Source organism: Dromiciops gliroides, chromosome 2 (genome assembly GCF_019393635.1).
Source record: "Dromiciops gliroides isolate mDroGli1 chromosome 2, mDroGli1.pri, whole genome shotgun sequence".
Classification (NCBI taxonomy): Eukaryota; Metazoa; Chordata; class Mammalia; order Microbiotheria; family Microbiotheriidae; genus Dromiciops; species Dromiciops gliroides.
In genome coordinates this window covers 636,321,630-636,393,718 of record NC_057862.1, presented here as the reverse complement: position 1 = coordinate 636,393,718, position 72,089 = coordinate 636,321,630, and the positions used below count along the sequence as shown (strand labels likewise).

At 40.0% G+C, this 72,089-nt stretch overlaps 1 protein-coding gene across 1 annotated transcript; it reads right to left on the bottom strand.

Moving 5' to 3' along the window:
* Positions 1-28,850: 28,850 nt before the first annotated feature.
* Positions 28,851-67,516, bottom strand: LOC122740013 (carboxylesterase 3-like). Its single transcript, XM_043981783.1, is given in 15 exon segments — positions 28,851-29,037; positions 33,578-33,656; positions 38,719-38,868; positions 46,355-46,502; positions 48,175-48,255; positions 52,375-52,512; positions 53,647-53,748; positions 56,233-56,337; positions 56,635-56,788; positions 57,958-58,091; positions 59,876-60,014; positions 60,896-61,100; positions 63,872-63,965; positions 63,967-64,051; positions 67,455-67,516. Coding segments are annotated over 15 exon segments (1,863 nt in total).
* Between the last annotated feature and the right edge of the window lie 4,573 nt (positions 67,517-72,089).

Here is a 72,089-nt window from a genome sequence, read left to right as displayed (position 1 = left end):
TACTTGTTCAGTGCCATACCAATCAGACTACCTAAAATATTTTATAGAGTAGGAAAAAAAATAACAAAATTAATCTGGAAGAACAAAAGGCCAAGAATATCAAGGGAACTAATGAAAAAAATGCACAGAAAGAAAGGTAGGATAGCTGTACCAAATCTGAAGCTATACTATAAAGAGGCAGTCATCAAAACTATTTGGTACTGGGGCAGAGCCAAGATGGCGGAGAAGAATCAGCAAGCTGCCTGAGCTCTCCTTCTGTTCCCTCAAAAAGAACATTAAATCAAGCCTCTGGACGGATTTTGAAACTACAGAACCTGCAAAGAGACAGAGAGACACAGTCTTCCAACCAGAGATAATTTATAAGACTTCAGGAAAAGATCAGTCTGACTCAGGCAAAAGGGAGTCGCAGGGCAGAAGCCCAGTGCCCAGGGGGTTGGGCAAGTCAGCAGGAGCTGCGGGCCACAGCTGAACAACTGAGGCCCCTGGAACCTGGCTCAAAAATCTGGTGGCCCAGTAGGACAGTGGAAAAACCTACTTGTACCAGATGAGAGGGCAAGTTGCCAGCTGTAGGGCCACGAACAGGACAGGCTCAACTAGGCCCACTGATACTAGCACACAGACAGGAAGTCGGGGGGGGGGGGGCACAGAACTGCACACACTTAAAGTCCTCAGTGTAAAAAGCTGGTGAAACAGCACCTATAACCCTGAACAAGAAGCCCAAAACAGGGACCCTGGTGCCCCCAGAGCAGACCTCAACTTAAAAAATAAATAAATAAGGGGCAGTAATGAGTAAGAAGAAAAAAAGAGCCCTCTCCATTGAGAGCTTCTGTATCAATAGGGAAGAAGCAAACACAAATTTAGATGAGGACAATACCATCAAATTGCCTACATGTGAAGCCTCACGAGGGAAGGTGATTTCGTCTCAAGAACAAAAAGCCTTCCTGGAAGAGCTCAAAAAGGATTTAAAAAATAAATTGAGGGCAGCTAGGTGGCATAGTGGATAGAGCACTGGTCCTGGAGTCAGGAGGACCTGAGTTCAAATCCAACCTCAGACACTTAACACTTACTAGCTGTGTGACCCTGGGCAAGTCATTTAACCCCAATTGCCTCACTTAAAAAAAAAAAAGATGCTACCTAAATGGTAGCTATAAAAAAAAATTTTAAAAAATCAATTGAGAAAGGAAGAAAAAAATGGGGAGAGAAATGAAAGCAAAACAAGAAAACTATGAAAAAGAATCAGCAGCTTGGAAAAGGAAGCACAAAGATTGACTGCAGAAAACAATTCCTTAAAAAATTCATCTGGCCAAATGGAAAAAATGGTGCAGAATTTCACTGAAGAAAACAATGCCTTAAAAAATTCATTTAGCCAAATGGAAAAAAAGGTGCATAATCTCATTGAAGAAAACAATGTCTTAAAAAATTCATCTGGCCACATGGAAAAAAAAGGTGCATAATCTCACTGAAGAAAACAATGCCTTAAAAATTAAAATTGGACTGTTGGAAGATACAGAATCCATGAGACACCGGGAATCAGTCAAGCAGAATCAAAAGAATGAAAAAATAGAAGAAAATGTGAAATACCTCATTGGAAAGACAACTGATCTGGAAGACAGATCCAGGAGAGACAATTTGAGAATCATTGGACTACCTAAAAGCGATGATCAGAAAAAGAATCTAGACACCATATTCCAGGAAATTATTAAGGAGAACTGCCCTGATATCATAGAATCAGAGGATAAAATTATTATTGAAAGAATCCACCAATCACCTCCTGAAAGAGACCCCAAAAGAAAAACTCCAAGGAATATTGTAGCCAAATTCCAGAATTATCAAGTGAAGGAGAAAATACTCCAAGCAGCCAGAACGAAGCAATTTAAATATCATGGAGCCACAGTCAGGATTGCTCAGGACCTGGCAGCTTCAACATTAAAGGACCGCAAGGTGTGGAATATGATATGAATTTGATCTCAACATACAAGACTCAAGAGAAGTTTAAAAACGTAAACAGAGGGAAAAAAAGTTACTCAATTAGGTTAAATTGTTTACATCCCTACATGGGAAGATCATACTCATAAATCTTAGAAACTATAAATGTATCTGGGCAGAGAGAAGGACTTTACACAGAGGAAATAAATATAAATTGTCTTTGATGTGATGATACAAAGAAAATTAAGGAGTTAAAAAGGGAGTCTATGGGGAAGAAAGGAAAGTGGAGGGGGAACGGGGTGAATTATATCATATGAAGAGGTGAAAAAACCTATTACAATAGAGGGAAAGAAAGGAGGGGTGAACATTGTTTTAACCCTACTCTCATTAGATTTGATTCAAAGAGAGAATAACATATATGTTCATTGGGATAAAGAAACTTAGCTCATTCTTTAGGGAAGCAAAAGGGGAAGGGAAAGGGGGGACTGATAGAAGGGAGGAAAAAATCAAGGGAGAAAAGGGTTAAGAAAAGAGAAGGGGTGATAAAAAGGGAGGGTAGATCGGGGGAGGCAGGGGTAAGAAGCAAAATGTTGGTGAGGAGGAATAGGGTGAAAGAAGGGGGGGAAAGTACAAAGGGGGTAAATAGAATGGAGGGGAATAGACAGTTAGTAATAATAACTGTGAATGTGAATGTGATGAACTCTGCTATAAAACAGAAGCAAATTGCAGAGTGGATCAAAAACCAGAATCCTACAATAGGCTGTTTATAAGAAACACATTTGAAGCAAAGAGATACACACAGAGTAAAGGCAAAAGGGTGGATCAGAATATATTATGCTTTGTTAAAGGGCTAAAATTCTAGCTAGTCTGTCTAAAATATTTAATGAGTGGTCGCCAATAAATTATAAGCTTTAGCAAGAGTTAGGCTTTTAAGCATTTATTAAGGAGAATAAGAATTTGGTAAAGAGAGAGAGAAAGGCCTAGATTCCTATCTATTAAAGGGAGAGCACATTTCTAGCTCCCTTCTCCACCAGAGTCCAGAGGAAAGAGCCCCAGAGCGAGCGCCAGTGTCTTCCTTCCTCCTCCCACTAGCCCGCATCACTTCCTGACACCAAAGAAAAGACTCCTGGTCTTGCCCTCAAAGACCTTCGCTTCATGGGCAGAACTCTTCTACAGTAAGTCTCCAGCAGGTGGCGTTATTCCAATCGTTACAGCTTCAGCTAAAGTGAAAAAAGCAGGGATAGCAATCCTTATCTCAGACAAAGCAAAGGCAAAAATAGATCTCATTCAAAGAGATAAGGAAGGAAACTACATCTTGCTAAAAGGTACTATAGATAATGAGGTAATTTCAATATTAAATATGTATGTGCATCCAAATTCTTATAAGAGAAGTTAAATGAGTTATAAGAGGAATGAGACAGTAATACTATACTAGTGGGGGATCTGAATCTCCCCCTCTCAGAATTAGATAAATCTAGCCGAAAAATAAATAAGAAAGAAGAGAAAGAGGTGAATAGATTACTAGAAAAGTTAGACATGATAGATGTCTGGAGAAAATTGAATGGGGATAGAAAGGAATATACCTTTTTGTCACCAGTACATGGCACATTTCCAAAAACTGACCATGTATTAGGGCACAAAAACATCATAGTCAAATGTAGAAAGGCAGAAATAGTAAATGCATCCTTCTCAGATCATGATGCAATAAAAATTACATGTAAGAAAGAGCCAGGGAAAAGTAGAATGAAAATCAATTGGAAACTAAATAATTTCATTCTAAAGAATGAATGGGTCAAACAACAAATCATAGAAACAATCAATAACTATATCCAAGAGAAGGACAATAATGAGACAACATACCAAAATCTATGGGATGCAGCCAAAGCAGTGCTTAGGGGAAAATTTATAGCTCTAAATGCTTACATGGATAAAAAAGAGAAAGAGGAGATTAATGAATTGGGCATGCAACTTAAAAAGCTAGAAAAAGAATAAATTAGAAATCCCCAATTAGATACTAAACTAGAGATCCTGAAAATTAAAGGAGAAATTAATAATATTGAAAGCAAAAAACTATAGAATTAATAAAACTAAGAGCTGGTTTTATGAAAAAACCAATAAAATAGATAAAATATTGGCTAATTTGATTGAAAAAGAGAAAGGAGAAAACCAAATTACCAGTATCAAAAATGAAAAGGGTGATGTTACCACCAATGAAGTGGAAATTAAATCAATAATTAGGAATTATTTTGCCCAACTTTATGCCAATAAATCTGACAATCTAAATGAAATGGATGAATATTTACAAAAATACAAACTGCCCAGGTTAATTGAAGAGGAAATAAAATCCTTAAATAAACCCATATTAGAAAAAGAAATTGAACAAGCCATTAATGAACTCCCTAAGAAAAAATCCCCAAGGTCAGATGGGTTTACAGGTGAATTTTACCAAACATTTAAAGAACAATTAATTCCAATATTATGTAAATTATTTGGAAAAATAGGTGAAGAAGGAGCTCTACCAAATTCATTTTATGATACAAATATGGTGGTGATACTAAAACCAGGCAAAGCAAAAACAGAGAAAGAAAATTATAGACCAATTTCCCTAATGAATATTGATACTAAAATCTTAAATAAGATATTAGCAAGGAGATTACAGCAAGGGATCACCAGGATAATACACTATGACCAGGTGGGATTTATATCAGGAATGCAAGGCTGGTTCAACATTAGGAAAACTATTAACATAATCAACCACATCAATAAGAAAACTAACCAAAATCATATGATTATCTCAATAGATGCAGAGAAAGCTTTTGACAAAGTACAGCACCCATTCCTAATAAAAACACTAGAGAGTGTAGGAATAGGGGGAGCTTTCCTTAGAATAATAAACAGTATCTACCTAAAACCATCAGCAAGCATTATATGCAATGGAGATAAATTAGAGGCCTTCCCAATAAGATCAGGGGTGAAATAGTGATGTCAATTATCACCCCTATTATTTAATATTGTACTAAAAATGTGAGCTTTAGCAATCAGAGAAGAAAAAGGAATTAAAGGAATTAGAATAGGCAAGGAGGAAACAAAACTATCACTCTTTGCAGATGATATGATGGTATACTTAGAGAATCCTAGAGAAACAACTCAAAAATTACTTGAAACAATTAACAACTTTAGCAAAGTAGCAGGATATAAAATAAATCCACATAAATCATCAGCATTTCTATACATGACCAACAAAGTCCAGCAGCAAGAGATAGAAAGAGAAATTCCATTTAAAGTAATGGTAGATAATATAAAATACTTGGGAGTCTACTTGCCAAGACAAACCCAGGAACTCTATGAACACAACTACCAAACACTATTCACACAAATCAAATCAGATCTAAATAATTGGAAAGATATCAATTGCTCATGGATAGGCAGAGCTAATATAGAAAAATGACACTACTACCTAAATTAATTTACTTATTCAGTGCCAAACCAATCAGACTACCTAAAAATTATTTTATACAACTAGAAAAAATAATAACAAAATTCATTTGGAAAAACAAAAAATCAAGAATATCCAGGGAAATAATGAAAAAAAATTCACAGGAAGGTGGGTTAGTGGTACCAAACCTGGAGCTTTACTATAAAGCGACAGTCATCAAAACTATCTGGTACTGGCTAAGAAATAGAGTGGTAGATCAATGGAATAGGCTAGGCTCAGGAAATGCAGTAGTAAATGACACTAGTAATGTAGTGTTTGATAAACCCAAAGACTCCAGCTTCTGGGATAGGAACTCAGTATTTGACAAAAACTACTGGGAAAACTGGAAGATAGTATGGCAGAAATTAGGCATAGACCAACATCTTACACTTTATACTAAAATAAGGTCAAAATGGATACATGATTTAGACATAAGAGGTGATACCATAGGTAAATCAGGAGAGAAAGAAATAATCTACCTATCAGATCTTTGGAAAGGAAAACAGTTTATGACCAAACAAGAGATAGAGTATATTATAAAATGCAAAATGGATGATTTTGATTACATTAAATTAAAAAATTTTTGTACAAACAGAAGCAATGCATCCAAAATTAGAAGGGAGGCAGAAAGCTGGGAAACAATTTTTGTGGTCAGTACTTCTGATAAAGGCCTCATTTCTAAAATATATAGGGAACTAAATCAAATTTATAAGAATCCAAGTCATTCCCCAATTGAGAAATGGTCAAAGGATATGAACAGGCAGTTTTCTGATGAAGAAACCAAAGCTATCTATTCCCATATGAAAAAAATGCTCTAAATCTCTAATGATTAGAGAGATGCAAATTAAAACAACTCTGAGGTACCACCTGACACCTATCAGATTGGCTAAAATTACAAAAAAGGAAAATGATAAATGTTGGAGAAGCTGTGGGAAAATTGGAACACTAATGCATTGTTGGTGGAGCTGTGAACTGATCCAACCATTCTGGAGAGCAATTTGGAATTATGCCCAAAGGGTGATGAAGCTGTACATACCCTTTGACCCAGCAATACTACTTTTGGGTCTTTTTCCCAAAGAGATCATAGAGAGGGGAGAGGGACCCACATGTACAAAAATATTTATAGCTGCTCTTTACGTGGTGGCAAGGAATTGGAAGTTGAGGGAATGCCCATCAATTGAGGAATGGCTGGACAAGTTGTGGTATATGAATGTAATGGAATACTATTGTGCTGTAAGAAACGATGAGCAAGAGGAGTTCAGAGAAAACTGGAGGGTCTTGTGTGAGCTGATGATGAGTGAGATGACCAGAACCAGAAGAACATTGTATACAGTATCATCAATATTGTGTGTTGATCTACTGTGATGGGCTATATTCTTCTCACCAATGCAATGGTACAGAAGAGTTCCAGGGAACTCATGATAGAAGAGGATCTCCAAATTCAGGGGAAAAAAAAGAACTGTAGAGTATAGATGCTGAATGAACCATACTATTTATTTTGTCTTGGTGCTGTTGTTTTTCTATTTTGAGGGTTTTTTGTCATTGCTCTGATTTTTCCCTTATAACATGACTAATGCAGAAATATGTTTAATGTTATTATGTATATATATATAATCTATATCAGATTACCTGCTGTCTAGGGGAGGGGAACTGGAGGGAGAAAAATCTGAAATTGGAAAGCTTCTATAAACAAAAGTTGATAACTATCTTTACATGTAATGGGGAAAAAAATAAAATACTTTATTACAAAAAAAAACTATTTGGTACTGGCTAAGAAATAGAGTGGTAGATCAATGGAATAGGTTAGGTACAGGAGACACAGTAGAACATGACTATAGTCATCTAGTGTTTGATAAACCCAAATACTCTAGCTTCTGCGATAAGAGCTCATTATTTGACAAAAATTTCTGGGAAAACTAGAAGATAGTACGGCAGAAACTAGGCATAGACTAACATCTTATATTGTATACCAAAATATCATCAAAATGAGTATATGACTTAGACACAAATGGAGATACCATAAGTAAAATGGGAGAGGAAGTAATGGTTTACCTCTCAGATCTATGGAGAAGAGAATAATTTATGACCAAAACAGAGACAGAGAATATTCTGAAATGCAAAAGGGGCCATTTGGATTACATTAAATTTAAAAGGTTTTGTACAAAAAGAAGCAATGCAGTCAAAATTAGAAGGGACGCAGAGAGCTGGAAAACAATTTTGCAGCTAGTGTTTGTGTTAAAGGCCTCATTTCTAAAATATATCAGGAACTAAATCAAATTTATAAGAACCCAGGTCATTCCCCAATTGAAAAACGGTCAAAGGATATGAATTAGGCAGTTTTCAATGAAGAAATCAAAGCTATTTATTGTCATATAAAAAATGCTCTAAATCACTATTGATTAGAGAAATGCAAATTTTAAAAACTGTGAACTACCACCTCACACTTATCAGATTGGCTAATATGACAAAAAAGAAAATAATAAATATATGGAGAAGCTGTGGAAAAATTGTAACATTAATGAATTGTTGGTGGAATTGTGAAGTGATCCACCCATTCAGGAGAGCAATTTTGAACTATGCCCAAAGTGCTATGACCCAGTAATACCACTACTAGGTCTGTATCTTAAAGAGATCACAAAAAAAGGGGAAAAGGCCCACATGTAGAAAAATATTTATAGCAACTTTCTTTGTGGTACCAAAGAATTGGAAATCAAGGGAATGCCCATCAGTTGGGAAATGGCTGAACAAGTTGTGGTATATGAATGAAATGGAATATGATTGTGCTATAAAAAATGATGAGCAGGCAGATTTCAGAAAAACCTGGAAAGATTTAAGTGGACTGAAGCTGAGGGAAGTGAGCAGAACCAGAACACTGTATACAGTCACAACCATATTGTGTGATGATCAACTGTGAAAGACTTAGCTCTTCTCAGTAATACAATGACCTAAGACAATTCCAAAGGACTCATGATGGAAAATTATCTCCACATTCAGAAAAAAGAACTGTGAAATCTGAATTCAGATTAAACCATACTGCTTCTACTTTTGGGGGCTTTTTTGTTTTTGTTTTTTCAAGTTTTTCCCTTCTGTTCTGATTCTTCTTTCACAACATGATTAATGCAGAAATATGTTTAATGTGATTGTACATGTATAAATTATGTATCAAATTACTTTTTGTCTTGGAGAGGAGAGAGGGAAGGGAGGGAAGGAGAAAAATTTGGAACTCCAAATGTTATAAAAAACAGATATTGAAAACTATCTTTAAATGTAACTGGAAAATAATAAAATAATTTTATGATTAAAAAAGGAACATCTGCCGAGTAGTAGTACTAGTACTAGGAGTAGCAGTAGTAGTAGAGAATGGTCACTGAGTTCACCCTGGCTGTAGTTAGGTATGGGTAGGAGGGAAGAAGAAGGAAAGTGAATGAGTGTGTGGGTAACATAGACACACCACCCCAGAGACAAGACATTCTTACATAGATTCTGAAAAGGGTCACTGCCATACTCACTGTGTTGATATTTGGCCACTTTGAGGGAAGGCATAACAATGATAAAATCATCCATCATTTCATGGAATTGAGCTCTAAGTTCTCTAGGGTCCTCAATATTTTTAAAATATTCTTCCATCATCAAATGCTGAAGTTCAGAAGGAATACCCTACAGGAGACCCAGGGGAAGATGGAGCAACAGAAAAATGAGCTTACCTGGCAGTGGGTTGTTTGGGGATGTTTGTTGATTGATTGTAAGGATTAAGCAAGAGAGCTAGGTGGCCCAGTGAATAAAACTCTGGAAATAGAGACAGTAGGGCCTGTATTCAAATCTGAATTCTGACATGAATTAGCTATGTGACACTGGGCAAGTCCCTTAACCTTGTCTGCATTAGTTCCTCATCCATAAAATGAGATAGAGAAGGAGATAGCAAACTGCTCCAGTGTCTTTGCCAAGAACCTCCCCCCCCCCGCCCCCACAAGGGGTCACAAAGAGTCAGACATGACTCATCAACTGAACAACAAGGAATAAGCCCACATAAGTTTGCCTGCCAATCATAGGTCCTGGGTCCCATTAGATCCCTGTACCACCTCCCCACCAGGAGTTAAATTCCTCAGGAAGATAACAGACAGCTCCTGGTGGGGGATGGTGTAGAAGGGATGTGGGGCTCAAGGAAAGGATAGAATTAGATGAGGTCCCTTCCAGCTCTGGGACTATGACAGAAGAAAGCCAGAAGGTGAAAAGATCTTCTAGGAAGGATCTCTCCTAGACTATTTCAATAGCCTCCTAATTGATGTCTCTGCCATAGATCTCTCCCCACTCCAATCTATTTTCCACTCATCTACCAAAATGATTTTCCAAGCACAGATCTGACCATTTTACTCCACTGCACCAACTAAGTAAATCCTAGGAGATCCCCATTACCCCTAGGATTAAATATAAACTCATCTGTTTGGTATTTAGAGCTTTTAACACATTGGCCCCATCCAATCTTATTATACATTATTACCCCCCTCACACTCTGTGGTCCAGTTATGCCAACCTTCTGGCTCCTTGTACTCCACATTCCATCTCTCATCTCCATGCCTTTGCATTGACAAGAGTCAGATGAAACAGCACCTTCTATAGAACATCTTTCTTGTTTCCCCCCTCCTCCAGCTGCTAGTGACTTACCCCTCCTCTGAGATTTACCATATACCTCTGTATGTGCAAGTCATCTCCCTCATAGAATGTAAGCTCCCTGAGGGCAGGGACTATTTAGCTTTGTCCCTGTGCCCAGCCCAATGCCTGCCACCGAGTAGGTGCTTATTTTTTAAAAAAAGATTGATTAACTGGTATCTTACCCACAGTGGATTCTGCAGGAATGATGGGATACTTTTTTTATCTGTGCCTTGCTTAAATCCAGCCATGCCCATTTCCTGTGTAGATAAAATTGGTGCAGTGTGAGCATACTTTAGAACTTTATGAAATGTATGCATTTTTTAGACAGATCTAACCCAAGGAAATCATTTTACACTTTAAGGGGGAGCTAGTACCATGGATTTCTTTAGTCATTACTGAATAATTCCTAATACATACTTAACAACTCTCAAGATATATTTTGTAAAATGGCCAGCAAAATGGTGGGTAATGTCTAATACACAATAAAGAGGGGTCATAGTTTCTTCATAATGCCCACTTGTCTTGGACAATGACTGATACTTACTAAACCTGACTAAAGCTAAAAAGCAACATGATGGTGAGCTGGGTTAAGACAGACATAGTTTTCAAGAATAAGGAGGTGACAGTCCCTTTGTACTCTACCTCTGGGGAGACTAGAGTTATCCCTTCCACATCACAACTTCCCCCATTGTGGTTTTGATATACTGTGGGTTGGCATAAGAATTTAAATGGGAATTTGGGGAGGATTTTTGTGGAAGCCACAGACGACATGCAAAGGCCATCAGACAACAGAGAAAAAGTTTTAAAAAGCAGACATTCATAAAATATCTGTATAGTATCTGTCCTCAGATGACACTTAACTAGCTGTGTGACCCTGGGCAAGTCACTTAACCCTCATTACCCTGCAAAGAAAAAAAAAAGAAAGTCAGGAATCCTTTCTTCTCCCATCTCCTTGGCATCTGCTGTGGGAACAATGAAACTAGACCTCAGAGGTCCTTGTTGCTTTGGCAAAGGATGTCCATGAGATTGTAGATTTAGAGCTGGAAAGTACTTTAGAAGACCATCTGGTCTGACCCTGTCATTTTCTGGATGAGAAAACTGTTGTCAAATCAGGTTCAAAAACATAATCATTTTCAGAATGAAGGAAGAAGAGTCAACATTGCATAATGGAGAGAGTCATTAGATGTAGGTGCAGCTAGAGGGCATTGTAGATCAGCAGGCCTAGAGACAGAAAGACTCCTCTTCCTGAGTTCAAATCCAATCTTAGACACTTACAAGCTGTGTTACCCTGGGCAAGTCACTTAACCCTGTCAGCCTCAGTTTCCTCATCTGTAACATGAACTGGAGAAGCCAATGGCAAATCACAACAGTATGTCTGCCAAGAAATCCCCTAATGTGATCACAAAGAATCAGACACAACTAAAAATTGACTGAACGATGAGTTAGATTCAGAGGGGAAGGGATCTGCTTTTAACACTTAATCTGGCTCTAACACTACTAAGTGGCTACAGGCAAAGATGTTCAGTTCTTTGAGGAAGCAACATGAGCTGGTGAATAAAGACCTAGGGTCAGGTATCAATCTTGATACTTGTTTTTTGTCTGTTTGTTTGTTTTGTGTGGTTTATTTTGCCAGACAATGAGGGTTAAGTGGCTTGCCAGGGTCACCCAGCTACTAAGTGTCAAGTGTCTGAGGCCAGATTTGAACTGAGGTCCTTCTGAATCCAAGGCCAGTGCTTTATCCACTATGCCACCTAGCTGCCCCTAGTCTTGATACTTGTGAGCTGTGTGGTATTTGGCAAAGTCACTTTACCCCTCTGGAAGTCATTTTCCTTCTTTGTAAAATATCCAGTCAAGACATCAATCCACAAGATGTCCTAGGTTTGGGGAATACAAATATAACAGCAAATAATCCCTTCCCACCAGTTGCTTCTTTTCAATGGTTCTAATTCTGAAGTCTGTAATTTGGTAATTACGTCATATCTGTCCTACCAATGGCAAATTATTGAAATCAGATCATATGTATTTTTGTATGAAATCCATATTTAGATTGAGCTCCTGATCTGAAGGGAAAGAGAGAGCCTTCCCACAACTATGGTATTCTTTCTTCTATAGATCCAGAAGGTATTAGATCTGGAAGGGGTCAAAGAACAGAATATTGATGCTAGAAAGGACCACTAAGGTCATCATCATAGCTAAGACTTATATTGCACTTCCTTTGTGCCAGATATTATGCTAAGAACTTTATAATTATTATCTCAATTGACTCTCACAAGAACCTTGGGCGATATATCCCCATTTTACAGATGAGGAAATTGAGGCAAACAGCAGTTAAGTAACAGCTAGTAAATGTCTGAGATTGGATTTGAACTCAGGTCAATTTTCCCAACTCTGGTCTCAGCTCTCTATCCTTGGCAGGGCCTAGATGCATCCTCCATACCTTAGCTTATAGAATGTTATGGCTGGAGAAAGAAAATAATCTTCTAGATTAGAATATCAGCAGTGGAAAGAAACTTGGAACAAAAAACCCGAAATGTTTAGAACACAGAATGTTGAAAGGATTATGGGACAGTGTTTATCCAGAGTAGAAACACACACACACACACACACACACACACACACACACTTAGAGTGCAAAATGTTGGAGATGGAAGAGACCCAAGAGAGCAGATAATCAGAACTAGAAGGAACTGTCAGGTGTAGAACCCTGGTGCTGGAAATATCGTTGAAGATTATCTAGTCTGAGACCTTCATGTTAGTAGGAGGACACTGAGGCAAAGAGAGCAACATTCCCATGAACTTCACCTCAATGCTCACCAACAGAAGATGTGAAGAAAGGGCAGGTCAATTCACCATTGGTTTGTGTCCAACTGGTTGCTTCTCAGCCCTAGCTCCTTGCTGATTTGCCTACTAGCAGACTTCACTATGGACCTGAGTCTCTCAACCTCTTGTGGTTCTTCTGACATTTTGAAACTTATCAGATCACAACTTGGTCCATTCTATCTCTGATACTCAGTAAGCTAGGATAAGAAAAGAATAAACACCAGACACAGAAACAAGAGCATCATCCATCCATCCATCCATCCATCCATCCATCCATCCATTCATCCATTCAATCATTCATCCATTCATTCATTCCTTCATTCATGCCAATGTGGTGGCCTGGTTGGGAAGATAAAAACAATTGCAGCTGTGTTTGTGGCTGCTGCTACCACCTCCCTCTCTCTCTCTCCCTCTCTCTCTCTCTCTCTCTCTCTCTCTCTCTCTCTCTCTCTCTCTCTCTCTCTCTTTCTCTCTCTCTGCATTTGGAGGCTTGCAGCATTTCTTATTCCTCCTTACTCAAAACCTGTTAGGGAAGAGAGAGGAAAAGGTTTCTCTCTTTAAGCCTTTTGTAAGCACTGCCACTTTCAGTTCAGTACCTAATTAACAAGCTTTTCATTCTCACAAGGCAAATAGATAGGGCACAGTTAGAGGGTACCTGGTCATGTTCTGAATCAGGGAAAAAGGCACCTTCATCATGCATTTCTGGAAGCAGGTTCAGCAATCCTCTACAAAGGTTAATACCTGGTGAGGCATATTGAGCATGCTCTAGGGACTGGACCCTCATTGTCCACTTCCCCAATTACATGCCTATTATCCTTTTAACTTTATTCTCTGTATAAATATAATTATATCACTTTTCCATGCATAGAAATCCTAGGATGCATAGGAAATCTCTTTGGGGAAAACTCCAAGGCTATATGCATGGTCCATGACTGGGACTGGCATATGGAGAATTCTGGGAAGAGAATTGGAAGGAGGCAGAGTTCCATCTTGAGGAAGAGGATCCTGTTTGTTGAAGAAATTTTGTTCCTCTCCAGCACCTGCACTGAGAGAGACTGTGAGAACCAATGACCTCAGAAATGTTACTGAAATTATGGACTATATTCAGCTGACTGAGGTAACCTTCTTACAGGTACACATTTACTCCTTCCCCTGCACTGCATTCTTATAAGAAGGTAAAGATGGAAGATCCCTCTCAGTATCTCAAGCAATAAGCTTGCTCTGCTCCCTGTGATTATTGCAATAAAGCAAGTCATACAAATCTTTTGTTTCCCAGTGCATATAAAAGTTATGGTTGCACTGTTCTGTAGTCTGTTAAATATGCAATAGTATTGCGTCTAAAAATGTGCATACCTTAATTAAAAATACTTTATTACTAAAAATAATGCTAACCATCATCTGAGATTTCAGCAAGTGGTCATCGTTTTGCTGGTGGAAGGTCTTGCCTCAATGTTGAGGCTGCTGACTGCTCAGAGTGGTGGTTGCTAAAGGTTGGGGTGGCTGTGGCAGTTTCTTAAAATAAGACACAAATGATGTTTACCACATGGATGGACTTTTCCTTTCTCTTGGACCCTTGGAGGACATTGTAGGGTTATTAATTGGCCTAATTTCAATATTGTTGGGTCTCAGGGAATAGGGAGGCCCAAGGAGAGGGAAAAAGACAGGAGCAGTCAGAACATACACAATATTTATCAAATAAGTTCACTGTCTCACATGGACATGGTTCATGACTCCCAAAAACCATTACAATAGTAGCAACAAAGGTCACTCATCACAGATCACCATAACAGATAAAATGATGATGAAAAAGTTTAGAATATTACAAGAATTATTAAAACCTGGCAGGGAGATATGGGGTGAACATATGCTGTTGCTTAATGAAGTGTTACCACAAACCTTCAATTTGTAAAAACAACAACAACAACAAAATCTCAAACACTCAATATCTGGAAAGCACGATAAAGTGAAATGACATAAAATGAGGTATTCTGGTATGTACAAATGAGCCACATATAGGATGAATTGGAGATAATCAATAGATAGGCAACTTGGCTTTGTCAAGTATTAAAGGGGCTCAAGAAAGGCTTCTAGTAGAAAGTAGGATGTTTGATAGGAAACCAGGAGATGTAGATGAGGAAGGAGAGAATTCCAGGCATGGAGGACAACGAGTGAAAATGCCTGGAGTTGGGAGATGGAGTACTTCACCTGTAGTTCAGGAAGGAGTCCAGGGTAATTGCATGTTCTAATCCATCCTCCTTGCCTTGAAGCAGAAAAACTATTTTTAGCATGTTAGCTTGGGCGATGTGTACATTTGGGGAGTGCTGGAGGTGGGGAGAGGTAGAATTAGTCTAGAATGAACACATAGATTCAGTCAGTGCTCAGTTTTGGGGACAGATGAGAAAGTATTTGGGAGAACAGTAAGCCATTCTGTGCCCATCACATTTTAACACAATCCAACATAATAAATGGGAGAGGTAAACAAAGACCAGAAAGAATGTTACATTTGAACATTCAGTCATCTTTGATGTGTGAATCCAACTTTATAAGTCCAAGCTTATAAGCAGTGAGAAAGAGACAAAGTCAGGAGAGGAATCAGCAGGCCTGATCTCACCCTGAATTCCTCTACCTGTGACATGCATCCTGTATCTGCTACAAGGGAACCACTTAATCTTCATTAAGCTTAAAGCACATTGGACTCTTTTACACAATAAATTTCCCAGGATCCTATGCTGAGTGTCTAAATTAAGGGGTTTGGAGGTTATTGTTTTTGTTGTTTGTCCTTTGTTCTCCAAGAGGTCCATGATATCAGGAGGTGATGTCAGGACTTGCAGTGAATTGGAGTTAAGTGAGGGAGGTGAGGGAGGGAGTTAAGTGTGCAAGCTCGCCAACCTCACTTTCTCCTCCAGAGCCATCTGGATCCAGTGGCAGGATCACTAGAGATGACCCTGGATATTTAAGGCAATTGCGGTTAAGTGACTTGCCCAGGGTCACAATCTAGTAAGTGTCTGATTTGAACTCAGGTCCTCCCAATTTCAGGACCAGTTCTCTATCCACTATACCACCTGATTGCCCCAGGTACTGAGGAAAGAGACCTAAGAGGAAGAATAGTTAGAGGCAGGAGGCAAAATAATGACTTCCATATTCTAATGTTTCATTTCATCTCCTAGTTCAGGACTCAGGTCACCAAGGAATTAAAATGCTTCTTTTGAGCTGAAAACCAAAGATATAGTCACTGTCATTCACCAGCTGAGAATGTTTCCCTGGACATGTACAGAGAGAGTGAGGAAAGCAAAAAACAGTAAGTCAATGTCAGGGCACCATCTGGTGGCTATATCATACATTTCATGCTGTTCATGTAGTCCCACCCCTCCTCTTCACTGGATTTGTAAATTAAAGCATTTTTTAGGAGCTATTTTGCCCAATTACATGCCAATGAATCTGACAATCTAAGTGAAATGTGGATGAATACTAAAAATACAAATTACCCAGATTAATAGAAGAAGAAATAGAATAATTAAATAACCCTATCTTAGAAAAAGAAATTGAACAAGCCATCAATGACTCCCTAAGGAAAAATCCCCAGGGCCAGATACATTTATAAGTGAGTTCTACCAATCATCTAAAGAACAATTATCCCAATACAATATAAACTATTTGGAAAAATAGGTGAAGTAGTCCTTCCAAATTCCTTTTGTGACCCATATATGGTGATGATACCTAAACCAGTAACAACTAAAAGAGAGAGAAAAAAGTATAGACCAATTTTCTTAACGAATGCTTATACAAAGATTTTAAATAAAATACTAGCAAGGAATATATAGCAATACGTCATCACAAGGATTACACACTATGACTATATGGGATTTATACCAGGAATGTAGGCTGGTTCAATATTAGGAAAACTATCAATATAATTGACCAGATCAGTAACAAAACCAACAGAAATCATATGATTATCTCAATAGATGTAGAAATACCTGTGAGAGGGGCAGCTAGGTGGTGCAGTGGATAGAGCACCAACCCTGGAGTCAGGAGTACCTGAGTTCAAATCTGGGCTCAGACGCTTGACACTTAGTAACTGTGTGACCCTAGGCAAGTCACTTCACCTCAATTGCCTCACACACACAAAAAAGAAATACCTGTGAGAAACTAATTATTAATAATGGGGTTTTGGGGGGACGCCCCCCTTTAACTCAGAAACCTTAGCTGATCTCTTTCAAAGTCAGCCCAAAGGTACAATAGAGATCAGACTAACTCAGTCAAGAGGAGATAGAAACCACACCTATGTAAAAGTGCCTTTGCCCTGAGTGGATTTGTCTTTGCACCAGACCCTGGGGTCAGCAAGGTACAGTTCATTTTAATATGAACCACTCTCAGTCATGTCAACCAATGGAATTTAATGATGCTAGGCAATTAGATTTGATCAGTGTTTAAGAGCCACCTCTAATGGAAGAGGAAAAGAGACTGAGATCATGAGGTGAACTCCATTCTGGGTGGCATGATGGGTGAGGAAGGCTGTGAGGAAGAGCTAAGCTCTCTCTTTTAGGTAATGCAAGACTTCTGAACTCTGCTTGGAGCCATGTGCTCTCTTTTAGAGACAGTATGGTGAAGGGGGTGGGGGTTAGCTTGTGTTAAATTCAGTCACTGCTCTGTCTTGCGCCAGAGATGCTCTTGAAGTATCCTCTCGCCCCTTCCTCACTTTCCTGGGACTCCATGTATGTAAGTAGTGGGGAGGTCAGTCAGACACGTGGTCAATACTTTAGTAATATGTGATCTTAATTAATAATAAATGTTTGCTGCCAAAACGGGTGCAAGAGCCTTTAATTTATAAGGAGCAATATTTTAGAAAAACACAGCCAGGTCTCCATAATTTAGACAGAAACCATGTAGGCCCCCAATATTTTAAATGACACAAACTTTGACAAAATATAACACCCATTCCTATTAAAAATACCAGAGAATATAGGAATAAATGGGTCTTACTTTAAAATGATAAGCAGAATCTGTTTAAAACCATCAGCAAGCATTATCTGTAATGGGGATAATGCCTATTATCACCATTATTATTCAATATTGTACAAGAAATGCTAGTTATAGCAGTGAGAGAAGGAAAAAAAAGTAATTGAAAGAATTAAAATAGGCAACGAGGAAAAAAAACTATAACTCTTTGCTCATGATATGATGGTATACCTAGGGAATTTTGATAATATTATTATTACATGAGGCCCCTGCTGTGAGAGCATGGGTTGACTTTTTTAAGGTTCAGTGTCCCAAAGTTACTTCATATCAACATGAGACGACTCTCAACCAATCAGCTTGAAGCAGGGTGTGAGGCAATGGGTTTGGTCAGTTGGTTTTGGGAGTGTGGGGAGGGGACCTCATGGGGTTGGCAGCTGATCCAGGAGTAGCTGAGGTAGTTAGGGGTTTTCCTATCCTTTCAGAGACACTTGTTCTCTCATTGTTAACCTCTTTTATGTTTTAATAAATGTTTAATACCTAAACTGTGAAACTGTTGTTCTAGTTAGCTCTCCCCAAAAGGGGACAGGTAGGGTGACCACACACATTGCCTTTTACCTGTCACAGTTCTGGGGAGGCAGCCAGGAGCTGACCATGCAATCTTCTGATCTTCATGTTGGGTAAGAAATTTTCTCCTATTTCCATGTGCCTGTCCCTTTCAATTTTCAAATGGATCGCTTCAACCTCCTAAGTATTTTAGTCTGGTTCATAAGACAAGCTGAGGTTAAGATCATGTTTCAACTTGGTCCATTTGATTTTGAATATTCTATTCCTATTTTTATTTTTACCTTTTTTTTTGTTTTGTGGTAAGGAAAGTTTTGAATATCAAGGAGAGAATTAGAAATAGCATAACCCAGGATGCCCCATTAGGAAAGCTACTCATGGATTGGGAAAACGGAAAACTTACAGTGAAATCAACCATGACCAAGGGAAATCTAATCAATCTGTGTTTTATATGGCATAGCATATTAGAGGAAGAGTGGTCTGAACATGGGTCATTTAATCACTAAAGATTGAGGCATTTACAAGGAATCCTCTGCCACTGGCCACCTAAACATTTACTTTATTGGAAAAGTAAAGCAAGCAGAAAACTGATACAAGGGGATATAAGAGAAGGGGGATCCATGCCCGAGTTTGAAACTGAGCCTGGTTCTCAGTCTGGAATGCCAAATAGCCCAACTTCTATTTCCTCTACAGAAAATTCACCTTTGGAGGAGACAGAAAAACCCAAAATTCTCCCCCTTCAAGAGATCCTCACCCATGACTGTAAGGGTATTGTAGTAAAGCTCAGACAATATACACCAAAGATTTGAGTTCATGGAAATGAAATATTCCTATATTTGATGAGTATCCCACAACAGTTACCAGACAGTTTAGAACAATTTTGAGAGGATATCAGCCCACTTAAGGTGATGTTACTGATCTCATGGAAACAATACTATCCCCAGGGGAAAGAGCTGATATATTAGCTGCTGTAAACTCCTTAAAAACATCAAGAAACATTACCATTTGATGGAGTTTAGAAGACCCTAACTGGGACCCCAATATCCCTGAGCATTTTGTTGAGTTGCAGGAAGCAAGGGAAACATTGTTGAAGGCAATGGAATCCTGTGCTAGAAAGACTGATAACTGGCAACAATTTATAAATGTAGTTCAGGAACCTAATAAAAGACCTAATAGATTCTATGATAGATTGTGTACGAGTGCCAAACAATATACTAGATTGGACCCATTAAATTCTAGAGATGCCCACTTTATCTCTAATCATTTTATGTATCAATCATTGCCAGAAATACAGAAATACTTTGAAAAGCAGTGTCCAGGTTGGAATGACCTGAGTACTGACAGAATTAAAGAAATAGCAACATATATTTATGAAGAAAATGAGAGGGAAGAAAGGAATAGACAGAACATTTTAGTTCCAGTACAGGAAACCATGAGGCAGTGAGGTCAGGCAGTTGAGAATCACCATCAACCCCATAATGGCTATCAACCCCCTAGATTTTGCTATTACTGCAATAGATGGGGGCACATAATGCAGTACAGTAGGATTATGCAAAGGGAATGAAGTCAGAATAATTATAGACCTTTTCAGAGGGTTATAGAGAGGCAGAATGAAAACAGTTATAGGCCCCCTCAAAGGGGTACATAGGAGCAGAACCAAACTACTTATACATCCTTTCAGAGAGAAACAGAGGACTGATGGTGTAGGGGAGGGGAAAGAATGGTGGAATCTGAAGACTTTATCTTTCCAGAGCCTGAGATTTTTAGCCCTCTTGTTCCAGTCCATACACCTCCCCAAAATAATGAACCCCATGTAACCCTTAGGGTTGGGGACACTTATTATGATTGTTTATTAGATACTGCAGCTTCAAGATCAGTCCTAGTGAACAAACTGTATCCTGAATGTACATCTATTGGATCTCTAAATGTAGTTGGAGTTTCAGGGAAAACTCTTAACAGTTGCAAAATTAAACCCTCACATGGTATCTATGGGCCCATTAACAGTAGAACATTAATATCTACTTATGTCCAACTCTCCTGCAAATCTCTTAGGTTGTGACCTCCTTTGTAAACTTAGAGCAACCATATCTTGTTCCCCAGATGGTGGCATTTCCCTGGAATTGCCACAGGACACTGTCCACTTTTTGCCAGTTTTGATCTCAGACACTCAGGAAACAGTGAGGAATACATTTGAAATCCCTTCTGATATTCCCAAGTCCCTGTGGGCTTCCTCCTCTACGGACGTATGTCTCCTTAAATCTGCTGTGCCTGGGGGGGCAGAGCCAAGATAGTGGAGGAAAGACATTAAACCCACAGGGCTCCTGATAAAATCACCCCAAAAATAGCAATAAAAGAACCCTTGGGGCAGAGAAACACACAAAAATATGGGATGAGAGCTTTCTCCAGCTATAGATAGATTTCAGGGGGCCGTGCTTGGCCATGCATAAAGCCTAACCCTGCAATCAGGCCAACACACCAGACACCAGCCAGAGGAATTTGCCCCAGTGCCTCTGAATCGGCTGCAGCACCAGCATCTTCTGGAACCAAGTACGTGGTCAGACTGAATGGCTGGCCGGGGGGGGGGGGGGCGCGGGGGGGGGGGCAAGTGCAGGGGTACTAGTTAACTGGCGGGAAGGAATCGACTGTCCCACCCCAGCGGGAAACCAGGAAGAAATCCTGAGCGGGCAGAGACCCAGGTGGGGAAGGGGAGCAGGGGAACAGTCTCATCGGAAGTTGAGAACCACACCACAGAAAGCTTTGATGTTTGGTTGCTTAGTAAGTAGGCCTGACATTATCTCTGGACCTGAGAACAGGCCAGGTGATATTAAAACCTGACCCCCTCAACCCAAAACACCTGGGACCCTCTGAAGCTGAGAACAGGAGTGGAGCCAAGAAGAAGGCCCCCACACACACACACACCCCAGTAGAGAGTTTAAAATCAAATGAAAGCAAGGCCAGGCATGCTGAGAAGAAGTCCAACCATCCCCCAGGTCTCGCTGTAGCTTGAACAATGTGTGCTGGAAGCAGAGCCATACTTTAAGAAGGAGTTAAGGGGTGGCTAGGTGGCATAGTGGATAAAGCACCGGCCCTGGATTCAGTAGTACCTGAGTTCAAATCTGGCCTCAGACACTTGACACTTACTAGCTGTCTGACCCTGGGCAAGTCACTTAACCCCCATTGCCCTGCAAAAAAAAAAAAAAAAAAAAAGAAGCAGTTAAAAGCCAAGAAATAGTAAGCCAGGATGAGTAGGCAGAGAAAACAGAAGACCATCGAAAACTTCTTTGGGGGTAAGGTAGACCACAATACAAACTCAGAAGAAGAAGATACTAACAGGGTCAAAGCTCCAACATCCAAAGCTTCCAAGAAAAATATGAACTGGCCTCAGGACATGGAATCTCTGAAAAGGAACTTTGAAGAGAAAGTAGGAGAAAAAAAAGATGTAGATAAAAGGAGGAAAGAATGGAAAAGGAGATTAAAAAACTGTCTGATGAAAACAACTGCCTAAGAATTAGGATTGAACAAATGGAAGCTAGTGACCTTATGAGAAACCAAGACACAGTAAAGCAAATCCAATCGAATGAAAAAATAGAGGGCAATGTGAAATATCTCCTTGGAAAAACAGCTGACCTAGAAAATAAATCTAAGAGAGATCATTTGAAAATCATTGGACTACCTGAAAACCATGACCAAAACAAAAGCTTAGACACCATCCTCCAAGAGATTGTGAAGGAAAATTGCCCTGATATTCTAGAAGCAAAAGCTAAAATAGAAATTGAAAGAATCCTCTGATCACCTCCTGAAAGAGATCCCAAAAGGAAAACCTCCTGGAATATTATAGCCAAATTCCAGAACTCGCAGGTGAAGGAGAAAATACTGCAAGCAGCTAGAAAAAAAGGAATTCAAATACTGTGGAGCTCCAATAAGGATAAAGCAAGACCTAGCAGCTTCTACATTAAAGAACCGAAGGGCATGGAATATGATATTCCAGAGGGCAAAGGAACTGGGACTTCAGCCAAAAATCACATACCCAGCAAAACTGAGTATAATCTTTCAGAGGCAAAAATGGGATTTCAATGAGAAAGAGGTCTTTCAAGCATTTGTGATGAAAAGACCTGAACTGGATAGAAAATTTGACTTTCAAATACAAGACCCTGGAGAAGCATAAAAAGGTAAACAGGAAAAAGACTTCATGAGGGATATTAAAAGATCAAACCATTTACATTCCTACATGGGAAGATAATACTTGGAAATCATAAGAACCATCTCAGTAAGAAATTCACAGAAGACAGGACTGAACTGAATATAAAGGGATGATATCTGTAAAGCATTTATGTTTTGTTCTTTGTAGGGCAGACAGGGTGGGGTGTCTTATGTCTGGGGCTGGAATTGGGCTTGGGGCTTCCTGGGTCCAGGGCTGGTGCTTTGTCCACTGTGCCAACTAATCAATGATGACATCATTAAAATAGGGTTTAGGTGTAGGAGGAATAAACTGGGGGAGGGAGAAGGGGAGAGATGGTCTGGGGAGAGGTGGTTCACATGAAGGAAACAAGAAAAAAAGCTTATGGAGGAGAGTAGAAGAGGGGGAAGGAGTTGGGGAGTGAGTGAACCTTAATATCATTATAATTGGCTCAAAGAAGGACTAACATGCATACTCAAGTAGGTATAGTAATATATTTTTGCCCTGGTGGGGGAGGGAGAAAAGGGGAGGGGGGAAGAAGGGAAGAAAGAAAGGGCAGATTGGGGGAGAGAGCAGTAAAAAGCAAAACACTTTCAAGGAAGATGAAGATGTCCTGCATTACTGCACCAGTATGACATATTGAATCGCTTGATCTCATAGGGAGTGTTGAGGAGGGAGGGAGGAAGAAAAATTTAGAACACAGAATTATCTCAGGAACCCTGATCTCATTGGAGTGGGCTCATGGAGGGAATAGCTTTCATACCAAATTGGGAGGAACAATCTATTTAATTCTGCAGGAAAATAGGAGGGGAAGAGGATAAGGAAGGAAGGGTGAAAAAAGGGAGTGCAGAGCGAGGCAGAGGATAGTCAGAAGTAAAACACTTCTGAGGAGGAATAGGTAAAAAGAAGATAGAGTAAATGTCATGGGAAGGCAGTGGGATAGAGGGAAATAGTTATGATGATTGATTATAATGGCATAACATATTGTACCTACTTTGCTGTGCTTTTATGAAGAAAATTCTCTGTCAAGCTTAAGGTACTATATACAGGTTATGATGAACAAGATACTATCAGAAAAACCTGGAAAGACCTACATGAACTGAAGCAGAGTGAAATGTACTGTATACAAAATAACAGTAATAGTGGGGGATGATGTGGTTATTTTCAGCAAGGCAATGATCCAATATAACCCTGAAAGACTAATGAAGGTTGCAGCCCATCTGCATAGAAAGAACTGATAGTATCTGAAAACAGATGGAAACACATTTTTTCTGATAAAAGTATTTTTTCCAGTTACATGTAAAGATAGTTCTCAACATTTGTTCATATACGCTTTCCAGTATCAGATTTTTCTCCCTTCCTCCCCTCTCTCCCCCCTCCCCTAGACAGCAGGTAATCTGATATAGGTGTTTTATATATATATATATATATATATATATATATATATATATATATATATACACACACACATATATATACACATATATATGCATATACATATATATACACATATACATATATATACACATATACATATATATACACATATACATATATATATATAAACAATATTAAACATATTACTGCATTAGTCATGTTATAAGAGAAAAATCAGAGCAATGAGGAAAAACATCAAAATAGAAAAACAACAGCACCAAAACCAAAAAAAAAATAGTATAGTTCAATCTGCATCTATACTCCACAGTTCTTTTTTTTTCCTGGATTTGGAGATCCTCTTCCATGATGTTTCTGATGATGTTTCTATTTCTTTTATAATAAGTCTGAAGTAGACAAGTGGGAAAAGAAATTCAAGACTAAAGAAGTGAGTGGGGTCTGGATGACTTCAGAGGGTAAGCCACTTCTTCCACAGAGCGTCTATCATCAGGTATTCCTTAACCAACTGGAGTGAATGTTAATATGAATATATGGATCACCTGGATTTGATGGATGTACCTTACTATCCAAATGGATTTTATGAGACTCTAGATTAATAGGGGGAAAATGCCCTTTGCTCAGATTCAAAGTGAACCAGACAGTCCTTATTTGCTTTCCCCAAGAGAATAAACATACTCAAATGCCCCTCACTATCTTCTTTCCCCAGGAAGTAAAGAGAGACCTCCTTGTCTCAGATAATACCTGTTCCTGTTTCCACCTATCCATAGCATCTCCTTTAAGTTGAGCTGTGAAACTGATTTGTATTGTTTAACTGATTTACATTTATAATGGGCTGATCTGTATCATGCCAATGAAGTTCTTCTGTGAGCCAAGAAACTTTAAAACCTTTAGAAAGAAGAGGAGCTTTGAGCTTCTCTCTTAGGGAAGTCTCCACATGATCATGTTGTGTGTTATCTTTCTTTTTGGAACAAAATATTAAATTGATATTGTGTTTTTCTGCCTGTCTGTGACCTGGTTTTGTTGTGCAGGAGACATGTCTCTGATCTGTTTCTATTTTTTTGTAGGAGATATTATAAATTATAATTTCTCTGATCTGTTTATTAATTTTATAGGAGAGATTAAAGATTATTTCTCTGATTTGTTTGTAGGAAACAGTCAGATACAAAAGGTATATTTTAATATACTACAGGGTTTTAGTAAAATATTGGCTTAACTGCCATTTTGCTAGTTTCAGATGATTTAGGCATGTTGAGAAGGTGTGAGGAAGTTTGATTTTGTTTTGAGTAAAAAGGGGGAATGAATGTGCTAGGAAGCTGTTAGTCTGCTGAGCACATGGTCTGAAGTACTAAGATTAAGAACATATACTGTTAATAAGCTATTTGGAGTTGTTGTTTTAATCAAGTAGGTATGATTGGTAAAAGAAAGTAAAAGTTGTGCCCTGTTTGCATTGACAGTGTGAACAGAGAATTTTGAGAGTAAACAGTTTGGAAACTCTTGAGAGAAGAAAAAGAGGAGCATACTGTGGCTTTAAAATCTGGAAGTAACAACACTTAACCCTTCCTTGGCTCACAAAAAAAGAGAAAAGGTTTGTGTAAGTTGGGAAATAAAAACAAAACAAAACCAAAAAAGGGTGAAAGTTGTTACATGAAATCTCTTAGATGTGTGTGTGTCTCCTGGTAAACTTTTATTTCTTATTGCAACTAGAAGATATGAGCAGAATGCAAGTATGTAAGATTTTACTGTTTTTAGTCTAAATGTGTGGTCACTCAATATGCAAAACAACTAGGGACATTAATACTAAGGTTTGTCATCTGCCTGCTAATGCTAATATGGTCATGTAAGTATTATTTTACTTCTAGTGATATATTTTAGAAAAAAAGAGAGAGATATTTGGCATTTTAAAAGTATTTTATCTCATGATTTTTTGGTGGTTATTCCTTTTAACATCTGGATAAATTTTAAGCTCTTTCTCAAAAGAAAGGTACTTTCAGGATATATTGTGTGCACATTCAATTAACACTTGTGTGATTTTAGAAGGCCCGCTATCACTTTTATAAGCTGATTTGTTGCAATGGCAATTTGGTATTGATAATTATTTCCAACCCTATAGTGATTTGCGAGGCTTTGTTAATTGAAGGGAAAGCTTTCTTGGCACCCTGAATACTTATTAACTTTGAGTTTTATTCTTTTTTTTTTTTTTTTTGGTGAGGCAATTGGGGTTAACTGACTTGCCCAGGGTCACACAGCTAGTAAGTGTCAAGGGTCTGAGGCCGAATTTGAACTCAGGTCCTCCTGAATTCAGGGCCGGTGCTCTCTCCACTGCGCCACTTAGGTGCCCTGAGTTTTGTTCTTAGATTGGATATGTACTGCTTATAATTCTCATAGAATATTTCTATTATCAAGGTAGACAAACTGGATGTTTATTATTGCAATGTTGAATCTACTGGTTATTAAATTAATATTAAAGCATCTAAATTACTATATGAAGCTGTGAGCAAGATCTTGCTGTTTGGATCTGAATTTATTGGTATTAAGCAATAGTTAAATTAGTGCCTGAACTTGTAATATGTATAAGATATGTTAGTGAACAATAGTAACTTATGAGCTGCCTTATATTACCTTAATGGGGAATCCGAGTTTACCTATGTTTGTTTTTCAACCTGGAATTAGAACATGTATGGAATCACATGCAAACTAATTAAGTCATCTTAAAGATATTCTCATTGTTTAAAGAAATTCTGAGGACAGCATCCTATGTTTATGCTTACATGGTTAATAACTCAACCTGTTTTGTTATATACTATTATGTGAAACATTTTCTGGTCTGTTCTCTGTATGCAATTTGGGATTGTTTACACTTATTTCAACTCTTTTGTTGTTTGTTATTAAGCATCTTAAAGCAAATTCATTTGTTGAATGTTAACTTAGGGATGAAAAGCATCTATTTAACATAAGTAAAAGTATAGTTAATGCTTGCTATCTGGGATATGTGATCCTTGAGAAGTGAGTTCACTTGAAGTACCGATTATTTGAACTTGCTATGTTTGAACCATATGACCCATGATGCCAGCAATCCTATAGGGTTTTTACATGTGTGCCCTGCCGGGGGAGTTTTCTGGGGGAAGGCTAGGAGAACAACTTTTGGCAAAGGTTGAGGTAGGATTCTCCTGACTCAATTTCCCCAATATGACACATGGAGTATTGTGAGTGAGATTTTCCCCACCCCTTAAATATCAGTGATTTAACTGGTGTAATAATCTTAAGTTAGTTAGTATGGATATTATATCATTTGTTCTTAGTAGTTTCCTTCATAGTTTAAGCTAATGCAGTACTTATACACTTATCTCTTGACCATTACCTCTCTCCATTGTGGTTACATGTTCAACCAAGAGTCATATCAGGTTGGTTGTAATGTCCCTTTTTGAAAGGTGCATTGTGGTTAACCAGAACACTAGAAATATTTTCTTCTAAGCTAAAGGAACCAATCAGAATTGAGACTTAGGACCATAGCATTCTGTGACACAATATGTGACATAGTCTGGGCTGGATCAGCAAGCTGGCTAAGTGCCAGTCACATTTGGTGATCTTGTAAATGCCACTAAATGCTCATGTGTATGATTTGTTTATTGGTGACCATGTTTCAATGTACTCTCTCTGTACAATTTAGAATATGCTCTGAGGGTGCAATGGGAGGAGCCTGTAGGGATTTAAAAGCACTAGGATTCCTATACTTGGGGTCTTTGAGTCCTAGTCCTAAGACTGGCTTTATTGTGAGATAGGTACCCTCTCTCAATAAACTTATCTTTCTACAGTTTGGAGAATTCGCTGTTTCTTTTCCTTCATCAGACTTAGAAATTTTCATGACAGTATAAACTATTCCACCTGGCTTATTTCAAGCCAGGCATACTGTAATCAGCTATTTATATAACTTTTTTCCTGGAGTGGACATGAAGTTTAGGAAAGGGTTATTCCCAAGAGCTTTGTTCCTTTCTTTTATAGCAAATTCCTTTAATCATGTCATGTGATCATCATGAACACAATATTGGATCTTCATCCCTTTGGTTAACACTGTAATATCTGGGTAAGATGTAGGTATAAGATTCAAACTATTTAGCCAAGGAATTCTAGTCCTTTTTATATTTTAAAATAATTAAAGTGTATAAGCATCTGGCTTTGGCATATGTCTGTTATTAGCTATGCATTTTAAAGTTGAATCAGAAACATCTTAAGTATGTTTTGAAGAAAAGAATTTTAATGCAGCTAATTTTCTTAGAGCAGGGTAACTACCTGGTGGCCTACAACTGTTTCAAGCACCCCCATCTCCAACTGCTGTAACTTTTCAGTTTCAAGTCTTCCCAGTCCTCTTTAAAAAGTATTGTCTTCACTCAGACTGATTGAGGAACATGCCATAAATCTGTTCCTCCTCAGGAGTTGAAGTTTAGATTTCTTCTCCTAGCCATACATCTGTGTGCCAAATAAAAACTTTTACTTAAACTTTGATAGGATCGTGTGTGAGAAATTCTTTGATAGAGGGATATTTTCAGATCCAGTTTCACAGTGTCACCACCTAGCTCAACAGATTGTTGTGCTGATTGAATAAATGATGCCTGTAAAATACAGTAGAAACATTCAATAGACACTTACTGAACTCTCACTGTATACAGTGCTCTCTGATGGGGCTGCTTAAAATAGTGTAATGAGGTATTTATTAACATCATCATCATTATTCCTATTGTTATTTTGGTTGTAAATTTTTACTTATTTATTTCAGTTGTTTGGTTTGTTGTTGTAAACATACACACACATAGGACATTTACTAAGCTCTTAAAGTGATCTCTTTAAATGCTTTGGTCTTTAATGTGTTACATTAGTTTAGTGTTGGAAAAATCACAACTCCAAGTGCACTTTATTTCCTTCATAATATGGCTCAACAGTTTCACGAAAGAATTTTTCCAAAAACTCCATTTTATCCTGTTTGAGTTTCCTTCCACTTTTTATAGTCAAGTTGAGCTCTAGGTATGGCTCTGATTGGTCATAGAGAGGCCAGGTGGGCAGTCCTTCTCCATTGGGGTCCCTGGAAATTAGAGGAAAAGGAGTGAATGGGATGGAGAAGGGAGAAGAGAGAAGAATGTACCATGTCTTTTATAAGCTACCAGAAACACAGGTTGTTTCCCTGCTGGCTCATTAACTGGTCTATTCCAACCCCACACCAGTTGGCTTGCCACCCCAAAGAATGACTTTTCTTTGAGTCTAGATGAGGGGGTAGATTTTAAGGGTTACCATGCATCCCTACCCCTTTCTACTTCCCTTTTATTTGTCATCTTGCCACATTATAATGTAGACTTTGCAAGAGTAGGAAACTTCTTGTTTCCTTGGTTTTCTGTCCCCAGTACTTAGTATAATTTTAGGCTATATACCCTATATATTCCTATATGGAAGTATTTCATAAATACTTAAGCTATTCCAATGTAGGAAGTTGTGTAAAGTAATTGGCATGGGGCTAAGAGCAAATCACAATTTTCTCCTGCAAGAAACAAAATCAAAGATGACCAGATAACAGGAAAGATATATCTAGGAATCAAGGGACTAGTAAAGTTTAGATTGATCAACTAGATATCAGGACAGACATAGCTACGAGGCAAGAGGGGGATAAAATTCTATAGCAGGAAAGTCAATTACGTATGGCCACAACCTGACCAGAGCTAGAAGACAGAGATAACATCAGAGGACAGGATCATCATTTCAAAAGAAACCTCCTCAACTCTCAGGAATATGATAAGCATCCAAGTTTTCTCCACCCCACTTCTATCCACTGAGTCACCTAGCTGCCTAATAGAATTGGTTTCCTTTTAAATCCAATGAATTAGGGGCAGCTAGGTGGCACAGTGGATAGAGCACCGGCCCTGGAGTCAGGAATACCTGAGTTCAAATCCGGCCTCAGACACTTAACACTTACTGGCTGTGTGACCCTGGGCAAGTCACTTAACCCCAATTGCCTCACTAAAAAAAAAAAAAATGTAAATCCAATGAATTCTATTTTATGCATTTAGAAACAAAATTCTGAGTAGTCCCACAGAGTTCACCAGACTATCAAAAGGGATAACACTCAAAAAGGTAAGAACCCTTGGTTGCTAGGCATCAGGCATCATCATTGCGGCTGGTGTTCCTTGACCTGGCCATTGAAAGTTTGAGTTGGGAGCAGGGATAGAGGGATTGTGCAAAGAGAGCCAGGGGTTGTAGGGAGGGTGGTTCTGGTGTGTTTTGGAGAGTGATTTTTGTTTGGTGTCATTTTAGTTGTTGTATGTGGGACAGCAAGACAATGTGTGAAGCCTGGGAGTCCACATGGGAACTGTAACCTGAAGTGATGAAACAGGGGTCCAGGGATGGATAGGGCTATGCCCTGGTTGCTGGGCCCTTCCACCCCCTCATCCATAGTAGTGTGAACTGTGTTGAGATACTGTAAGGTCTGATGCTGCTTCATCTTGCTTTTCTGAATCACGGACTCACAAGAACAGCTTATTTTCTATCATGGGGTGGGGCGGGGAGTATGGGAGGGTGTTGAGTGGAAACAGGGTGATCTTAGGCAAAAGGAATTCTGGCACTGTGGAATTTCAGTCCAGAATAAGCAGGCTTAATCACTAAACTCATGATAACTTGAAGCCAATAAAACTATACTTGGGGGCAAAGAAAAAGCAGGGTAAAGGGCTTGCACAATAAACAGTCAAAATTCCTACCAGGAACTAAGCAGAGCAGCAAGGTTGCTTTGCACCCAATTAAAGACAAGGGAATGGCAACAGTAGCATGATGGGATTACATGGGAGGTGACTGGGATAAGAGGTGAACGCTTGGAAATGTCAATTTGTTCTACTCAAGGTATAGATGGAGGCAGTGTAACTAATTGTGTAGTGAATAACCTGCTATTCTAATAAGTCTTAATCTAAAAAAGGCAGCTCAGACACTCAGTTGTGTGACACTGGCCAAGTCACTTTACTGCTGCCTAACTCAGTTTCCTCAACTGTAAAATGAGGGTCATTGGGCAGCTAGATGGCGCAGTGGATAGAGCACCAGCCCTGGAGTCAGGAGTACCTGAATTCAAATTCGGCCTCAGACACTTAACACTTACTAGCTGTGTGACCCTGGGCCAGTCACTTAACCCCAGTTGCCTCACTAAAAAAAAATGAGGGTCATGATAGCACCTATCTCCCAGGGTTGTTGTGAGAAGCCAATGAGATCATATTTATAAAGTGATTAGCACAGAACCTGGCACCTAACAGGTGATTAATAAATGTTTCTTATCTTCCCTTTCTTTTCCCTGTACCTCCTCATTCAGGCTTGGCTTGAAAAGCCACACTTAGTTTTGGGAGGGGTAAGAACTAATCACAAAATTACACAATTTCAGAGTTGAAAGAGAGACCTCACTGGCCATCTAGTTCAATCTCTACTTGAAAAAAGCACTATAACATAGCTAACTAATGGTTCTTCAGCTTTTGCTTCAAGATTTCCCCTTAATGGGATCTTATTGCTACTGCTTCCTAAGACATTCCACATCCAATAATAGGTAGCATCTATAAAGCATTTTGGAGGCAGCCCTGTAGTTCAATGGATAAAACCCTGGAGTCAGGAAATTCCCAATTCAAATTCAGCCTCAGAAACTTCCTAACCCTATGACCCTGGGCAAATCACTTGATCTCTGATTATTACCAAACACTGGAGAAGGAAATGACATACCATTCCAGTATCTTTGTGACTGGAATTCCCAATGGCGTCACAAAGAGTCTGACATGACTGAAATGATTGGACAACAATAGCAAAATAAAGCACTTTAAAATTTATCAGGTAATTTGCATATGTTATCTCATCTGATCCTTGCAATAACTCTGTGAGGTAGGTGTTATTATTATCTCCTTTTTATAGATGAAGAAACTGAGGTTGACAAAGGTTACCTATCTGACATTATTATCTTTATTAGTGCTATTTTGTACCTTTATTATACCTGGTTCATGATGTTCATATGAAAGCTTTTTTTTGGGGGGGGGGGGTTAGAACAAACATTTAATACACAGCATCTTGAATGACTTATAATACTGTGCTATTTTCACAAAGATCTCTATAGTGGAAAGTGTTGTATCTCCATTCTGTGAAAAGAATCCTAGTATATACTGTGCACATTGAATAAAAAGTGAAAAGTGAAAAAAAAAACTTGCCCAGAATCATATAGCTATTAACTGTTTGAAGGAGGATTTAAATTCTTATCTTCCTGACTCTAAATCCAGCACTCTATCCACTATACCCCCTAGCATCCTCTATATAGGGCATTTTGATTGTTAGGAGGTTTATAAAATGTCAATTTTGTGATTATTTGTGAAGTCATTTGGGGATGTGGGGGGAGAGAACAAGAATTTATTAAGTGTCTACTGTCTGCAAGTCACTGTCCTAAATGATTTACAGATATTTCATTTATTCTAACAATGACCCTGGAAGGTAAGTCCTATTATTATCTTTGTTTTACAGTCGAGGAAACTGAGGCAAACAGAGCTTAAATGAATGCCTAGGGTCACATAGCTAGCTGTTGTCTGAGGTTGTATTTGAACTCAGACTTTCCTGACTCCAGGACTAGCATTCTATTGATTAAGTCCCCTCACTGCCTTTATATGCTTTCCTTTAGTCAATAATGAGCCATTTTGAAAGCCCATTGCTAACCAGGTGTTACCTAAACCAAGAAGGTCAGACAATTAATAATTGGGACAATAAGGCAGTTGATGCTGTGGGCACCAGTCTCCCTCTTCCTCTGATACTTCCTTCTGATACTTTGATACTTCCTTTGTAGTATCAAAAGAGAACTAGGGAATGTTCTTGGGCTGGTCTTTCTACATTTGCCTTGGAACTTTGGAACTAAGTGTTGTCAGAAGGGAGAGCCAGAAGACACCTCTTTGTGGAAAAGGGCTTTTTTGGGGGAGGTGGCACTGGTTACCCAGATAGATTTCCTTGGGTGTCTACAAATGGGCTCCCCATGTGCTGTATGTGTCCCTGGGGAAAATCTCATGCTTTTTACAAGATGGTAGGATAAGCTGCCAGAGGAACAGCAGATGCCAGAGGGCAACACAGCAAAGATACAGTGTCACAAGGTAAGAAGTAACCTTGTCACTATCTTCTGAGCCCTTCTCAGTTCTCTGAAGTATATGTGTGGGATGCAGGAACTTGCAGTCAGATATCATAGGACACTGGCATTTGGGACTACTAATGGAACACGGCTGCAAAGAGAAAAAAATCCAGGACCCACAAGAACCCTTTCAAAGGGTTTTTGCTAGGTAGCAAAGGTTCAGATTTCAATTTTCTCTACAGCTGAGATTGAAAGCTCAAGCTGTGGTAGACTTCAGAGATGGAGTCCTCTTCTCCACTACCTAGAACAATGATCATCTTTGAGGTTACAGTGACTTTCTCCCTGTACTTTAGAGCACAACCAAAGGGAGAATGGGAGTCTCTGAGATCATGATTCTGTCCTATTTTGTAGCCCCAAGGCCATGGATCCAAATATCCTAAGACCTTCCTGAGAGCCCATTCAACAATCAAAAGGTTCCTCCTTTGTGTAGGGTGATTGTCTCCATCCTACTTACCCCATACGAAAGAAATTGGCCCAGTATCTCATCATTAGTCTGCTTAGATGTTTCTCCTCCTCAGTGGCATCTGGAAAAGCTGGAAACAGAATCATTTCTCATGTAGCCAAACCCAACTGGCACCATGAAGAGCCTGATCCAATAACAAACCATTGGAGCTTCCTGCCACACATCTCAGAAACACCTGAGTCTGACCAAAAGATTTGTTGTTCATTGTACTCATTGCAGGTAACAGGAGATTCTGATTAAGTTTTCCATGAAAACTCTGCTACCCAGATATGTAGGGTAGGAAATAGTTTTTGAATCATAAAATTATTCAAGAGAGTATGTGATGAGCTGTCCTGCAGGCTTCTGGCTTACTGTGTCCACTAGGGTCAAAATTTGATATTGATACTGTGTTTTATATTTGATTTTTCTGTCAGTGATTTTATTCTGCAACCCCACATAAGAAACCTTAGCCACCTTTCTAATTCTATAAGAAGCTCATGAATTCCAGAGTTCAATCTTTCTCTCTCACAATTCAGATGCCAAAAGGTCAGTTTCCCTATTGATCACTTTTAATTAAAGAAAAAAACTCTGAGCCAAAGTTTAGAAGTCCAATGATCTCATAAAACATCCCAATTCCATGGGAATTGGTATCTCAACATCGCCTGAAAAACACTTTGTGCCAAGCAAAGCTTGTTATCATCCCACATAACTTCAGTTTCTCAGCAAAGCCATGGCTATTGTGTGTTATCTCTGAGGAACAAAAAAGCTTCAGCTTTCCCAACTTAGTCTTGTCCTTGCAAATTAAAGGTGGGCTTGTATTATTCCCAGGCACGCATGAGTAGTCTGCTACTCCCAATCCACTATCACTGGCCTGGAGATATACAAGCTGGGTCCCATAAATTCAAAAAGCATTCCCCAGAAATGGAGAGGGGGAGCCCTGATTCCACATTCCTGTGTATGCCCTCTTTCCTTAGTGTAACCAATTATGATCCCTCACCTCCATGAAGCTGCCAATGTTATAACCAACAGTATGATCCCCTGACTTAATCTGTGGTGCTTTGTTCTATGTTTATAAAAAAAAAAAAAGAGTTGCAGCTCCAATTCTTTGTCTTTTGGGTAATCAAGGCAATCATCAGACCTGCTTTATAGGCTGATTATGCCCCTGCAGATATACTATTACTTTTCTTAGAGACATATGTCTCACTTTACTTTTTTGTCTGGGGTGGTGGGATCCTGACCATGTAGAAGAAAGGGTCAAATTCTTTTCCTCACACTCTGACCCATCCCAGTGCTACCTCAGGAAGATCTACTTAAAGCTTAGGTCTGGCTCATTTCTAGGGTCTCCCCCCAAAATCAGAGTAGACTGGTACTCAAAATACAATGTAAGTCATGTATGAGGCCAGTATTTATTTCCTACATACAAAAGAAAAGCTTAATAGAAAGAGCTTTCACAAAAATACATTAACAAAAAGACTTAAAACAGGTTACAATGATCTAACTATTCTTTTACTCAGCAATTTGGTGCTTTTAGAATGATGAGGAAAATCTCTTATTGGCCACTGAGCAGGAAGAGCAAGTGACTCAGTGGACCTTTGAAAAGTAGTGATTCTTCCCTTGTCTCTCTTCCTTTGACCTACTGGGGACATCATGTAACTCTAGGACTTCCCATGAGGGTGCCTCTTCTCCCCACTGGAAGTATTGTCATTGTTCCCCATGGCAACTAGAACGGGGCCTCATCTAGGTGATCTTGAACCTGGACTTCTGGATACTTCTTCTGCTTTCTGTTTCTTTGCCTGAATGTGGGTTACCAAGCAGTGATCCTGAAATGGACATTTTCAGGGTAGGAAACCACCTCATGAGTTTGAGGCCTAGAGACACTAGGTCCTCAGCTGGCAGAAGAGGTGGTCCGTACATCTCCTGTAGAGCTTGTACATCAAAGAAGGTGACCACTGACAAGAAGAATAACCCCAAGACCTGGCCTGGTCTGTCAGAAGACATGAACCTGGAAGGGTTTCTTTGGACATGTCAGATTTGAGGTGAAATGTAACAGCATCTCTTAAGCAGTCTGGAAAGTTACATTAGGCCTTCATGTTTTAAGTATAAACCTCCCGGAACAGTTAAAGAATAGTTAGGTCATTGTAACCTATTTTAAGTCTTTCTGTTAATGTCGTGAAAGCCCTTCCTATTAAGCTTTTCTTTCATATGTAGGAAATAAATACTGGCCTCATATATGATTTACATTGTATACTGAGTACCAGTCTACTCTGTTTTTTTGCGGGGAGACCCTAGATATGAGCCAGACCTAAGCTTTAAGTAAATCTTTCTTAGGTAGCACTAGAATGGGTCAGAGTGTGAGAAAAAGAATCTGACCCTTTCTTCTACATGGTCAAGATATGCCCTCCTGCCTGAACTAAACCTGTTGTGGGAAGGGGGACCCCAAGAAACCCAAAGATCCCAACCCCCAAGGAATCCTTAAACTTTTCCAAGGGAAAAGCAGCTCTGCCTCCCACCTCAGGAATGTGGTGTTGCCGAGCACAAGCGACCCTGTACACTTATGAGCAATAACAAGGTCTGCCAGATTATATGTGCAAGATATGAATGGCAGCTGCATATCTTACTGATGCCCCATTATTCAAAAATCCCCTCCCAGTTGTTCTTTGTAATCCCTTCCCCAGTAATTTTGCTTTCTTTGTTTTATATATAAAACATCAGCCCTTCTCTTACTGAAAGAGGCAGTTTTCCTTAGTGATTTTGTCTCCTGGCCATACATTCCTTTCTCCTAATAAATCTTTTTATTCCACAAGATTTGTGATGTCTCTGATTATTCGGGTGAGCTAGCCCCCTGATCTAGGTCACAAGTCTCCTCAACAATCATTGTATTCATGGGTTCAGAATATGTGGGACTTGGAATAGGAGATGTAGAGAAGACAGTGCCCCAGACTCTTGGGCCCAGTAGCAGTTCACAATTATTAGATTTAAACATAAGACCCCTTAGACTAACTGAAGATACACGATATCTAAACCTCTTCAATTCACAAGGTGACCTCCAAACACAGAATTTCTATCTCAGGACAAAGATCAGGCAAAGAAACACACAGCAGAGGAAGCCCAGGTTCAAGCTTGCCTAGCTGAGTCCCATTTCTTATGGCCACATGGGAGAAGTTGGCATGATGCTGGAGTGGAGAAGGACCACCACATCCCCACCTCTTCTTCCACCCCTCACAGGAAGTCCCAGAGTTACATGATACCCTTTGGAGGGTCAAAAGAAGTGAAAGACAACACACAATCATTCCTTTTGAAAGGACCCAGCTATTTGATTCTTACAGCTAATGTCAAGTGAAGTAGCCCCTAGAAGCTTCTGTATTAGGGGGTGCTTGCCATCCTTTCAAAAGATAAGACTTTGTAATCTTGTTTGTTTGTTTTGGGTGGGGCAATGAGGGTTAAGTGACTTGCCCAGGGTCACACAGCTAGTGTATCAAGTGTCAAGAGGCCAGATTTACACACAGGTCCTCCTGAATCCAGGGCCAGTGTTTATCCACTGCTCCACCTAGCTGCCTCCCAAAAGATAACTCTCTTCACACTGACTCCTCTGCTCCAAAGTTCCATAATCCTGTCCCTTCTGTAGATCTCTTCCTCTCCCCACCATCCATATCTAGAATCTTCCTGGCTGCAAATGTCCATCTGCCATACTAGTTGATGCCTACCTTGCCTGTGGCAATAGATCCCATCAGGAGACATCAGCTCTCCCTATAAACACCTGTCTTTCTTTTACATTTCTCATTGACCCTTTTATATGTGACTAATCTGGAGTACATGTGCTGAACTGGGGAGGAACAATGGAAGCCTGGTATAAACTGGGTCTCAGGTCCGGAGGGCAATCTTCCAATGATTACTTGTTCCCTTTTCTTCCCTTACTGAGTCTTCAAGATGATCTAACTCAAGGTTTGGACTTTCCTGCTGATGTACTCTGTTCCTCTGGAGATGAGGGCATGTTCTTCTTCTCTCTTAGAAGCCTGTGATCCTGATGTATCCTGTCCTTTTCTCTCAAACCCATTCTTGATTTCCCACGAAGCTAAAGTTAATAGTTTTCCTTTGTAGGAGGTAACCTCTTTCTTTCTTTCTTTCTCTCTCTCTTTCTCTCTCTCTTTCTTTCTCTCTCTCTTTCTTTCTCTCTCTCTTTCTTTCTCTCTCTCTTTCTCTCTCTCTCTCTTTCTTTCTCTCTCTCTTTCTTTCTCTCTCTCTTTCTTTCTCTCTCTCTTTCTCTCTCTCTCTCTTTCTCTCTCTCTCTCTTTCTCTCTCTCTCTCTTTCTCTCTCTCTCTCTCTTTCTTCCTTCCTTTCTTTCTTTCTTTCTTTCTTTCTTTCTTTCTTTCTTTCTTTCTTTCTTTCTTTCTTTCTTTCTTTCTTTCTTTCTTTCTTTCTTTCTTTCTTTCTTTCTTTCTTTCTTTCGCCTGACTCTCCCTATCTTGTTCGACTGTAAGTACAGTGGCTGCACATGGACCCAATCCCCATACTAATCCACATGGGAGCTTTGACCTACTCTTTCCATCTTGGGATTGTTTGACCCTCCTTTGGCAGCCTGGTGGCCTCCTGCCTAGGAGAGTTCACCACATTGGTACTGGACTTGATGCGGACAACCAACTGGTTTAATCCAACTGAGGTCAGAACTCCTAAGCTCAGGCAATCAACCAACCTCAGCTATCCTGGAAGCAGGGATTAAAGGCATATGCCACCACACCTGGCAACTGCTTTTTAGTATTATTGCCTTTCTGTGGAGATCTCTAGATCTCCAAGGGCAGTGGCAATGAAGTGGGACTCCAATATCATTGGGTTACTGTGGCTAATATTACATGTGTGTTGGCTGATTGCCAAATGGGTTTTGTAATAATTGAAGTCTCATTCCACTTCTTTCTTCTGGTTATTTATTTGTTATGTGAATGTTTTAATTATAAAACCCAACATTTAGTTATCAGTTTAATCTGCCCTGAGAGTGTGCATTCTCCAACTTATATACATAAACATATAGACATAGACAGACATCTAGTATATATACTAAAGATACTAAGTTCCTTAATGACAAAAATTCATCTTATTCCTCACAATTCTAGACACACAGTAAATATTCAGTAAAGATTGATTGATATATTTTCCTTACCCAACACAGAGCGCTCATCTGCCATGAAAGGGCCTCCAAAAACAAATGTGAGCTCAGCTGAGTGGTCAGCTTTTACATAAGCAGGTTTGATCTTATCGAAAGCACTTGGCCGATGCTGGAATTCATAAAAGTAGACTGGAGCACCAGAATCTGATGGGAAAGAGCCAAGGAGAGGCCTGGAGTTAGGAGTCTGAGAAGTCATGTTGGGTGGGGGAAGCCCATTTTGCTTCAATGTTGTTTGTTGGTGCTGCCTTCTGTTGTACGTCCTTCATTGTGAAGAGGACCAATGATATCACATGGTAATGCCTTGACTTGGACCTGAATTGGATTTCAATGAGGCAGAGCTGCACAAAGTTATCAGCCTTGCTCTTTCCTCCAGGGTCATCAAAGTCCAGTGGCAGGACAAAAGTCAGAATGACAGGAGATGACTTAAGATGCAGTGGATGACCTTACATCTTTGATGTCTGAGCAGGTTCTTTTTTTTCCTAAACATTTAAAAAAATTTTTTTGATGTTTTGAGTTCCAAATTCTATCCCTCTCTTATTCCCTCCCTCCTTACCCTCCCCCTCCCTGAGGTGGTGAGGAATCAGATATAGTTTATACATCTGCAATTATGTAAAACATTACCATATAAGTCATTTTATATAAAAAGTCTCAAGTAATAAAAAAGAGGAAAATGCAAAGTAGCACGCTTCATTCTGTGTTCATCCAATATCTCTTCATTCTCTGGAGGTAGATAGTATACATTATCATTAATCCTTTGGGATTGTCTTGGATCACTGTATTGCTGAGAGTAGTTAAGTCATTCACAATTGCTGCTGTCAGTGTGCACAATGATCTCCTGGTTCTGCTCACTTCCCTGTACATGAGTTCATATAAGTCTTTCCAGATTTTTCTGAAATCCTTCTCATCATTTCCCACAGCACAATAATATTCCACCATAATCACACACCACAGCTTTTTCAGTCATTCCCCTACTGATGGGCATTCTTTTGATCTGCAATTCTTAGCCACCACAAAGAGTTGCCAAAATAAATAAATAAATAAATAAATAAATATATATATATATATATATATATATATATATATATATATATATATATATATATATATATATATATATATTTTTAGCGAGGCAATTGGGGTTAAGTGACTTGCCCAGGGTCACACAGCTAGTTAAGTGTCTGAGGCCGGATTTGAACTCAGGTACTCCTGACTCCAGGGACAGTGCTCTATCCACTGTGCCACCTAGCTGCCCCCATAAATATTTTTATACAATTTTTTTCCTTTTCTCTTTTTCACAGTTACTATTAACTGTTTCCCTCCATCCTATTCCCTTCCCCATGATGTTTACTCTATTATCTATCTTCTTTCACCCCATCATTCCTCAAAAGGGATTTGCTTCTGATTGCCCCCTCCCCCACTCTGCCCTGGCTTCTTTTACCCTTGCCTCCTTATCCCCTTCCTCTCCTACTTTCCTGCAGGGTTAGATAGATTACTACTCCACCCAACTGAGTGTACATGTTAATCCTTCCTTGAGCCAACTCTGATGAGATTAAAGTCTTTGAGCCAATTCTGATGAGTGTGAGGTTCATTCACTGACTCCTCCCCCTTCTCTTCCCCCACTCCATTTCCTGCTTCTTTTATGTGGGATTTCACCCCATTCTACTTCTCTCCTTCCCCCTCTCCCAGTGCATTCCTCTCACCCCTCAGTTTTACCCTAAAGATGTCATCATGGGGCAGCTAGGTGACCCAGTGAACAAAGCACCAACCCTGGACCCAGGAGGACCCAAGCTCAAATCCAGCCCCAGTCACAAGACATTCACCCACTGTTCATCCCCAGGCATGTCACCCAACTCCAACCACTCAACGAAAAGTAAAAAGATAAAGAAAAAATTAATGCTTTGCAGATATCATCCCTTCATAATCAATTCCCATAATCAGTGCCCTCTGTCTAAATTTATTTCTATCATCTGCCATAATACCGAGAAATCTCTTATGAGTTAGATGTATCATTTTCGCATAAAGGAAGCAGCTTAACCTTTGAAGATTCCTCTTAATTTCTTTCTCCTGTTTTCCTTTTTATGCTTCTCTAGGGTCTTGTATCTGTAAGTCAAATTTTCCATTCAGTTCAGGTCTTTTCATAACGAATATCTGAAAGTCCTCTTTTTCATTGAAGTCCCATTTTTCCCCCTAAGATATTGTACTTACTTTTGCTCGGTAGGTGATTTTTTGGTTGTAATACCAATTCCTTTGCCCTCCGGAATATTCCAAGCCCTCTGATCCTTTGATATAGAAGCTGCTAGATCTTGTGCTATCCTGACTGTGGCTCCACAGTACTTGAATTGTTTCTTTCTGGCTTCTTGCAATAATTTCTCCTTGACCTGGGACCTCTACAATTTGACTATGATATTCCTGGGAATTTTCATTTTGCGATATCTTTCAGGAGGTGATCGATGGATTCTTTCAATTTCTATTTTACCTTCTGCTTATAGATGAGCAGGGTAATTATCCCTGACAATTTCCTGGGAAATGATGTCTAAGCTCTTATTTTGATTGTGGTTTTCAGGTAGTCCAATAATTGTCAAATTATCTCTCCTGAATCTATTTTCTAGGTCAGCTGTTTTTCCAAGGAGATATTTCATATTGCTCTGTATTTTTTTTTATTCATTTGGATTTGCTTTATTTTGTCTTGATTTCTCATAAAGTCATTTGCTTCTATTTGCTCAAAACTAATTTTTAAATAATGATTTTATTCAGAGAGCTTTAGTACCTCCTTTTTCAATTGGCCAATTTGGCTTTTCAAGCTGTTGCCTTTTTTTTAAGACCTTCCTTCATCACTCTAATTTCTCTTTCCATTTTTCCTCTGCCTCTCTTACTTTTTCCTCTACCTCTCTTACTTTATCTTTAAGGTCCTTTTTGAGTGCTTCTATGGCCTAAGACCAATTCATATTTTTCTTGGAAGCTTTGGATGTAGGAGCCCTGATGTTGCCATCCTCTTCTGAGGGTATACTTCAATCTTCCCTGTCACTAAAGAAACTTTCTTTGGTCCTCATCTTTTCCTGTCTGCTCATCTTGCCTATCTTTTACTTGATTTTTTTTCAGGGCAATGAGGGTTAAGTGACTTGCCCAAGGTCGCACAGCTAGTAAGTGTCTGAGGCCAGATTTGAACTCAGGTCCTCCTGAATCCAGGGCTGGTGCTTTATCCACTGTACCACCTAGTCCCCCATTTTACTTGACTTTTAACTCCTTCTTAAAGTGGGGCACTACTTTCAGGATGTAGTGTTTCAAGCTTCAGGCAGTCTAAGGTAAGGTGGTGTTTAAGGAGGGGGAGGTTCTTCTAAAACCTGGCCTGTTCTCTGGTCCATAGATAACCCCAGGCCAACTTGCTCATTAACCAGACAGAAGAACTTTTTGTACTGTGGATGTTAGCTCTGATAATCCTGTACCCCCTCCCCCACCTAGGCCACTGACACTCGAGCCTCCTTCCTTGTTCCCAGCAGGGGTAAAACACCCAAGTTCTGCTTCAGTGCCAGCAGAGAACCCTGTAATCTCCCCTTGGCCAACCACTCAGCCCTCTCACTAGACCGTGAGCTTAGTTCCAGACGACACTGGCACTACAGTTAATTTAGAGGCTTCTGGGGTCTCTTTCTCTGGCAAGGCCAGCCTGGGACTGGATCTGTGTCAGCATGACCATGGGGTTGGGCTCCACTCCTGCCCTGGCACAGGAACCCCTTCCTGCCGACCTTCTAAGCTGTTTTTGGATGGAAAAAAATCTTAGCCCACTCTCTTGAGGGTTCCACTGCTCCAGGAATTGTCCTATGGCATTATTTGGAGGTATTTTTGAGCAATCGTGTCATGAGTTCCAAGAGCTTACTGCTTTTCCTCCACCATCTTGGCTCTGCCCTGGAAATTCTTGACCAGGTTCTAAACACTCCACAGCACCTGCTTCAGTCTCCTTCATAGCCATTGGAACAAATTGTTCTCATCCTCCCAATTCTATCAGGGGAAGTCTTCACATGCTTGGGGTAGACATTCTCCTAACTCATCAATAGATTCAAGGCCCATTGGTTACCCTCAACCTGATTTAGCCTGTCTGCCTGCATGGTTTTTCCTGGGTGGCCACTGCTCATGCTAAAACTCCTTGGAGTCACAGGTGAGAGTTGAATGAAAGGTAGACACCAAAGGTAGATGAGTATCTCTGAAAAGGTCTTGGCAAACCCTCACACTAGAGGTGCTAGTTACCCCTGAACACCTGTTTTTGTTGTTAAAGTACCACAAAACTACCTTTGAGGATATTAAGTGAAACCCCCATCTCTCCAATAAGAACAAAGAACTAGTTATTTCTGACATTCAACTTGAAGAGAAATTCTCATGCTCTTGGAATGAAGGAAACAGTCACTGGGCTAAGTGCTTTATAAATATCTCATTTGGTCTTTACAATAATCTGGGAAGTAGATGCTATTATTATTCTCATTTGGCAGTGGAGGAAACTGAGGCAGGCAGAGGTTGAGTGACTTACTTAGGGTCATATAGCCAATAAGTTTCTGAGGCCAGATTTGAACTTAAGTCTGCCTGATTCCAAGGCCAGAGCTCTGGACCATTGTGCTACCTAGATGCCTCTAAGAAGAACTTGTTTTTATTATAATACCATATAATAATTAATTAATGAACAATATAACAATCCTACTTCAAGGAACCATGCTTTGCTTGGTTTAGATATTCCCTCCTCCAATCTGTGACTTAGTAAACTTATCTCCTGGTTGCCAACCTTCAAGTGATAAGTGATTTTGCACTTAGCACAATTGGTCCCTGAATGACAGTCAGACAACAGCTAGAACCAGACTCAAAGCCTTCCTATCTTGGAAATCTCCTGTATTTGGACTTCGCTGTTACAGTGACAGCATGGGGTCCTCTCCATAGCCAGATAAGGCATTAGAGAGAGATTTTAGGGGAACACAAAATAATTACAATTTTAAAAAATAGTATAGATAGGTCTATATGAACTTAGAGTTTACAGAGTGCTCTCCTTAAGGGAGTCTTGTGAAGTAGAGAATGCAAATATTGTCATCATTTTACAGATGAGGAAACTGAAGCTGAGAGCAATAAAGTGCTTCATCTAAAGTCAAATGATCCTTAAGTGGAAGGATTGATGAGGTCTCCTGGCTACAAGAGCCTGGGACCTGTCTCTCTCTGTCTCTGTCTCTGTCGCTGTCTCTGTCTCTCTCTCCCTCTCTCTCCCCCTTTCTCTCTCTCCTGCCCCTTTCTCTCCCCTCCCTTTCTCTGTCTCTGTCTCTGTCTCTCTCTCCCTCTCTCTCCCCCTTTCTCTCTCTCCTGCCCCTTTCTCTCCCCTCCCTTTCTCTGTCTCTGTCTCTGTCTCTCTCTCTCTGTCTCTGTCTCTCTCTCCCTCTCTCTCCCCCTTTCTCTCTCTCCTGCCCCTTTCTCTCCCCTCCCTTTCTCTGTCTCTGTCTCTGTCTCTGTCTCTGTCTCTCTCTCCCCCCTTTCTCTCTCTCCTGCCCCTTTCTCTCCCCTCCCTTTCTCTGTCTCTGTCTCTGTCTCTGTCTCTCTCTCCCTCTCTCTTCCCCTTTCTCTCTCTCCTGCCCCTTTCTCTCCCCTCCCTTTCTCTGTCTCTGTCTCTCTGTCTCTGACTCTCTCTGTGTTTCTCTTTCTTTCTGTGTCTCTCTGTCCCTTCATGTCTGTCTCTCCCCCTTTCCCTCTCTCTCCTCCCTTCCTCTCCTCCTCCCTTTCTCTCTTTTTCCTCCCTCCCTCTCTCTTTCCTTTTCCCTCTTCCTCCCACCCTTTCTTCCTTCATTTTAGGGGATTTTAGAGGTCACAGTCCAACCCTTCCATTTTACTTGAAGACACTGCCACCCACAGAGTTTAAGTGCTTTCTCAAGATCAAATAGATTGTAAATGGCAGAAACAAGACCTGAAGCAAGCTTTTCTAACTTGAAATCGATATGTGCAATAGCGGAGGTAGCAACACAGATATGATGAATTATAATAATCCCTACGCAAAAGGAGCTCAAACTGCAGGAGGAGATAGCAAGAATATACAGGGGAAAAATTATGAGACTATAAATAAATATAAAAGTGTCCACCGTAAGGTGCTTTGACGAGGGGGCCACTAACAGTTGAGGAGAAGAGGAGGGTTACATGTAGAATGGAGTGTCTCTGCTATTTCTTAGAGGATTCTGAGACCCAGGTGAGAAGGGAATACATTCTAAGCTCAGGGGAGAACAAATCAGTGCAAAGGCTGGCAGGTGGGAAATGATACATCATGTGTGTGGAATAGAAATAAACAGAAATAGGAATAGAAATAACAATTTGAGTGGATTGCAGAGTCATCTCCAGTGAAGGAGAAAGAAATTGTAGTAGGGTTGTGAAAGGCTTTCATGAATTAACAGAGGCATTTGTACTTGACCCCAGAGACAATGATGAACCACTGGTATAGGGGAGGGACATGGTCACATCTATGCTTTAGGAAAATCACTTTGGCAGGGGTGTGGAGAATGGACTGGAGAGGTGAGAAACTTGAGTCAGGAATGTGATGAAATAATGAGATTTAGCAGATACTCAAAGATCCACCTGGAGATTAATCTAGACTGATTGAATCAAGTGAGAGTGATTAACTGCTGATTAGCCTACTTCAAATTAACTGGATTGTAATCACACCTGGCTAGCCCTTAAGAAGGTATTGTTTGGGGGCAACTAGATGGCGCAGTGGTTAAAGTGCTGGCCCTAGATTCAGGAGTACCTGAGTTCAAATGCAGCCTCAGACACTTAACACTTACTAGCTGTGTGACCCTGGGCAAGTCACTTAACCCCCATTGCCCCGCAAAAAAAAAAAAAAAAAAAAAAAAAGGTGTTGTTCTCAGAAGCTAGACTGTGAACTCAACTTGAGAACACCTTCAAAAACCAATAGATTTGGATGACGCCGACCAATAAGCTTGAAGCAGTGTGTAAGGACCACCTCTGTTCCAGACCTATAAAAAGCTTCCACAGTCAGCTTGCTGGAGAGTTCCTGATAAAAGCAGGCTTGTGGCAGAGGACTTGAGGAAGAACCTGACCAGGCTGGAACTCTAAGCTAGATAGGCTTTTTCTTAACTTTCTGAACTCCTTGTGAATACCTGTATGCTTTAATAAATGTTTAATGCCCAAAGACTGGTGCTGAAGCTTCTAATTTAAGGCAACCACAATTTAGAATTTAAACATCACAGGAAGAAGAATCAGGAGGCTATTGGAATAGGCCAGGTAATGGGAGCCTGAATTAGGGTGGCTGTTGTGTGAATAGAAGTTTTGGATGAGAGAGATATAATAAAGGCAAAAATAGCAATATTTGACAACTAATTCTATCTATGGGGTGGAGGGAGAATGAAGTCAGATGACATTAAGGAGACTGGAATAATGGTAGTGTCTTTGACGGAAATAAAATCAAATACTTCTTAGATCCTCCAACGTTCATGAGCTTGCTCCATGATAACAAGGAAGTCACCACCTTCCACGGACCTCAGTTTGAGAAAAATGACTTCTCCCACCCTAATCTGATGCTTTTGACTCAGGTCCCCAAGGTCTGGTTTGGGGGCAGTTTGGAGCCATAAGCCTCAAGCAAGATAAAATCAAGTGAATAGCTCACCTCTGTATTCCTTTGATACTTTCAGAGCTGGAAAAACCATGACCACGTCTCCAAACATATCCAGAGTTGCATCCCTAATGGCGAGTGGGTCTGTCTGGTTACCTATGTATTCATCTATGATGAAATGGATCAGTTCAAGGGGGATGCTCTGGGATAAACAGAGAAGAAAACTCAGTAGACTCCACAGGAATCAGTGACAGAGCCAGTATCTCATCCTTTAGCCTAAGTTTGGGGCAATGATTACTGAGCTTGGAATCAGAGGAGAAAATCCAGTTGTTTCAGTTAAGTAAGGGGCTCAGTGGATAGAGTGCTGGACTTAAAGTCAAGAAGATCTGAATTAAAATCTAGCCTCAGATACTTCCTATTGTGTGACCTTGGGCAAGTTTCCTCATCTATAAAATGGGAATAATGATAGCATGTACCTCCTAGTGTTGTAAAAAATGAGATAAAATTCATAAAGCACTTTGCAAATCTCAAAGAACCATAGAAATGCCAGGCAGCTAGGTGGCACCATAGTACACAGAGTGCTGGACCTAGAATCAGAAAGACTCATCTTCCTGAGTTCAAATCCAGCCTCATTTACTAGCTGCATGACCCTGGACAAGTCACTTAATTCTCTTTGCCTCAGTTATTCATCTGTGAAATGGAGAAGGAAATGGCAAACCACTCCAGTTTCTTTGCCAAGAAAAACCCCAAATGGGGTCACAGAGAGTTGGACATGACTGAAATGACTAACCAACAACAGTTCTTATTATGCTTGGGTTGTAGTACTAAGTTGATGTAGTGAGTAGAATGCTCAATTTGTAGTTAGAAATCCTTTATGTCAGATTCTGAGACATGTTAGTTGTGTGACTCTGGGCAGATTCCTTGCTTCTCCAAACCTCAGCTTTCTGTTGTTGTTTTTCTTTTATTTTTTTAAATTTCATTTATTTATCTATCTATCTGTTCATTTATTTATTTATTTGTTTGTTTGTTTGTTTGTTTGTTTGTTTTTTGTGGGGCAATGAGGGTTAAGTGACTTTCCCAGGGTCACACAGCTAGTAATTGTCAAGTGTCTGAGGTTGGATTTGAACTCAGGTCCTCCTGAATCCAGGGCCAGTGTTTTATCCACTGTACCACCTAGCTGCCCCCCAAACCTCAGTTTTATTATGAGATCTTGAGCAAATTACTTCACTGGGCCTGAGGTTTGTTTAGGTCTCAAGGAAGGAGGGTTGTATTAGGTGATCTCTCATGGTCTAATCTGTCTTACCTGGGTTCAGTTTGTGTCTCGAGACAGAACTGGAAGCCAGCTTGCCCTTGTTATAAGGCATACTCTCCACATCGTCTCCAATTTTTCTGCATTCTTTCCAGTTCTGACATCCTATGTTTTAATGCCCCATTCCAGCTCTCATACTCTTTGTTACAATATTCTAATACTTTAAGATTTCTTTCCTCTCTGATATTCTACATTCTAAGGTCCCTCATCCTTATAATGATTCAGGGGCTAGATAACATAAAAATTATTATCCCCATTTGACATGATGAAATGGAAGCTCTTACAGGTTTAAGTAAATTGACCAAGGACATTTTAAGGCAGAGAGGCTTTGAACCTAATTCTTCTGATTCAGTCCTCTTTCCAAAACACCCAGGTCGCCCTAGGGGATGGTCTGTGAACACCGACCACTTCTTTATGCAATCAGTGGCCTTCTGGCCTTCTGGCTACTTCAATTTCTGGACCCCATGGTGCTAACCAGTGGGAAGAAATAAACCAGTTTCATGAGAGATGGAACCATGAGAGAGAATCAGGCTGAGGAAACCAAAGGGAAGACCCATATTCTCACCAGGAGAGTGCTCTGGCTCCTCAACAAAGTGAGGGCATCCTCTTTTGTCATTCCATTTTCCAGATTTTTGGAGATCCATGCCTGGTGGGAGAGAGTAAATTCCCTGTCAGAAGATTATAGTTTCTCAGCCTTTCCTCTAAGAAGCCCCAACCAACAGAAAGACATGGGAAGACAATGAAATAATGCAGAGTGAAATGAGCAGAACCAAGACAACATTGTACACCCTATGTATAATAGGGTAACAGCAATATTGTTGTAAGAACAATTTTGAACAACTAAGTCATTTTGAGTATTATACTCAGATCAACTACAGAGGACCTATGAAGCAAGATGCTATCCACCTCCAGAGAAAGAAAAGATAAATGGAAGCATTAAAAGTATACATATGTAGGGAGCAGCTAGATGGCGCAGTGGATAAAGCACCGGACGTGTATTCAGCAGTACCTGAGTTCAAATCCAGCCTCAGACACTTGACACTTGCTAGCTTTGTGACCGTGGGCAAGTCCTTAACCCCCATTGCCCCGCAAAAAAAAAAAGTATACATACGTATGCCTATATTTATACACATATATGTACATACACACATAGACATATACATACATAAACACACAAATACATACATGCATATACATATACATACACACATACATATATATGTCTAATGGTAAACTTCTTTAGGGCATAGTGGGGAGGGAGAGAGAAAAACAAAAGTGCCCAGTAGGGAACAAAAGAAAACTTAGAAGGAAGCACAGAAAAGCAGGGTAGCTTTAAAAACAAAGTATAGTATTTATTACATAGTTTTTCAAAAATAGTGAATAGTGTGAAATAGAAACTCATGGTTTTATATTGAATCCTCTTTTGATATTGTGCTGTGTACTTAGAAATGTTATTTTTTGTGTCTTTTTTTATTTAAGTTCAAAACAAATAAAAAACATTTATAATGGGGGGGAAAAGATGTAAGGAAAAATGAAGCCTCAACCAAGAGTGATCAGCTGGGATCCATAGTGGACACCCACTCTCATCTCTAAGGACACATCTAGCATCCTCAATGTACTGACTCAGCTTCCTTACTCCTGCTTCCCAAGGTGCTGAGGAAGAACAACCTGAAACATTCTCTTCTTTGAACCATCATTGACTTTAGAACCAAAAGGTGGCTTAGAGAACTATTTAGTCTAATAGTTTCCAACTTATAGGTCACAAAACCATAGATGTTCTAGAATTATTACAGAGAATATATGAATCCACATAGTAATATTTTCTGTCAAAGTTGCAAATCAACATCACCCATGGCATTAAAAGACTCAAAATAATTAACGAATATTTCTTTTGTCCTCAATCTCCTCCTTTGTAAAGTGAGAGTTGGACTAGATAAACCCTTTTAGCTCTAGAATTTTGATTCAGAGAAACACAGCCTTGCACAGCCTGAAAAATTGTCCTTGCACAATATATGAACAGGATTTAAATGCATTGGAATAGATCACTGTTTGTTAAATCCAACATCATAAAATGCTGAGAAAGAAACTCATAATTCATTTTTAAATGGTTGGGAAATTGGAAATGAGTATGATGTAAAATGGGGTTATTTTCATCATCACCAACAAGCATGTATTAAGTACCTACTGTGTGCTCGAGCTCAATCAGTAATCAAGTTGCAGAGCTTGGATGGGAATCCAGTTTGCTTAACTGTAAGTTATTCCCAAATACAGGAAATTAGACCCACTTTGTGACTCAGCCTGGTGTGGTGCAAAAAGCATGGATTGAAGTGGGAGTCAAAAGATGTGGACCTGAGTATTAGCTCTGTCACTAATTTACTATAGTGGGCATTGAATAAACCACATTGCCTCCATCCTGTGACTGACTTTTCTCATAATTATACATCTCAGGCAACCCATATGTCTTATCTGAAAACTGACCCCCTAGTGGTCAATTGGCTAGCGGCTCCATGTTCCTTGATTGTTTACAGACACTTGTGGGAGAGTGAGACACCTCTTTTTCTGATTATAAATGATTGTACCTGTTCACTTTCCCCTTCCCAGCTTGGAAAGTCTCTAATCTTTCCTTCAATTAGAAATCAGACTCTGCTCTCTGCTCTCAGTTTTCTAAGACTTTAGGTTTTGGTGGTGCTGGTGGTCCTTTGTTCTTGAAGAGAACCAAAATGACATCATTAGGTTGGAGTCAAGGTACATTATGTCCAATGGTGCCTGATCAAACCAGAAGGCTCAAAAGGTTCTACCACAAGTCAAGCACCAATGGTCCATATGAACATTTGGAATAGAGATAGCTCTTTTTTTGCACATCTTATGTTTCTTTTGAGCTACTGCAATTCTGCTTCACTCATAGAACTCAGTGTCTTCTTTGATGTGAGCATACCATATTGGGTGGTCCTTTGCCAGCATCTCCCATGTCATGCAATTGATTTCAAAGTTCTTCAGAGACCTTGAGAGTGTCCTTGTATTGCTTCTTCTGATCACCATGTGAGTGCCTACCTTGCATGAGTTCTCCATAAAATAGTCTTTTAAGCAAATGTACTTTTGGTATTTGAACAACATGACCAGTTCATTATGGTCCCTGCAATAGAGTTTGGATGAATGGAAGTTTACCTCAAGAAAGGACCTCAGTGTCTAGTACCTTATCCTTCTAGGTGATCTTCAGAATCTTCCGAAGACATTTCAAATGTAAGTAATACAGTTTCCTGGCATGGAGCTGGTAGACTGTCCAGGATTCACAGGCATACAACAATAAGGCCAGCAAAATGGCTCTGTAGACCTTCAGTTTGTTAGGCATCCTAATAGCTCTACTCTTCCACACTTTCCTTCAGAGCCTCCCAAACACTGAGCTAGCTCTGGCAATGTGTGACTCAACTTCATCATCTATATGTACATCCCTGGAAAATATCCTGTCAAAGCAAGTGAACTTATCCACTGCATCCAAAATTTCTCCATTTGCTATAACCAATGGTTCCATATCTGGATGGTACGTGACTGCCTGGTGGAGAACCTGTGTTTTCTGTGTGTCAATTGTTAGGCCAAAATTAGCCCAAACAGCAGAGAATCAATTAATACTTTTTTACATTGAGTGTGCAATCATCTGTGAACCAAAAAGTCACACACAAACTCTCCCTCTACTTTAGTCTTGACTTGTAGCCTTTTCAAATAAATAATTTACCATCAGTGGGATAGCTGACCTTGATCCTGTTTTCATTATTGTTGAAGGTTTCTAACAATATTGCTGAAAACATCAAGATAAAAGGCTTGGGAGCACACACACAGCCTTGTTTCATTCCATTGGTTACTGGGAAAGCACAAGAGCATCATCCATTATACAGAACTTGGGTGAGCATGCTGTCATGAAATGGATGTGCAATACTGGTGAAATTCTTCAGGCAACCAAATTTTGCTATGATCTTCCACAAGCGCTCATGACTGACAGATGAATGTTGTATACAGACCTCTGTTCTGCTCCTTGCATTTCTCCCAGAGTTGTTGGGCAGCAAACATCATGTCAACTGTTCCTTGGCACTTTCTCAAGCCATATTGACTCTAAAATAGATGACCATCTTCCGGATAAAAAATCAGCCTGTTAAGGAGGACTCTGGCAAGAATCTTCCCAACAATGACTAAGAGAGGACCCCCCACCCACCCTGTGATTGTCACAGGATGATTTCTTTTACCTTTATAGAGATGGACAATGGAGGTATCCTGGAACTCCTGGAGGGTAATCTCCTCTTCCCATATAACCCAGAAAATTTCATTTTTAAAGTGGAAGCAGAGAAAGAACTACGGAGGATGAATGCAAATTGAAATACACTGTTTTCAATTTTTGTGTCTTTTTTTTCTTTCTCATGATTTTCCACATTTCTTCTGATTCTTCTTTTAAAACATGACTAATGTGGACATTTGTTTAACATGATTGTATATGTATAACCTACATGAATGAGATTGCTTGCTGTCTTGGGTGAGGGGGAGGGAAGGGAGAGACAGAGAAAAATATGAAATTCAAAGTTTTATAAAAATGAATATTGAAAACTATCTTTATGTGTAATTAGAAAAAGTAAAATACTATTAAATTTAAAAAATTAAGTAGATGCCAATATGCATTGGTATAGAAAGTTTCCACATCTGAGAATTCTTGATACCAATACAAGCACGGATCCAGTCTCCATTCCCACTCCCCCATGCCAAGGCACAGAAATGATCTTACTGAAAATATTGCATGCCCAAACTCCTGGTTGTTGACTCCAAGCAAATAGGGAATTCTTGGGAAATCATTCTCTAAGAGGAGCTTTTCTGGTAGCTCTGGCAAGAAAACACCATCCACATTTGCCGGGATTATTGTTCTCTATGAGAGAAAAAGAAAGTACTTTTGTTTTGATGGGCTATTCTTTCATTTTGGATTAACTTATGTAAGATCAGGAATCAGAAAATTAGGGTTTTCATCTCACTTCTATCTTTATTTTGTTATCTGACCTTGGAAAAGTCATTTCCCTTCTTTTAGCCCAAGTTTCCTTAGCTATAGAATGAGATTGGATTTGACTAGGTCTCCTCCAGCCCTGATTTTCAAATTTAAAATCCCCTTCCAGCTTTATCATTCTATGATCTGTGTCCAAACATTCTGTATTCAAGGTCTCTGACAAATTTCATTGTTTTTGTTTCTAGGATGCCTCCAACTTTGCCATTTTATGTCTTATGTTCTGAGTTTCCTTCTCTGGGATTCTCTTTGATGTCTGGAAATAGTGTCCTGACCTCATGTGTATTTCTGCCTGGTATTTACATCTGGTTCTTCTTTCTCAGAGGGCAGGACCTGCCATTGTTCAAGGACCGAATTTCTTGTGTTTTTCACAAATGGAGGACCATGTTCACTAAGAACATTTCCCCAGCTTCCTCCAGACTTTTCACTTTCCTATGTCTCCTCCAGGAAATCAACATTGCCTTCCCTATCTCTCTGTTTCTCCTTTCATATTTTTTCTTGATTCCTAGCATCTGGTTACTCTCCTGGTTCAAGCTCAAATGTTGGAAGGCAAAGGGAGGTTCTAGTTATCACAATATCTGTGCTAGACTTAGCCCCTGATTTAGGAATTCACTATTAAATATTGGAGAAGGGTATGGAGTGAGTTTTCATGAGGGTTGGTTTTCTGAACCCACGTCCTTTTTTGGCAAACCCAGGGTTTGCCAGGACAGATAGCTCAGGCTGAGAGAGTTGTAGTTCTGGCAATTTGAACTCCAATGAACACCTTCTCTTTGGGGGACCAATTTGTTCCAGTCATCTCTTATGGTTAGTCTGGAACCCAGTGATCTCTGTGGACCAAAGTCCTAGAGGAAATCAGAAGAAAATCTCTCCTTGATTTTTAGAGATAATGGGAAGCAAGGGCTAGGTCTTGATCTTTCTGGCAGGAGAATAGGCATGTCCAAATTCAACCTAGTGCAGTGCAGCAATTATACTAGAACCACCTATTTCCAGAAGAAGTAAACTCACAGATGAGAAATTCCTGTTCAATATCATGTGCTCCTTAGTTCGTAAGCATTGGATCAAGTCTTCTGAGCTGGAACCTTCACAGCCATACAAGTGAGCAGTCTCCTGGTGGTTTCAAAGAACAGACATTTGTAAGTATCACAAGAAGGGATGAAAGAGATTTCTGTTTCCCAATGAAAAGATTCAGGAGGCAGAGCAAATTCTCCAACCCCATCCTGACTTTCTGTCTCCCTACCACAAAGTCTAGATCAAGGTTCCTCTGGGTCAAGCTTTCTATAGATCTATAGATAGTCACATAATCAAACAAGTCTTTGAAATTTGGGGGCCAAATTTTCTAAGGAATGTTAACTGTTGGGTCAAGTCTTCTAAGGGTTATAGGGTCATTGGTTTAGGCCAAGGGAGGGCCTTAGACATCTTCTGATCTAACCACTCCATTTTTATTTATTTTTTAGTTAATTTTTTTTCAGTTAACAATAATTTATTTTTCCCTCTTCTTCTCTCCCCTCAATATTAAGGGGGGAAAACCCAACCCTTGTAACAAAGGTGCATAATTAAGCAAAATTAATTCTCACATTGGCCACATCCAAATATATATATATATATATATATCACTATGCACCTTGAATCTATCACCAGTCATCTTGATTTTTGTCTTGCCACTGGACTTTGATGACTCTAGAGGAGAGCATGAGGCTGATGACTTTGCAGAGCTCTGCCTCCCTTAAATTCAATTCATGCACAAGGCAAGACATCCCCCTTCCTGAAGTCATTGGTCCTCTTGGAGAATGAATGACCAACAATAGCAACAAGGAGTTATAATCCCCCTCTTTTTAAGGATGAAGAAATGGGACCTCAGAGAGATGACACAATTTACCCAAAGTTATTCATGGTGCTAGTGGCAGGACCTGGATTCCTACCCAGCTCCTCTAATGTTAAATCCAGTCATCATGGCCCTCAGGAAACACTGCATTGATTCCTCTAAAGGTAATCCATAATTAGCCTAGCTCAAGGGCATGCATGGCTGTAGACCTTGCAACCCTGTAGGATGCAGAAGTCCAACCTGGCCTGGCTTGGAGTTGGCTGCCTTGGCCAGAGCTAAAACCATAGCCATACCCTGCCTTTACGTAAAGCTAGAACCCCAGACAAGACTCTAGGCTACTCTGGCCCTAACCAGAGGTAGAAGCAGAGCCTGGACCAGAGACAGCAGGTTCTTGACCCAGCTAGGAGCTAAGGAAGACATGTTCCCTGTGCAAAGTATTTTCTGAGTGCAACTCAATCCTTGCTATCTTGGAATAATAATAATGATAACAACAACAACAATAACACTAATATGTGGCTACTGACATTTATATAATGATTTAAGGTTTGCAAAGTGCTTTACCTATGTTATCTCATTTTATCTTTACAACACCCTGTGAGATAGGGACTATTATTATCTCCACTTTGCAGGTGAGGAAACTGAAGTTAAGAGCAGTTATAAAGCTTGCCCAGGGCAACACACCTACTAAGTACATGAGGCTGGATTCCAACTTGGGTCTTCTTGACTCCAAGGCTAATACACCATTGACTTTGTCACCTTGTCTTACTTAATAAATGCTTGTTGACTCTCTCAATATGGACTCAATATTGACTCAATATAGAGACACCTGCTGAAGTTGGGCTACAGAATTGATGTCATTTATGAGGTTGGTGCCAGCCCTAAGGGTCTGGTCCCCCAGAATGCAGTCATTTGGGCTGAACACCACTATCTCCAACTCTCCAGTGTTTGGAGAGAAAATGTTCCACTGATAGTAATGTTGATGCTGAACCAATGTTGACATTGTCCTGTGGCTAGGTGGTAAAATGTATTCTTTATACATGTATAATGTATATAGGGTCTGGGGTCAGGAAGATCTGAGTTTAAATCCTGTCTTAGACACTTACTGTCAGTGTGACTCTTTGCAAGTCAATTAACCTATATTTGTCTCAGTTTCCTTATTTACAAAATGGGGACAATAATAGCACCTACTTCCCAGGGTTGATATGAGGACCAAATGGGATAATATCTGTAAAGTACTTGGCATATAGTAAGTTCTCTCTCTCTCTCTACTTTTTTTCTTTTTTCTTTTCTTTGCAAGACCTTGTTCAACTTGTCCTTTCTGCAACCTATTTCTTTCAAACTCCTTCCCCTTCCTCCCTTCTACAATTGTGCCAGCTCTGTAATGTTGGATGGTGAACTTACCATCTCTGATTATAAAATGACTCCTATCTTGCCTGCTTGGGCAGGTAGGTGGTGCAGTACACAGAACCCTGAGCCTGGAATCAGGAAGACCTGAGTGCAAATCTGGCCTTAGACACTTACTAATTGCAGTAGTTGTAACCCTGGGTAAGTCACTTTGCCCTGTTAGCCTCAGTATCCCCATGTGTAAAATTAATTGGAGAAGGAAATGGGAAACCACTCTAGTATCTTTGCCAAGAAAACCCCCAAAAGGGGAGTCTCTCAATCTTGTGGGATTGTATCTAACCTTTGAACCCAAGGAGACCTCTCTTTAATGGATTTGATTCTCTTAGATAATAGTTGCCAAAGAAAATAAGAAGCCAAGAAACTACCTGAAAAATGGTCTGAGGGTTGTCTATGATGATGCCTGGGGTAATGGCAACCCCACTCTGGGCAATGGCTCTATGGAATAGGCCTTTGGTCATAGGAGACAGAACCTGCAAGAAATGAGAAAAAGAATATCCAAGAACCAGATAGTCCTCAGGAAGAATTCTAGTTTAAGAGAGTGCACATTCAAGGAAAGATTGGAATTCAAGGCTGATTATATGAGTTGGAATCAAATAATGTTGAGTCAGGAAAGGAGCTTAGCATTCCTCTAGTCCAGCTTCCTCATTTTATAATCATTTAGTGGTGAAGCCCTGATTTGACTCCAGGTCTCCTGATTCCCAGTCCAATGCTTTTCCCACCAAACCATCCTACATTTACCCCCAATCAGGAATCATGTACAAACTCACAAGTGCAGAGACACAAATTGCTCCTGCAGATTGTCCGGCGATGGTCACACAGCTGGGGTCTCCTCCAAAGTTAGCAATGTTGCCCTGGACCCATTTCAAAGCAGCCACCAAGTCTAAGAATCCCCAGTTACCAGTTGCAAACTCATCCCCAGAGCTGAAAATCAATGAGTCAGCAAGAAGAAGCAAGTCAGATTCAACCTGCTGGGAAGACTTATACTTATTAATGTTTTATTTTATTTTCATTATTTTTTTGGTGAGGCAATTGGGGTTAAGTGACTTGCCCAGGGGCACACAACTAGTAAGTGTCAAGTGTCATGTCTGAGGCTGGATTTGAACTCATGTCCTCCTGAATCCAGGGCTAGTAGTGCTCTAATCACTGTGCCACCTAGCTGCCCCTTTTTATTAATGTTTTAGATAAACTGCATGTGAAATTGCAGATGGCAGGCATCTTGGAGGCATAGATAACAAGTTAGGGTATCCAATCCAGCTTTAAACAGATGCAGGAAGGCTAGAATAGTGGCCCGAGTCTAATAAAATGACATTCAATAGAGATAAATGTAAAATTCTATACTTGGGTTTAAAAAGTCAATTGTACCAGTGCAGCACTGAGGAGACATGGCTAGACAACAGTTCATGTGAAAAAATTCTAGAGGTTTTAATGCATTGTTTCACTCTCACATACACAGAAAACCCCTACTTCATTTCCTGATTCCATGCATATTTTTTTAGTTGGGGCAATGAGGGTTAAGTGACTTGCCCAGGGTCACACAGCTAGTAAATGCCAAGTATCTGAGGCTAGATTTGAACTCAAGTCCTGAATCCAGGCCTGGTGCTTTATCCACTGTACCACCTAGCTGCCTGATTCCATGTATTTTCACTGACTATCCTGCATGCCTGGAGTTCTCTCCTTCTTCATCTCTGCCGGCTGGCTTCCTTCAAAGTCTCAGCTGAAATCCCACCTTCTGCAAGAAGCATTCCTCAATTCTCCTTCATCCTGGTGCCTTCCGCTGAGATTATACCCTTCCTCCATGTATTCCTCCTGTATCTTGGTTGTGTGCAGATTGTCTCCCCCAATATATGGGAGCTTGGAACTACCTTTCTTTGCATCATCAGGGTTTAGCATAATGCTTGGCATGTAGAATTCTTGTTAACTTGAGTTGATGACTGCAATATGATTGTGAAGGGATAGTCAAGAAAATGTACCACGTTCTTAGGTTGATTTATAAGAGGCCTACTCTATATTTTACATATAAAGAAACTGAGGCCCAGATTGGGGGAAGGGCCTTACTCAAGGTCACAAAAACACCCTGGTCACTTTCTCACCTCAGGAACCCCTGGTATCCCAGTCTGTATTGTACCACTACCACCACAATATCTTCATAGGCTGATAAAGGTGATCCATCCACTGAGGAAGCTGCTCCAGTCGATAATGACCCACCATGTACCCAGACCATCACCTAAGAGAAACATTGATTTTAGCAACATATTGGAAACAATATCTGGGGGGAAATCCAAGGTAACTGGAGGGTGTATTCTCTCTAAGGAAGTGTCCCTTCCTATTGTCTGGGTTGAGAGATACCCAAAACAAGTATGCACCATCCATTGTTGGCTTTCCCTTGATTGGCACGGTAGGCTTTGGGGAAGGGCCATACCCAGGTATGTGTCTTCAAGATCTGTTCCCCTTCCTCCCACCTTCACCCCCAAGAAAAAAATCATTGGAGCAACATAAAAACTGAAATCACTGTAGGAGAAGATGAGGAAGAACTTTTGCCAGAGTCCAGGAGTCTCCAAATGAGGAAATGTTCTAGCATGGGGAAAAACCTGCTTAGGAAAGAGCACTTCAAAGGGACTTGAATTCCAAGAGGAGTCTTGCCTTTAGGGATAACCCTTGACTTCCCTGACCCCCAGTAGCCAGGGTAGAGGGATGGGGGGATTAGTTTCAGTCAGTCAGCCAACAAGCAATTGAATACTTACTAAGTGTCAGGCATTGTGCTAACCATTGAGGGGTACAAAGAAAGACAAATACATGGTGCTTCCCCACAAGAAACTCACTTTCTAATGGGGGAGACAAGATGAAACAAAAAGAAATCACACATATAAAATAGATAAAATCTAAAAGATAGGTAACCAGAGTGAAAGTGATTCCTGTGTTTGGGGTGGGGAAGAGAAGCTGGAAATGGCCTCCTGCAGAAAGTGGGATTTGAGCTGAGTCTTAAAGACATCAGGGAATACAGAAAGCAAAGACTAAGAGGAAGATCATGCCCAGCGTGAGGAACAGGATGTGAAAAGGTATGGAGCTGAGAGATGATGTGCTGTTGTTGAGGAACATCGAAAAGGCCAGCATCTCTTGATGGTATACTCTGGAGATTAAAGTGAGTGTAAGAAGACTGGAGAGTAGGACAGGGCAAGGTTGTAAAGGGCTTTATCACCCAAACAGAGGATTTTATTTTTGATCCTGGAGGTAACAGGGAGCCAATGGAGTTTATTGAGTAGGTGAGTGACACCATCACATGTGTGCTTTAGAAGGATTGATTGGAGTGAGGAGAATCTTGAAGCCAGAAGACCAAAGGGAAGGTTATGTTAATAGTTTGAGAGTAAGGAGATGGCCTGCACCAGGGTGGTTACAGTTTGAGTGATGCAGGGTATAAAAAAAGTTACAAAGGTAAACTTGATAACAAATTACAAATAGAGGATGAGTAGAAGTAAGGAGTCAAGGATGACAGCAAAGCTATGAACCTGGATGCATGAATAGAAGGATGATGGTGTCCTGGACGGTAGTAGGAAAATTAGGAAGGGGGTGGGAGAAGAGGAAGAAGCATTTATGAAGAACCTACTATGAGGGGCAGCTAGGTAGTATAGTGGATAAAGCACTGACCCTGGATTCAGGAGTACCTGAGTTCAAATCCGGCCTCAGACACTTGATACGTACTAGCTGTGTGACCTTGGGCAAGTCACTTAACCCTCATTTCCCTGCAAAAAAAAAAACCTACTATGCGCCAGGCACTGTGCTAAGTGCTTTATAGATATTATCTCATTTGATTCTCACAATAGCATTGTGGTATAATTATCATCATTGTACAAATAAGGAAACTAAGGCAGACAGAAGTTAAGTGATTTGCCCAGGGTGACATGGCTAGTCATTATCTGAGGCTGGTTTGGAACTCAGGTCTTCCAGATTCCAGTCCCAGTGCTCTATCTACTCCAGCACTAGGGGTCTCAAAGCAAAAGGAGAATTACTTACAGGTAACCTCTCCTTCTCATGTCGGGAGGACGGGGTGTAGATGTTGAGGTAGAGACAGTCTTCAGATATTGGAAAGAGTTGCTGTTTCCCATCTAAAGTATATTTTGTAAGTTCTGCCCTTTCTAACTCCTGCAAACACCTTCATTAGTAAAAGGAAAATCACAATGATGCAATTAAGGCATGAATAGACTTTTTAGAGATTCTTTGAAACTAGTGGGAACCACCTAGTGGGAATGACAGGTCTAGAAAGAGGCACTTCAGGTAAAAGGATCATTGGATTGGAGCTGGAAGTGACCTTTTTAAAAATATAATACCCCCGCTGACCTTTTTTAATAAAAAAGGAGGGGCGGCTAGGTGGCGCAGTGGAAAGAGCACCGGCCCTGGAGTCAGGAGTGCCTGAGTTCAAATCCAGCCTCAGACAATTAACACTTACTAGCTGTGTGACCCTGGGCAAGTCACTTAACCCCAATTGCCTCACTTAAAAAAATAAAATAAAGTAAAATAAAAAAGGAAACAAGCATGGGTGGTTGTGTCATTTGCCAAAGTCACATCAATGGTTATTTGTACATTTTGAGAGGGTTCACCACAGAGTTCTGCTCCTTTGTGGGCTCCATTTCTGCTGCATTAATTTTATTCCTTCTCCATTCCCTCTTCCAGCCTGGTTCTTCCATCACTTAAGAAAGTTAGTGTCTCTTAAACATCCAATATAAGTGACCTGCATTCCTATAATATGTCATGACTTACAGAACCCTTCCCTTACAAAAACCATCTGAGAGAGGTAGGAAAATTCTCACTAGTGGAACTGGGATTAGAAACCACCCCCACCCCAATATCAGAAGGATCTGACTGAGCAGTATTAACAAAAGCGACTGACAGACATCAAAATATTTCTGCTTTTGGGGTGCACCTCCAGAATAGAAAGGACACTGGTCTCCTCACTGCTCTGGCACCCCCAGAATTGCTGCCTTAGCCTTCCTCCCAACTCAGCTGTCCTGCCTTCTTTATTGTGTTCACCCTCACATTGGGGGGAATGCAGTGGCATCTTTTACACCCTCCCACGGCTCCATAGGCTGTGGAGGAGCGAATCTCCCAGCTCCCACTGGGGACTTGGCAAATGGCACTCCTAGGAAAACATCTGCACGATGATCAGTTCCCTTGACAGCGACCTGTTTCCCACGGACCCGACCAAACTGGGTCACCACTTCAGGCCCAGCAGACTCTTGTCCTGTAGAATAAAAAGATTCTTTCAGGTTTTCTTTGGATACAAATTCAGTTTCCATGAAAACTAGGAATAGGCTCCTCTGTCCGTGATATAGTTGGGCTTTTTGTTTTGTTTTCTTTGTTTGTTTGTTTGTTTGTTTGTTCCCTCAGAATTCTTTTGCCCTATAGGTATTATAAAAATTCTTTTATGAACTTTTAGTGCTCAGCCCATGTTAGGTCCAAAGACTGGAAAGGGTTGAAAATGGATTTGGATTCAGAAAAAGTCTTTAATTAGTAATCCAGATGATTGTCATTATCAAGATGGGCTTTGTTGAGTTTTCATTTTGGAGTAAAGGATTTCTCTTTTGGGGGGCCCCAGTTTCCTTATGTGGAAAATGAGTGGGTTAGAGTAGATGAACTACAAGGTCTTTCCAATCTTAAATACTATGTGGAATTAGTCACTGCAGGTCTTGATTGGCATCTCAGTAGAGTTTTTAAGGCAGGCAAGTAGCTGCCCAATCCAGAGAACATTGCTTACAAACAAAGGTGTTTTGTGGGCTCTATAAATGGGAAAACCCTTCTCTGATCCCTTTCTTTTTCTGACCTTAGAGGTGTAAAAACCACCTCCCTTTTATATATCCAACAAGTAGAAGATGGTTAATTGATGGATTGTAATTTCCTTTCGCATTTTGAAGCATTTCCTAGCAGTTCTCCAAGTGAATTCATGCTGCCTGTGAAACCCATGACCCCCTCTCACAAAAAGAGTTAATTATTAGGTATGGAGAAATTCCTAAAGCCCCCATATTATGTAGGAATGTAACTACAAGGCATGCATCCCTCCCCACCCCCTCTTAGCAAAATGACTCCTATAATATAAAGAAGCATATAAATTTAATAAGCATAGGCTGGGGGCAGCTAGTTGGCGCAGTGGATAAAGCACTGGCCCTGGATTCAGGAGGACCTGAGTTCAAATCTATCCTCAGACACTTGACACTTACTAGGTGTGTGACCCTGGGCAAGTTACTTAACCCTCATTGCCCCACAAAAAAACAAAGCAAAACCAAAAAAAAAAAAAAAAGCATTGGCACACCCAGTGGTTACACCCTCTAAACATAAGTTTCATAAAGATAAACTTAGGTGGCCCTAAAGTACTGTCTGAACTTACACTATGTGTGTACCCCATAAAAAAGCTCCAGTCCCTCCCCTCACATACAACCACACCTTCCTAAAATTGTATAAAATCCCCATGGTTTTGTCCACCTGCTAGCCAATTGTAGCCAGAGAAGACCAGCCAGCTTGGTCACTAAGGTTGTTTCGCTACAGGGCTGGGGTGGGGGGGTGGCACCTAACTGTCCTCAAAGGGAGCCAGGATTCAGTTACCTTAATAGAGCAATCCTGTACCCCTGTATACATGCATGGCTCTTGGCAGAGATGTCCCACCAGTCTTGCCCAACACCATCCCTGGCCCTAGTCATTTATACCTGTCTTTACCTGACCTAAACTTGATTGAGATTCCTAGCAGGAAGGAGAATGTAGCTGGTGATGGCAGCCCCTTAGCCAATTTGTTTATTGTGACTAAACCTATCTTTCCCCTATAGAATAACAAACTCAGACTCAGAAATTTAAAACTAAATAGGACCTTAGACTATGGAACGTTAGGGCTGGACAGGTCCTTAGAACATAGACTATATGAGCTGGAAGAGAACCCAGAACAAAGAATGTCTGAATGGGAGGGGCATTTAGAACGCTGGAGGTTGAAGACTTAAAGCTGATGGAGACTTCAAAGCATGGAATGTCAGAGTTGGAAGGACCCTTAGAATATGTATTGTCAGAGCTACAATATGTATTGTCATTTAGAACACTGGAGGTAGAAGGTAACTGTTAAAGCTCTTGGAGGACTGGGGAAATGGAGTATTAAAGTGAGAAAGACTGTTGGAACTTAAAAAAGAGAATGTTAGAGAAGCAAGCAATCTTAGCCTCTAGAGCAGTAGGGCTGAAAAATACCTTGGAGTTCATCAGTCCTTCTACTCCATGCCCATTCTCCCCAACAGCCCTCTCTCACCCCCCAAATTCAGCTTTTTGCCAACATTATTTTAAGGCTACAGAGAAATGCTACCTCTTATGAGGAGCCTTGGATTTTCATTCTGTATTCTCTGACTTCCACCAAGAAAAGGGAGCCTAGCCTATCTCCCTGACCTCCCTCCTTGACAACAGAGGGAGAACTCATCAGGGAGAGATTCCAGGCCTACTTTCCCAGGATAAGCATTGCACCTGAAGAGTCTCACCCTGAGCAGGATGGTTTGAGAAAACCTAGAAAAACTTACATGAACTGACACAAATTGAAGTGAGCAGAACCAAGGGAATGTTGTACACAGTAATAGCAATATTGTTCAATGAAGAACTATGAATGACTCAGCTATTCTCAGCAATACAACAATCCAAGACAATCCAAGAAATATATTATCTGGCTGCAGAGAAAGAACTGATATTGTTTGAATACAGACTGAAGCATGCAGTTTTTCACTTTCTTTCATTCTTTTTCTTTTATCCTAGTATTCTTGTACAAAATGACTAATACAAAAATGTTTTATATGATTGCACAATTATAACCTATATCTGATTGCTTGCCATCTCAGGGAAGGGGGAGGGAAGGATGGGATAGAATTTGGAACTCAAAACTTTAAAAATGTTTAAAAATTGTTTCAATATATAATTGTGGAAAAAAATAAAATGAATATTGAGAGAGAAGGAGTGAGAGAGACAGAGACAGAGACAGAGAGAAAGAGAGAGACTCACCTTCAATTGAGAGAAGCAGGAGCCAGGCAGTGCAGGTCAGAGACCAAAGCAGACACTTCTGCCCTCTTCGCATGGTTTTCTGGGGGTCTGGTTGGGAAATCTGGTTGAATTGAAACGTTTCTAATTCTAGGTGTTGGGAAAGAATGCCAGGATTTCAGACTTGTAGAAATATGGTATCTACTAAGAGAGAAGAATATTAAGATTTGTAAACTTTAAATGTAATCCTTTGTTCAGTTTTGCTATAATTTTCCAAAAGCCACAAACCCACAACAGAATTTTTTTGCTGTCTCATGCCTGTTGGATTGGTAAAGTCAACCAAGAAAAAAAAAAGGAAAAATTCAGATAATGGACAGGCTGGGGGTAAAAAGGTACAGCATTGCACTGTTGGTGAGACTGTGAACTGGTCCAACCATTCTGGAAGGCAATTTGGAACAACACCCAAAAAATCTTTTAATCTGTATGTGCCCTTTGACAAAGCAGTACTGTTACTAGAGTAAATGACTATAGTAATCTACTGTTTGATAAACCCAGTTTCAGAAACCCAGTTCGATAAACTCCAGCATCTAGGATAAGAACACACTATTTGACAAAAACTGCTGGGAAAACTGGATAATAGTATGACAGAAACTAGGCATAGATCAACACCTTACACCATATACCGAAAGAAGGTCAAAATGGGCTCATGATTTAGACATAAAGGGTGATACCATAGGCAAATTAGGAGAAGAAGGAATAGTTTACCTGTCAGATCTATGGAGAGGGGAAGAATTTATGACAAAACAAGAGATAAAGAACATTATGAAATGCAAAAAGGTTAAATTTGATTACATTAAATTTAAAAGTTTTAACACAAACAGAAGAAATGCAGCCAATATTAGAAGGAAAGCAGAAGGCTGGGAAACAATTTTTACAGCCAATGTTTCTGATAAAACCCTCATTTCTAAATTACATAGAGGACTAAATCAAATAATACAAGCCATTCCCCAATGGTCTAAGGGTATGAACAGATAGTTTTCAGATGAAGAAATTGTAGCTATCTATTGCCATATGAGAAAATGTTCTGAATCATTACTGATTAGAAAAAGGCAAATAAAAACAACTCTTAGGTACCACCTCATACCTATCAGATTGGTTAGTGTGACAAAAAAAAAAAGGAAAATGCTAAATGTTGGAGAAGATGTTTATTTGTCCTAAGAAGCAGCAAGCATGACTCATGCAGAGACCCCTTCCTAACAAGAAGCTTGAAGACTTCCTCTTTCTGAGGGTATATAAGCTTTTTGTTGTTGCTGTTCACTGGTTACAGGGTGTTTTCAGTTTCATTAGCATGATACAAATCAACCCAAAAGCAAATACTGTAACAAGAATGTATGTAATGCAAAGCAGTTTTAACAATTTCAGTTATAACAATTATGGAGGAAATATAGAAGCACCATGATAAGATTACAGGATTCCTAAAAGCAGTTTGTCAAGGATGAGGTTGCCCAGATGTCCCCACAAGATAGGGACTTACTATCCTGGGGAAAGAAGTCACCAGGTAGAGACTTATCTGCTAGCAATCTGGTTTCAGTTGAAGGACATTTTGCTCCTATTATTCCAGGGTTTCATAAAAAGTACTTTTGGATAATAAGGCACCTCCATCAAATCCAGGTGATCCATACATTCATATGAACAGTTGGATCTGTTCACAACTCCACCAGTAGTGGATTAGTGTCCCAGTTTTCTCACATCCCCTCCAACATCCAACATTTTCCTTTTCTGTTAAACATAATGGTTTTTAGGTGCCGCTGATTCAGGCATTTGTTTTGCTTAGCTGTACATATTCCTCACAGGGTTTTCTTTTCCTTGCTTTCTCAGTGGGTGGGGGAGAGGATATGGGAAAGAGAATTCAAAAATTAAAATACAATAAAATAGAATTTTTAAAAAGGAAGACAGCACAAATCCTACCTTCTGCTTACCTCTGCTATGCCAGCCTCATCACAACTAGTTCTTTCCCTCTGAAATAACTTCTAATTTATCTCATCTATGTCTTGTATGTGTATACATTATTGTTTGCATACTCCCCCACCCCCACTGGCATGTGGGCTCCTTGAGGGAAGAGCCTGTGTTTGCTTTTCTTTGTATCCCCAGTTCTAAGGACAATATTTCCATCATAGTGAGTGATTAATTAAAGAAAGCCCAGGTTCTATTTAATTCTGTTCTTAATAGTAGGTATGAAACACATAGAATAAATGGCTCATTCAAATATTCCTTCAGGTGGTCTTCTTGGCCACCAAGCCAGGATATGGGGGTCCCAGTTTGAGAGAGGGGCAACATATGGATAATTTTCAAAAAGGATGATACATTCATAAGTAACTGGAGGTTGCCTGTGCATATGTGTCTCCTCTGTGATTTTTCTCTTTGGTGGATTGCCCCACTAATATTTATAGCAGGAAAAGGCAATTAGCTAATTTGTGAATTATGCTTTTATTTATACATTCCAAATGACAATTTTTCCAAAGGTTACAATCTACTTGGACTGGCAGGCTCTATATCCATTACAGAGGTGTTTCCAATTTTTTTTTAAAAGACGACATTTGATTCAACAAATAATTTATAAAATTGTTATAAAGAAACAATTATGTTCAAATAAATATATGATAAACAGAAAGATAATAAAACAGGCATATGTTTTATGAAATTTTTACCTGAGGAATGCCGGCCTCTTTTATTTGTTGAAGACCATAGAAGCCTTTTTATGATTCTAACAATCTGTTCGGTAAAGAAGAGTCAAAGGGAGCTAAATTAAATGGACTGGGCAGAATGAACACCTTAAGCCTTGATATGGGGTTGGGACATATCAAGGAATTTGGGACTGTTAAAGTTTAAACTGGCCTGCTAGCCAAAGGACAAACACACCTTGGGAAGTAAGAGAGATGAGCCTATTAGACGTGGAAGCTGCCTGCTTGGTGGCAGGGGAGAGAGATAAAGTCAGGACTACCACCTCTCACTCAAGCTTTCCCCCACCTCCCAAAGGGAACTTTCCATTCTCAGGTGGTAATCACCCCATCTACCATCTATAAAAACTTTTGCCTTTCTCCTGTTGAAGGAGATAGGTATATTAGAGAATCACATCTTGGTGCCATCTCCCCTTGAGAGAACTTTTTTACTTCTCTCTTGGTTACTTTCACTAGTGCCTAAATAAAAGATTATTTTATTTAATTGGATTTGTGTGTGAGAGGGCGTAATTCTTTAAAGAGGAATAACTGAGGAACCCCACCATCACCAATTCCCCTGCGACAGCCTTGAATTTGTCTTAAGTGTGAGAGACAACTAACATTTTTCTTTTCCTGAGGTCTGTTATCAGTTTGGCATTAAGATGACCATGATTTTTCCCATCAAATCTCTTAGTGCCAACTGAATTTCACCTTTACTTTTATCTTAAAGTCAAGTCTCTTGGTCTCAGATTCAGCCTTCTTTCCAACTATATCATTATTTGCTGTCTCTTATGGGGTTAATTCTGGGTACAAAGCTACTCTGATTCCACTGGTTCTATCAGAACATCGATGCAGGGGCAGGATCAGGAGAAGGGTATTGTCTCAGCAACCACTTACCAGATAAGCTCCCAGGGTACCCTGTCTCTTTGTCCAAAGCAATCAACAGTTCCATCTTTCATCCTCTTCATCCCACTAGTGAGTTTCACTCTGCACTCTGATTATAACCTGCCCTTTTAGACAATCACAGCTCACATTTCTGTATGCTTTAAGATTTACAAAGCACACTCCTCACAGAAGCCCTGGGAGGTCGAACACATAGGATCACAGATTTAGAACTTGAAAGAATCCCATCTAGTCCTATTCCTTCATTTTACCCAGGAGAAAATTGAAACCCGAGAGAAGAAGGAAGTTGTCCAAGGTCACTTGGGTAGTCAGAACTTAAATTCCAAATCTAGTGTTTTTTCTACTATACCGTATTTTTCTTGCCCATTTTATAGATGTGGAAACTGAGAGGTTCCCAAATGGAATCATCTTCCCATGGTTGTACAGTGAATTAGAGGTCTCCTCAGAAAGGGGATAATAACCTTGAAATGGCCAAGAAAGATGACCTTGGAAAGAGGAAGCCAAGGGATAACCCACAGCTTGGATATCCTGTCCTTAAGAAACAAGGAAATTACAGCATTAAATCATTTCTTCTGGAAATGTGGCATCTAATAGGTTATAAATCAAGCAATTCAATAACTACCCTAGAGCCAGATGGCCATCATGTTGGCACCCAGCCATAGACACCAGGGAAGCAGCAGTTGAGGATTAAGGTGCAGGGACAGAAGGATGCCTGTACCTTCATGTAATCTGCCCAGGGTCCAGAAGTCCCTTGTTTCTCACCAGCTTTGCAGTTCACTGGAGTCAGCCAACACATCCTTCTGAACCCATTGGAAATCTGTTTCCACACCACCAACACAGTGCCTTCCTGGAGTAGGCACTCAGATAAAGATCTGTTGGTTTACTGAGCACCAAAAACAGCAAATGTGAACAGCTGCCACAGATCTCTACTGTTGGAATGGTGGGAAAGATTAGTGTCGTGCTTCAGGTAGGAGTTGGGCTGGATGACCACCCCAGGTCCCTTCCCAACTCTAAGATTCTGTGACCTTATTTTGAAAAGAATGAAAGAAATACAAGTATTTGGGGGGGGTGTGTCTGTGTGTGTGTGTGTGTCTGTGTGTGTGTGTGTGTGTGTGAGGGGGAGGGAGGGTGTTGGGGTGATTCAAGCCAAATTAGGATTTCAGGGCAGTAGTATTTGTTGAGCAATGTTGCATTTCTAGAAATACTGACATGAAAACCCTTGTAACTGGTTTTGCTATCCTTGATACACGCACAACTTTTTGGCTGAGGCTAGGAGCTAGGACCCTAACCACCTTCCTTCCTTCATGAATAAAATCTTCTGCCAAACAGAAGATTCCTTCAAAAAAATTGCCAAGGATCATGGTGTGATAGTCTCCACTCAAAATCAGTGGAGGAACAGAACAGAAAATGTTTGGGTTTCAGGGATCATGCAGCATTATTAGGCCTCCAAAGGTGTCCTCAATAGAGCTTTTCTATACCAATGACCCATGCAGTTTGTGCAGTTTGCTTCTCCTTGATTGATAAAATAAGCTAAGAAATTTACACTTAGTAATTTATCCAGATGTTCTCAAGGTAAGAGTCTAATTCTTCTCATATAATTGTATGTCAGAGCCAAGGGTTTTTTTCCCCTAAAGTTTTATTCTTAAAAGTGAGCTTTTTGCAAAAAGCTGTAATCAGGGTGTTTGAAAAAAGAAAAAAGCTTGGATTTTTACTTTCTGATTTTCTTGATGTTTGTGTTTAAATGGTCAGCTGCCATGTTCTTACTTGGTTTTGACACTGAGATCTTAACCATAAGCAATCCAAGTAGTTTTACCCCCAAGACAGAATGTTAGTATTTGTACAGTGGAGACACCAGGAATGTGAAAATGAGAGAATTGTTGCTGGCCGTTTTTACAGAGTTTTAAAAGATTTGTTGGAGCAGATCCACATAAATACCACCTACAGGTCACTCACTACCAGGAGCACTTCTGTAACTCAATTGCAACATGCTCCCATCGCTGGAAAGCTTTTTACCCACATCCAAAATGCATGTTCAAAGATCCAAGCATTTTAAAATATTTGTAAATGAATGCATATAAACTATACTTTGGATCTTGGGGATCTTATTTTAATGTGCTTCTTACACAAAAGAAGATGGTGAAGTTTGCTCTCTGAGGGCTTGCATTCATTTCAATTCCGTGTATATTTATTCATAAGAATTAGTCACAATTCTATAGTGCTTTGCCATTTACAAAGCACCTTCTTCACAGCAAAACTAGGAAGTATCTAGAACAAGAATTACCCATATTTTACAGAGGAGAAAACTGGAGGAGAGTGATTTGTCCAAGGTCACGTGGGTGACCAGTCCATTGGTGATAATGACAGGACTCAGACCAGAGTTTTCTGGCTGCAAGTGTAGCCCTCTTCCTCCTACCTTGTGCTGCTTCTAGCCTATCTTGCTGCTTTTAGCTAAAGGACCTGGGGTGGGCATCCTAAAAGATAGAAAGGACCTGCACCTCTGGAGAATATGTATGTCTTGTCTTAATGAGGTTGATCCTTTTCCAAGAGGCTGTGTCAAACCCTGATAGACCCCACCAGGACCTAGTACTGTCCCTCGCTGGTTACCTAAATGGGGGTGATATTCCCTTTGGTCTATAATTGATAGGGCAGTCTGGGGGGCCTGTGAATTAAAGAAGTATTTGAATGCTCTCTGTGAAAATGTTGGTATTTCAAAGAATAAAATATCTCTCTAACTCTCAGACTAAAAAAAAAGAAACAAGGAGGGGCAGCTAGGTGGGGAAGTGGATAGAGCACTGGACCTGGAGTCAGGAGTACCTGAGTTCAAATCTGGCCTCAGACACTTAATACTTACTAGCTGTGTGACCCTGGGGAAGTCACTTAACCCAAATTAAATCACTAAAAAAAAAAGAAGAAGAAAGAAGGAAATTAGTATGTGGTTACTAAATTCAGAACTTTATGGACTGATCTTTTTTGCTCACATAGCTCAATGATGGACATGTCATCCAATGGATGACATGGGTCAGGGTGAGGTAGACAGCGACCTTTCAAAGTGGCTTTTGGACTTAACTGTCTTTCACCTAAAAAAAGTCAATAGATCTCTTGTGTTTTTAATATCACCTACATTTCTCAATATCACTTTTATAGTTAACCTACCCTTGGGTTGAAAGTCTGGGTCTTTTTTTCCCAAGGGGATAAGTTTCTATAATTCTCATCCTTACTTTACTACAGACTCTGTGAGATTTAAGAAGTAGGGCCACAGGGGGCAGCTAGGTGGTGCAGTGGATAAAGCACCAGCCCTGGATTCAGGAGTACCTGAGTTCAAATCCGGCCTCAGACACTTGACAATTATTGGCTGTGTGACCCTGGGCAAGGCACTTAACCCTCATAGCCCCACAAAAAGAAAAAAGAATTAGGGCCACACCACATGTCTAGTCTAAGTATGCATGGATTAGTCCCTTGCCACTTACTTGCGTAGGAACAGAAGAAAGATGAGGACCACAGAATCATAGTCGCATGGGACCTCAAAAATCATGTGATGCAATTGATACCTGGGCAAGAATCTCTGCTATAATATACCAGAGAAGTGGCCATCTAATTTCTGCTGAAACAGTTTCAGAGACAGGGAACTTAGTATCTCCAGAAGTAGCTATTCTATTAAAGGATAACAAGAATTACTGAGGTCATACACAGTCCTAGAGCTGGAAGGGAACTTAGAGGCCACTTAGTCCAACCCCCTCATTTTAAAAATGAGAAAATCCAATCTCAGAAGGTCAAGTGATTTGCCCAAGCTAACAGAGGTAGTAAACTTTAGAGTCTGGATTTGAACCCAAATCTTGTCACTCCAAAACCAGTACTCTTTCCACTGTACCGATCTGGTTTTTAAGGTCTTTCCTGTAATGAGTTGATATTTCCCTCCCTCTAACTTCCACCCATTGGTTGTAGTTCTGCTTTCCAGTTCTGCCAAGCAAAACAAGGCATTAGGATCACACTATTTATTGTGCATAACAGCCCTTTGAATACTTGAGGACTAGAATCAAGTTTCCTCTGAATCTTCTCTTGTCCAGACCAAATAGCTCTAATTTTTTTGGCTAGTCTTGAGTCTTCTTAGAGGCAGTGAGGTGGTATAGTGGATAGAGCACTGCACCAAAAATCAAGGAAACATGAGTTCAAATCTGGCCTCAGATACTAGGTATGGGAACCTGGGCAAGTCACTTCACCTCTCCCTCGGTTTCCCCCTCTGGAAAATGGGAGGTAATAAAAGTACAAACAACCTCTCAGGGTTGTTGTGAAGATCAAATAAGATAAGATTTGGTTTAATAAATGTTTCTCTCTTCTCTTCTTTTGGTTAATTTTGAATCTTCTCCCCATCTTAGCTACTTTTCCAGAGACAAGGAGCTGGTTTTGTACATTCATCAGAATCCGTTGTTCTTTGTATAATATGGTGCCCAGATCTGTATATACAAACACTGCAGAAGGAGTCTGCCTCAGGCAGAAGACAGTGAGACATTTACTTGTTGTGTTTGGGGTTAAATATCTCTATTGATTTAGCCTAAAAGAACATTAAAGTCTTTGGCAACCAAGCTTCACTGATCACCCATAATGAACTATTACCTAAACACCCC